This window comes from Pholis gunnellus, assembly GCF_910591455.1.
Source record: "Pholis gunnellus genome assembly, chromosome: 2".
In the NCBI taxonomy this organism is placed as follows: domain Eukaryota; kingdom Metazoa; phylum Chordata; class Actinopteri; order Perciformes; family Pholidae; genus Pholis; species Pholis gunnellus.
Genome location: NC_136536.1, coordinates 7,673,494 through 7,727,909, shown reverse-complemented (window position 1 = coordinate 7,727,909; position 54,416 = coordinate 7,673,494). Strand labels below are relative to the sequence as shown.

At 40.0% G+C, this 54,416-nt stretch overlaps 7 protein-coding genes across 8 annotated transcripts; 2 read left to right on the top strand and 5 right to left on the bottom strand.

Moving 5' to 3' along the window:
• Nucleotides 1-7,591: 7,591 nt before the first annotated feature.
• Nucleotides 7,592-9,865, bottom strand: ppdpfa (pancreatic progenitor cell differentiation and proliferation factor a). The gene is made up of 5 exons (XM_079181386.1): nt 9,715-9,865; nt 8,544-8,642; nt 8,270-8,347; nt 8,082-8,175; nt 7,592-7,989 (listed from the first exon to the last, which is right to left on the bottom strand). The coding sequence occupies exons 2-5, from the start codon at nt 8,596-8,598 to the stop codon at nt 7,857-7,859; spliced, it is 360 nt and encodes a 119-aa protein (XP_079037512.1). The 5' UTR covers nt 8,599-8,642; nt 9,715-9,865; the 3' UTR covers nt 7,592-7,856.
• Nucleotides 9,866-10,957: 1,092 nt separating this feature from the next.
• On the bottom strand, nt 10,958-14,431 carry LOC306708071 (tumor protein D54-like; the record flags this gene model as incomplete). Its single annotated transcript, XM_079175763.1, has 9 exons — nt 10,958-11,029; nt 11,115-11,163; nt 11,275-11,310; nt 12,001-12,027; nt 12,679-12,780; nt 13,220-13,267; nt 13,539-13,687; nt 13,793-13,908; nt 14,419-14,431. The coding sequence occupies 9 exons, from the start codon at nt 14,429-14,431 to the stop codon at nt 10,958-10,960; spliced, it is 612 nt and encodes a 203-aa protein (XP_079031889.1).
• A 4,333-nt stretch (nt 14,432-18,764) lies between these two features.
• dnajc5aa (DnaJ (Hsp40) homolog, subfamily C, member 5aa) lies at nt 18,765-20,621 on the bottom strand (the record flags this gene model as incomplete). Its single annotated transcript, XM_079168842.1, has 5 exons — nt 20,519-20,621; nt 19,548-19,676; nt 19,234-19,447; nt 18,962-19,133; nt 18,765-18,868 (listed from the first exon to the last, which is right to left on the bottom strand). Exons 2-5 carry the CDS (start codon nt 19,655-19,657, stop codon nt 18,765-18,767), a joined length of 600 nt encoding a protein of 199 aa, XP_079024968.1. The 5' UTR covers nt 19,658-19,676; nt 20,519-20,621.
• A 1,324-nt stretch (nt 20,622-21,945) lies between these two features.
• On the top strand, nt 21,946-24,454 carry LOC306713138 (glucose-induced degradation protein 8-B homolog). The gene is made up of 5 exons (XM_079182747.1): nt 21,946-22,095; nt 22,434-22,561; nt 22,676-22,872; nt 23,080-23,277; nt 23,911-24,454. Exons 2-5 carry the CDS (start codon nt 22,441-22,443, stop codon nt 24,082-24,084), a joined length of 690 nt encoding a protein of 229 aa, XP_079038873.1. The 5' UTR covers nt 21,946-22,095; nt 22,434-22,440; the 3' UTR covers nt 24,085-24,454.
• A 1,545-nt stretch (nt 24,455-25,999) lies between these two features.
• On the top strand, nt 26,000-33,265 carry LOC306702546 (voltage-gated purine nucleotide uniporter SLC17A9-like). Of its 2 annotated transcripts, XM_079168185.1 has the most exons (13): nt 26,000-26,151; nt 26,982-27,179; nt 27,274-27,413; nt 27,957-28,056; nt 28,146-28,270; nt 28,969-29,068; nt 29,168-29,264; nt 29,537-29,624; nt 29,713-29,747; nt 30,062-30,177; nt 31,169-31,224; nt 31,310-31,339; nt 31,490-33,265. In XM_079168185.1, the coding sequence occupies exons 1-13, from the start codon at nt 26,027-26,029 to the stop codon at nt 31,630-31,632; spliced, it is 1,353 nt and encodes a 450-aa protein (XP_079024311.1). In that variant the 5' UTR covers nt 26,000-26,026; the 3' UTR covers nt 31,633-33,265. The 2 variants fall into 2 exon arrangements, with proteins under 2 accessions (XP_079024311.1, XP_079024310.1); XM_079168184.1 differs by having other exon boundaries at nt 28,969-29,264.
• A 5,289-nt stretch (nt 33,266-38,554) lies between these two features.
• Nucleotides 38,555-44,204, bottom strand: ythdf1 (YTH N6-methyladenosine RNA binding protein F1). Its single transcript, XM_079168174.1, has 6 exons — nt 43,887-44,204; nt 43,452-43,479; nt 42,850-42,944; nt 41,119-42,747; nt 40,453-40,497; nt 38,555-40,054 (listed from the first exon to the last, which is right to left on the bottom strand). Exons 1-6 carry the CDS (start codon nt 43,914-43,916, stop codon nt 40,040-40,042), a joined length of 1,842 nt encoding a protein of 613 aa, XP_079024300.1. The 5' UTR covers nt 43,917-44,204; the 3' UTR covers nt 38,555-40,039.
• A 1,614-nt stretch (nt 44,205-45,818) lies between these two features.
• On the bottom strand, nt 45,819-50,738 carry nkain5 (sodium/potassium transporting ATPase interacting 5; the record flags this gene model as incomplete). The annotated part of the gene is made up of 6 exons (XM_079180457.1): nt 45,819-45,874; nt 46,059-46,119; nt 46,957-47,154; nt 48,409-48,489; nt 49,450-49,587; nt 50,685-50,738. 6 exons carry the CDS (start codon nt 50,736-50,738, stop codon nt 45,819-45,821), a joined length of 588 nt encoding a protein of 195 aa, XP_079036583.1.
• Nucleotides 50,739-54,416: the final 3,678 nt, after the last annotated feature.

The following is a 54,416-nucleotide window of genomic DNA, read 5'->3' as shown; positions in this document are numbered from 1 at the left end:
GGCAGCTAAAGAGACAGATATTTCCCTCATGGTGGAGACCAAAAACAGAGCTTAAACAGACAAATTAATCACCATGTCATCTTTAAAAAGTGATATGTCAATGTTGTGTTCACAGCTTGATTCCGCTGCATCCAAGTGGCCAAAAGAAAATCTGTATTTGCAGTTTTAAGTTGGATTTCTTGGTTTGTACAAGTGACACAACCGCTTTGATTTAGTTGCAGTGCATTTAAAAGCACATGCATTGACTTTAATCCGGTGAAGGTTGACCGATTCATTGTAAAACACAGTTTAAGCCTGAGCTGAAGCTAAGCTTTTAGCTTCAGCTTAAGCCTGAAAGCTGGAATACGCCTGGTTCAACTGCTTTATGAAACACCCCTCATGGCTCAAACAGACGCAATCATAGATGTACGTGGGACCTGAGTCCTCACACATGTCTTCCTTGTCTCCTCCAACCTGCTCGTTCATCACTGCAGCCACAGCAGATCCTCACACTTCACGCCAAACTCAGTGATGTCATGCTGTCCCATTCTCACAACCAAACATTAGCTTGCAGATTTGTAAACTGTCTTAAGTCTACGCTGAGCAACATTTGTGCTGAAGTTACTGTGATCACCGACAACCACTTGTTGTCATGTTGTTGTTTTGTTTTTTCTAAAGATGCCCAATGGAATTTCTCTTTGTATTGACTAGACAATGTAATCTATTGGTGTTAAAATGCCCTGGTAGCTTGTGGATTGCTTAAGTGGTCAGATAAATGTACTGTATAGCTGTACAAAGAGTGATAAAAGATGTTTTAAACCTTTTTTTCTGTGGGTACAGCACTGTAAAAAAAAAAAAAATTCGAAGTGCTTTTAGCCTTTGCTTGTTTTAACTTATCATTTGGTGGTGGTCTGTATTACTTCTATTGTTATTTATATTATTTCAATTGTTGCCTCTCCTGCACTGATAAGAGACTGTAGCTCTGTGCAGGAGGTTGTACTGTAAACCTGTGTGAAGCTTTGTATTCCCCCCTCTGGTTTTGGACTCAGTGAAAGTGTGATGTTTACATGTACAGTTTTTCAGAATACATTTGTGTTTTATTCAGGCTATATTTCCTTTTCCTCACCTATACCCTAAATCTGTGTACATTTGGCCAGATATTTTCCTTTTTGTTGTTTCATTGCATCAAAGTGCAGACGTGACCTCTTTGACTTCTTGGTCATGCGGTCATGAAGCGTGCCGTGACAGCTGGATCGGGTCGGCTCGATGTTGTGGTGGCTTTCAGCATTTTAAAAAAGGTAAATCTTAAGTAAAAGGGAGCTTCACAACTTCTCAAAGTGGACCAGCAAAGATATATTAAGGATCAACTTGAATCAACTGTTTTAGAATACTATTGTGGCCTAAATGGAGATCGGTGGCGTGTAGGTACATTTATTATGCTACATTAAGTGCACAGAACCTTTTAACGTCCCGGCCGTATTGTCAGGGAAAACTCCTTGTCCTTAACCCGACTGGTACCCTGAAAGGTACACTTTGACCTGTTGTAATATCTCCTTGGTAACATGAAGCCATTCCCCTCTCCTGGCCTTTTTAAGGGGAACCCATAAACCTCAGGAAATACTGAATCTCCAAGTTTAGTTTTTATCCAGTGATTTCTGACGAACGAAAACCATTAACATTTATATGAGACGTCTATTGTTTTGTACATTCATCATTGTGATTTAAAAGTGGAACTTTTTTCCAGTACCTGTGACCTAATAGTTTGATTTCTTTTGGAGTGTTTATAGGTATGGATATTTATTATTATATGTGAAACAAAAAGACAAAAGAAAAGGTTGAACCTGTTTCATTTGTATGTTTCATGCAAAACTGTCCAGGTGAGATTATCTCTGCCTCTTACATATCACTGATGAGGGACCTGTGTTTGTTTGGAAATAGCGCTTTTTCAGTGTTGCATCAACGCTATGAAAAAAAGAAAAATAACAAAAAAACACCAGTGGTTTACCAACAATAGAGCTCCAAGGCGCTCCTCTTCTCCTGAGATGTCAGTAATTGAATAAAACAGTGCGATGAGCCATCAAACTGAGACCTCACTTGTTTCCTTTTTTCATATTTGTGTCAGAGCAAAAACAAGTTGTTTTCAGCTCAGTGTTTTCAGGAGTGATGTTCTTTGTCCACAAGAGGGCAGCTGAATGCAGTGGGAGTAGGTTAACAGTGCATTGAGACCTTCACTTTGTTTTGTTACAGCTTTATGCTTACATGGTTTAAATTAAATGACAAAGCAAATACAAGTTTTTAGATTTTTTTGGGGGGCAAATTTATTTAATAAACATGCTTCCCCATTGGGAGGGTATTGCTGCAGTGATGAGCGGCACCTGGTTTACGCCAGACATGACAAAACGGTTCACATCAGACCAGAGAGTGTTATTTCTTGCAGTCTGAGTCCTTTAAGAGCTTTTTGTTTGCAAACTCTAAGCAGGCTTTCACGGAGGAGAGGCCTCCTTCAGGACCCTCTGCCATAACACGCAGATCAGTTTGAGTGTTGCAGTGATGCTTGTTCATCTGGATGTTTCTACACAGAGGATCTCTGGAGCTCAGTCAGAGTGCTCTTGCTCAGAGCCCTGCTTGTTCCAGACTTCTTCTATTTAAGACTTATGAAGGCAACTGTGCTTCTGGGAGCCTTCAAGGACTAAAGTTTTATTTGTATCCTTCCCCAGATCTGTACCTCAGCACAATCCTGCCTCTGAGCTCTGCAGGCTATTCCTTCAACCGCACGGCTTAGTTTCTCGGCTCTGATGTGCATTGTCAGCCGTGAGACCTTATATAGACAGGTGTGTGCCTTTCCTCATCAAGTCCAATCAGTGGAATTTAGCACAGGTGGACTCCAATCAAGGTGTGGCAACGTCTCAAAGATGATCAAGAGAAATGGGACACACCTGAGCTAAATGTCTGAATACTTATGTCAATGGGATATTTCAGTTCTTTTCTTTTTGATATAACTTTGCAAACATTTCTAAAATCCTGTTTCACTTTGTCATTATGGACATTGAGTGTAGATTGATTAGTGAAATAAATGAATTTAAATGATTTTAGCATACGGGTTCAATAAATTAAAATACTTTATAAATGCATTGTATCCATAAAAATACACACAATTTGCAAGTATAGTGAAAGGGAGAACTGTGCATTTATGGATTGAAAAAGAACAAAACAAAGTAAACATTAATATATGTACATTACTGCTCGTATGAGTGTTTCTATAGTTTGTCTTTTCACACCATTTACCCAATGTTAACATTCTGTTGTTTAGCAGGCATAATGTTTACCATGTTCATTATCCTAGTTTAGCTTGTTAGCATGCTGCTCATTCGCACTAAACAACAACAAAAATATCTCAGTCTGATTGAAAGGTAAGTTGCAGGTTTTGGGTCACGAATCAAACCATTTTCACCTCATGGTGGCGCTAGAGGAAGGTTTTATGGATCACTGAAGTTCTTATCCTTATCTTATCCTTGTCCTGAGGTGAACATGAAAACATGAAGTCAAATGTTTTGGCTCGACTCATGCAGCTTTGGGAAGACTTACAGCTGGCTCCACACACAGATTCTCTGTCTGAGTAAAAGAACGTCTTGTTCCAGCAGACCAAAGTTAATATTCTCACACAGTGAAAACACAACAGCAGTGACCTCATTATTCTCTTATTTATATGACACACAGTTACAATGATAGCTTGAAACATATTTTGAAAATACTGATTGGTCATTTCTAATCAGCAGTCGTGGGAAGATAATTTAGGTCTTTTAATTTGGTAAAGTATTCAGTATTCTGTAAAAAATACGCAAAAGGTATCAAGAGTAAAATGCAGAAATGCAATATTTCACTCTTAACTGTAGTAAAGTCGAAATAAAAATTGCATGAAATAAAAAATACCTTAAATTTGAATTTCTAGGGTAACTCATGTTGGGTGTCAAGTGACAAATATGGACAACAGCTGGAAGCCGCTAAACGAGCTGCAATTCAATCACCCGGGGTAACTCCTCACCCCGAATTTACGTCCACTAAAATTGTTATTTTAAGTGTCTGACAACATTATGGAAAGAAGACCATAGAGCGCTCACTAAAACAACCATTGTAATAACCTTTCCAGTAAAGGCTCAAGACCTAAGCACACATTCAGATCAGATTCATTTTAAATCTGTTTTCCAGGTTTTTTTTTTAAAAGTCCCAAATTTGATCCAGACAAGAAACTCAAATAAACAACTGTGGCCTGCAGAGATAATTGGTCATGGGGAGACTTTGTGTTGACACTCAATGGCCTTCAGTGACACGTGAACTCACACAAGCTCGATGGTGCACACTGTCTGCTCATGCTGCTGATCAAATATAGATCTAAAAACAGGATGACACCTGAGCCCCTGCACACAGTCTGAAGCCCTTTACCTGAAAAGACAAACATGAAATTATGCAACAATGCACTTTGTCTGCTAATACTGAGAATTAGATGTTATTTTCTCTCTCCTCTTATCTGTGCAGGATGAACTTGTACTGTGTGTTTTGTGGGAGTCTGGGGTTGGACTCTTCCTGAGTAGGATTGAGTCATACTCATCGCCCGATACCTTTGCCCCAGATTCCCCATTTATCTTTGAGCCATGTGCAGGATCGCTCTGTGTGAGATAGTCTCATATAGAATGCCAACGTCTAATGGTCAACGAAAGAGCTCCCGTTTTGAGGAAAAGCCTCAGGCTATGTATCTCCTTAAAGTCCACCGTCTTTCATATGTCACCAACACGTCTCGTTCAGGAATTGGCTGTGCCCTCGATCGGCTGATTCTCCAACTGCCGGATTCCAGTCAGCATCTTCCTCCTGCAGCTGCAATGGAATGGAGCCGTCGTTCTTGTGAGCCGCACCCTAGCTAACATCCAGTTATCTTCATTTGTTACTTGTAGGTGGACATATCACAAGGCATCATTGTTGTACCACACATTCATTAAGTTTCTATTTGGTTTTGGCCTTCAACAAGTAATCATATTGTATCACACTGATCATCGCTAGGAGCTCTTTTAAGGCACATTTTTCTCACATTGGCCATCGTCGTATTGGGTTCAAGACTCAAGCATGCTCAAGCGCAAACTTGACCATGCCTTCCGTATGCTGTGCAGTGGGATGTGACTATGACAACAAAAATGTTCTAATGCTCTAATATTGCACATTGACTATCTAAAGAAGGAGAGAGACATCAGAAATGGCTTGCAGCAGTTAAAAGGGCCAACGGACAACTGCAGCAACAGAATTCAATACAATATAGCAAGCTAAAGTCAGCTAGCGTTAAGTGTTAGCCTGCTAAATCAGTAAAGATGCAAACTGAACTGGCTAAAGATCTTAATCTGGAAGCTGGTACAGGGCTGATGTAGGGGGAACCTGATTTTGAACATCACTAAGACCAAAAATAAATAACAAAAATAAATTTCCGGAGGGGTGAGGGAGTTCTATTGCTATTTACAGAGCTACTGTGGAGAGTGTCCTCGCCTTCTCAGTGTGCTATGGCAACACAACAACCCTTAAACGTTGACAGCTTGAAAGAGATCGATGGCTCCTTTCACCCTGCTTGCTCCTTCCTGAAATCCCTCACCTCCAGAGGGAGATTCCAGAGTTTCAGGTGTACGTCACCTCGCTTCAGGATTTGCATATATCCTGAGGCTGTTCCATACTTGAACTCTGACACACATGCATCTTCAGTAGTAGAACGAGCATCAGTCAGCACATCAGTCTGAACATTAAAGCAGCCTAGCTTCAGCCTGTCCTAAAGGCATTGGCCTTTACAAGTGTGAGCCAATCAGTGGAGGTGTACTAGGTAGATTAAAAAAAATATTCAGGCAGTGTCCGACAATGTTAGTTGCCTGAAAAGCTGATTATGCACTGATCGCATCCAATCACCGATGTTTTCTCTGAATACATTTTCTGTTCTTTCCTATCTCGGTGAGAAATGAGTGACACTGGTGGTGAAGAACATTAGCCTACCTGCACGTGTAACGTCGGTACCCAACATGGCGGAGATAACAAAGAAGATCCTCAGATGTCACGTGACTGCAAGGCATCTATTGCTCCGTTGAGAGTCACAGGCCTCATAAAACTGTCTGGGATCAGTTAAATCAAATTTTACCCTCTATCCAGGGCCTCTTTGTTCATTGCAACTGAGCTGTTTTGATAGTTATTCTGGGGATTGGTCTTTCACTGTGTTCTTTGAACTTTGTACAGAGAAACCCTGAGATCGTAAAAAGAGACCTGCACGATGGGAGCCTCTTGTGTCGCTTAAGTGTCACAGGAGTGATTGTGCTTGGCCCGGATCACTGGACACTTTTAGACCCAAGTGCTTCTCTGATACGTTGCCAGAAATAGTGCAGCTTTGGAGGACGGGCCTGACAGATCATGTACTTTTTAAATGGATAGAAGTCTAAAGACATGAATCATCATGGGTTTGGTCCTTTAAATACCAAATGCTTGTCCCAGCATGTTGCTCTAAATGCTGCATAAACAGGAAGTATATGTAACTTTCCTGTTTGAACAGAGAGGTTATCTTACAACAGAACTGAACTGTAACCGCTCGGTCTATTCTTAGTTGTCTGTGTACACATTGCAAAATGTTCCCAATGTATCACTTCACAGAAAAATAAATTCAGAGAACTAATGCATGTATTGATCCTTTTGACATTTAGCACTACCCCATGTCTTCACAGTAATTAGAATATGTTTAATTTAAGTTAAAATAACCTAAACACATTTTTGGTTTTACAAGGGATTTGTCTCCCTGGCTTTTGAAACCTGGCCCTGTTAAAGTATTATTTTGTGAATAAAGATTTTTTTTTGACACTTGTATTTCTTTTGACAGAGTGCTTAGTCTACAAGCTGCCAACAACATGTTGCACACACAGACTGCAGGGAAGCATTATAAGCTCTCTCCTTGCAGCACACGTGAACAGACTGATTTCTTTTTTTAACAACAATATGCTGAGGCATTCAAAACTATGTCCTTTAAAACAATTCCAGTACGATTTAATAGAAGCATGGGGGCTGCTTTATTTTTATGCCGTGCAGTTATTCTGGAAGGATGTGGTCATCAAACTCAGCAGCACGGTCGGTGCTGGCGGTAACTGACCAATGACCTGCTTTCAGAAATGTGTTGCAGAAATGTTTGGGTCAGCTAATTTTGGCCTCTGTTTCCTAATTCATTTTTACATTTGGAGAACCAAAAATATGTATAGGCCTACATGCATTTCAATGTGATTGTGCTAAGAACACCATAAACCTTTACTTTTCTAGAAGCTGTTGGCCCACATTCAAGCTCAGGTGCAACATTGTGTAAGCGGTTTCAACAGCGGAATTAATCGTTGCTAATCATATCACAGCTAAACAGATTAGTTTGGTAAGTAGGCTGCAAGTGTTCTCTGACAGAGTGATACAACAGCCGCTCTGCTGTGTGGGTCACCTGAAGAGAAGTGACAATAGCACTGAAGATTTAAGGTTCATTATAATTATAATAATAAGTACTTATTATAACCAGTCTATGAAGGTTAAAAACAGCTGTGTGGGATCAGAAAACACACTGTAATTGTTGACTGTAAACTTTTTTTTTAATTAATAATATTAACAGTTTAATGTCACAAGAATAATACAATGAAAAAAACTTTTTTTTTTTTTAACTTTTGGTCATAATAAAAATATACTATACAGGGGCAAAAAGGAAAAAGCATTGACTAAAAGGTAAACACCATCATCATCTCCAGTGATGGACTATGGGTGAGGGCGGTGTGGGGTGTGTGGGGGGTGTGGGTGGGGGGGGGGGGGGGCAGGAAGTTGAGGCGGTGGGCTGGGGATGGAGTCTAGGAAGAAGTAGGTGGAGGGTTCGATGTTTCAGACTTTCCATTGTCACTGATTTCACTGAGTTGTCTGTTCAAAACCATTTCCTTGGCGATGCAGGTCACCTGACCGTCGGCCACCGTGTAGGTTCTGTTCCTGCAACACAAAGAAAGGTTAGTTTACAGAACCAACCGTCGCTGCACCTGATTAACTTACATTTGGTTACGTTTACATATTACTGCACTTACTTTTGAGTTTCAGATCCAGTCTGCATGCCGGGCTGGTTCTGTTTTGCAAAGAAAAATGAACTCCACCAATGGCCAGAATCTTGCCTCGGAAGTCCTGCAAACAACATAATCTATTTTAGACGGGAGCTCAGTTTGGTGCAGGGAGATTTTGCTTTTCAAAACTAAACATTGTCTTTTTTTGTTTATACCTGGGGGGTGTGGAATGACCTCTCCTGTATACTCTGCACTGCCACAGGAGCTGTTGCTGGAGTTGGACCCGAGGCGCCCTGGAATAAAAAAAAGATAAAGACATTTGGTTTTAGTAAAACTCATCTATCTATATCTTATCAAAGACAAAACAGGCTTCCACAGGGAGAGTACCAGCTGCCAGAATATGTAGAATGAAAAACAATCCATCCATGCCATCTTGCCATTCACTGACATGAATACAATATAAATGCATATAAGTCACATCTCACTCACTTCTATAGTAATCATGGGTGGCGATGAGGGAGCCAGTTGATGGAATTGCTGCCATTTTCTCCTCAGCTGGAAAACCACTCAAAGATGGAAAATGGATACCTGAGAGGGAAATAGAGGGTACAGGTATTATTAGGCTACTTTTACTATATTTATTGCACCTGCGTATGTTGTTTTCACAAAATTCTCTTGTTTTGAAAAGCAATGCATCTACCAAAGACCCCTGTGCGAACATACGGCCTGTGGTAATGGAGACGTGAGATGAGAAGGAACATCTGCATTGACAGCAGTAACAGAACTCAGGACCCATCTCAGGGAAGCGTTTGCTGCATGCATTCATGCACTCTGTGTGCATTATTCCTGTCAGTGATGAATCAGAAGCAGCTGCTTCCAAGAATCCGGTTTCCCATGACTCAAATAACCAGAGTATGTCTATCTGAACTCTGAGAGCTTAGTGCACGAGCTGGCTAGCGTGGCCATGGAAGTTACAAGCAAACAACATGTGCTCTTACCACCGAGGGCATATTTGTATAGCAGACGTCCAAGCTAGCACAGGAAAGTACAGGTGGCTCTATCCAATTGTTTTAATGCAAAAAAAGTCCAAGGAATAAGCGTAACTTTTGTATTCAAAGTGCAACAAAATGTGTTGAATAATAGAAAATGTGCAAGATTAAAGATTGATTTATTCCTTTGTGCATGTATTTCATATTTCACATGTATGTCATACTATATATATATATATATATATATATATATGTTAGCAGCCTTGAGAACAAGCTGAACTATGAAGCTTAGCACCAGGTGAGCCACAGGTGGCTTTGAGGATTTCATGGAACAAACCTCAACAGACAAGAACAGGACTTCATAGCAGCAGCACACGCATAAACACATTATACAATACCCTAAAGGAAAATTGTTCTCACTAATAGTGGTCTATCTACTGCATGTGCTTATAAAATGTATGCATGTCTTTACTGAGATTAAGTTAATCACATATTAAAAAAGAACACTTGTGGATGTAACTGACAGGTATCCTTACTTAAGAATAGTATAAAAACATTTTATTTTTAGTATTTTGTGAATAAGTCAGGCGTTGTGAAAGAAATACAAGATCAAACATATTTAGTTTATGTTTAAACACACAAAAGTAGACCTTGTAATTATTTTGACCTACCTGTAAGATCAGGATGCGGTTGTACGGTGCGGATGGCTTGAAGCAGAAGAGGTGCTAGTTGTTACAATGGCCCATTTGTGGATGAACTCTCGGTCGACCCCTCACTGTCAAAACACAGGAGGACCGCGTTTTATAGGGGTCTGTCCCCGCGTGTGTCGCTGTGGCACGGGGGGCGGGGCCTGTGGCAGCCCGAGGACACAGAACCTGCGGTTGTTGTGCTCGGTTAAGGACGGGAACTCGATGACATCAGACAAAAGGAAGCTTTGGGGAGGCTTAAATTAACCCGCTGATGTTAAAGACTGACGGACAAAACGCCACCTTAGCTAGCTAACAGCTAATGGTAGCTAACGTTAGAAAGCTGCTGAGATGGGTTGTTGTCTAAATTATATCCATTTCATCTCACCTTAGTCAAAAAACGAATATTGTTCCATGTTTTTACTTCGTGCCGCTCCCTGGTGGTCTAGTGGTTAGGATTCGGCGCTCTCACCGCCGCGGCCCGGGTTCGATTCCCGGTCAGGGAACGATTATTTTCCTGATTAGCCGCATAATTCAACCTGCCTTGTTAGTTTACATTTTCTCATAATCTTCATTTTGACATTTTATATAATGGCTGCCGCTGCCCTAAATGTTGCAAGTACTCACAATCAGAGGTCAGAAATGTGACTAATGTTGCATTAGTCCTCCATAAATCTTGGAATATCTCAGTGCCTTTTCTTTTGGAAGTAGTAGTATTTGATTTAAATAAAAGTGGATTACATGCAGTAAAAGGGATTTTCCATAGCCTACTGTTAACATATTTGAAGCCTCTAGCGCCACCCAGAGGCTCGATATAGAATAAGGCCACCACCACCAGTGGCAGTAGTCTCTTAAATTAAGTACACCAATGTAATTAAATTAAATTACAACAATAGACCATACACCATTCAATTGACTTTAATTGAAAAATCTTAAAGTACAAAAATACTTCTTTTTGTAAATGTCACAATTAATGTCAATGAATGCATATTGCAAATACAAGATGGGTTTACTGCACGTCAAAATAAATAACTTTCACATTACATTTATCCAACATACAGAAATAAAACATAGTCACATATTAAAAGACTATTTTTACATTTAAGTTTAAAATATTTGTACATTGCAATTGTAATACATTCTATTTGTCATGTTGTATTAATACAATAAATAACAGTGGACAGATTAACACAGACAAGGGATCAAAAAGGGATCGGAAGGGTCCATCTCATGTGCGTGAGGATCTTCTTTCGAACCCAGAGGTGTCCCCGTTATTTGTGAGACCGCCACTCACCTTGTCCTGTGTGATCCAGACAGGAGAGTGATCAATGCTCAGTAACATACGCAGTAATAGCTCTCTGTGACTGCTGTTTCCACAAACTCACCTTCACACTTCCGACCATTTCCTCAAAAGACTTGAATGTAGAGGAATGTCTACGGACAAACGTAGAGACAAATTACACAGGACACATATGATCTTGAATCATCTGTGTTTGAACAGGCAAATAAAATTATTAGTATTTAAGAACAGCAGTGATGTTTTACCTCATAGCCGGCACACTCATGGTGTGGCTCAGGGCGCTTTGTGTCACATTGGAGAGGCAGAAGAGAGAATGAAGTTTTAACATTAAAAGTGACATGTAAAGCTTAAAGACATCATACAAAATCAGTAAACACATGTATTTATTTTACCAGGGGCAATGCACATTCAACATTTCAGTGTCCACGTCAGTGTAAATGCGACAGTTAGCTAATGAGTTCATTTTAATCTCCCCGGGCAGGTTGAACACTTATAAAAACACAGACCGTATAATGTCTATTCATTCATTCACGTACTTAAGCACAATTTTGAGGTATAGAACTTGTACTTAACTTAAGAATTTCCACATGAAGCTACTTAATACTTAAATATTGTACTTGTAATATTACTTTTACGCCACTTCATTTATTTGACATTAGTTGCTAGTTATTTTGCAGATTCAGATTATTAATATAAATCAAGTAATAAATTATGATGTATTATTACATGAATAATTATAATCCAGTGGTATAATACATTATTCTGAAATGGGACATTCTGAATAATGACTACTTTTACTTGAAACAGAGTAATTTCACACTGTGGTAATGCTACTTGTACTTGTACTCATACAGTACACACACACACACACACACACACACACACACACACACACACACACACACAGGGACTCATTCATCACCCACTTCAGACCATTCAGCCTCACCACAATGAGCTCAGTTCAGTCTTACCGTGGTGGGCTCGGAAGAGGCAGAGCTCTGTTGAGATAAAGACAAACACACAGATAACGTCACACCAGCTTCTGTTGTTGGATGAAAACAACAGACTGATCAGCGACTGCTGATGATGTCCAGATGTCCTAATGGGATTGGATTATAAGTGCTGACTGGCTAAACAAAAACACAAGACACTGTGACACTTTAAGGCAAACTTGAAGATCAATTAATGTTGGTTTTGGTCTTTTCATGGGATTTGTTAACAACTAAAATATATGATAAATGAAATGTTATCTTAAATGATGTGTCCCTATATAGATGACTACAATGAATTGAAATAGTGTTTTAGTTCTAGATCTGACATAGTAGATCCAAGTAGACAGAGATACACATGTATAACAAGCAGTACACATGTGGGAATACAAGTGCTTTAAAAAAATGTTCTTGCAAAGCATTTTCTGAAAGCCAAAAACCTGGTTTTATATTATTTTGTCTTTTTTAAATGCATTAGTTTGCGATATGGATTCCTGCTTGTCCCTCTACCTGGCTGCATTAGCCGACAGCTTTTCCAACCAGGCACCTCATCGGTAGCTTCGGCACTATTAACATGCAGAGTTTGATATTTTTTAAATCTATTTTTTAACAAATAAAATTGGAAAATGATTAAAGTAGCTGGGCCAACCCCGAGGATACCTCATGTCTGCCAGTCTCCTGGTGATGGTCACGCCCATATTGGACAGAGCAGATGATGTCACCTGGCCTGCATGAGTGAGACTCTCCCGTGTCCTCATATATCTACAGGTAGAAAGAAGTAGTGAGGAATAATGGAGGACGGTCACAACACTGCCAACACACACTTACAGAGAGCACAAAGGTATGAATTCACACACATTCACCACATAAATTAAACAGTTAACAACAGGCTCATAGACGTCAGTGGCTTCGGTCCATGTGGCTGCAGAAGGCTGCTCACTCTCTTTTAAAACGCTTCAGGCCAGTCCTGCCATTACCTGTTAATACAACTGCTCCTTGTACTAAGTCAGGCTGTAAGGCTATTAACAGGGCACCAATCCTATTCAAGCTGGAAAATCCCATCACTCGTTTCTTAGAAAAGAATCCTCTTTAACATGTGAGCACAGGACAAACCATTGGGAGGACCCTGCGCCATGAAATGCAGTAGAAATGTGTTGTTTTTTTTTACGAATATAATGCAAACGTGATGACCAACACTCACATGTTGGAGTTGCTGATGTCCTCCAAAGTGGCCGAGGCTGAGAGATATCTGAAACGAGAGCAGAACATGCACAACTTGTACGATTATTCCCCCGACTTAAGGCAGAGCGCACGACAGTCATTAGTGTGCTTTCCATGGTTATGTAAGCATGTCAAAGTAAGACAATGCGTGGCAAATGGTCTGCCAGAGGAGCGGTGGGTGTGTTAAGCCTGGTAAGACTATAGAGGTATGTAGTGGAGTTTTTAACCATCCAACAGCCCTTACCGTACAATCAAAATGTCAGTCTAAACAATGTTTAAGAGGATACAAGTGCACTTACGGGGCTGAGGTCTGGACGTCTTGCCAGCCTTTGGACAGGTTCTGTTTGATGTTACTGAGATGGCTCATACCCAGCTGCCTCTTGATGTCTGCTGCATATTTTTCTCGGACCATAAGCACCTGCCTCAATGTCTGAATTTCTTCCTCAATCTAGAAACACACAAAACAGCTAAATCAGCAGAGAGACAAGTTGTGAGCGGATACTGTTAAATATATTTACCTTGAGTGATTAATAGCCCGAAAGAGCTGCATAACCTTTGCAAGTTCAATCCGTAGATTGCATACGTCCTCCTCTGTTAGATCTGAGTCCGAGTATCCATTTTCTGTTATCCTTGTGGAGAAGCTCATGGATGATGAAGCCCCATCAAAACCTTACAAAGCAGATCGTTAAAAAAAAAATTATATTTAGATAGATAGAACAATGTAGATCTCACTAATATATAGGATAACCTTAGATTACAGTATGTGGGTCAATACATATTAATGTAAATATGAAAGGTTTTTAAAGAGGCCATGAGAAAATATCAGATAACCTAAAAATATTAGATAGATAGACAAAGCATATCATTGTTGCACACTTTTTAATATTGTCAAATACGTTTAAAACTACAGAATGTATACCAGTAGTATCAGTAAAGGTCAGTAACGGTCAACACATTCGGAGCTGTCCGAAGTGCTGAACTGAGGCTAACTGAAGCTAACTCAAGCTAACTGAAGCTAACAGCTAACATTACTTGTTGCACGCGGAGCTAACGTTAGCCAGCGTCGAAAGAAGCACAAACATACTACGCACACGTTAGCTTGCCGACTAAAACTAACCGAGATATTTGTGATAAAGACTTTTAGGGTACCAACAAAATCAATTGTGAGATGGTTCTTACCTGGTCGGTTCATCGCTGCCTCACTTTCAGCTCCGGGAGTGTTTTGACTTGTTTAGCTAGCAGCAGCCTCCTGTGATGTCACCATGCAAACAGCTCAACTCAAAGAGGAGCAGCAGGAAGTCTCAGCCAGGATCACCGAGGCGGTCATTGGACTGATGTTGTGGGATGTCATGCAATGGCGCAGTGTAAAAACACTCTGTTACAAGTGTAAATTCTGCATTCAAAGGCATTAATATATACGTAGAATACCTAAAGTACTGATTATGCAGAAGAACACTTTTTAGAATAATATAAAGGCTATTGTTTCAGCAGCTGGTAAACATGGAGCTAAATCTAACTGCATTACTGCAGGGTAGCTTCATCCACAATAATACAGATTATTATATCTAAGAATTGATTTATAGTCTGTATTAACATTCTGAATTTTGAGCCTATAACTGATCGCTAATGTTCTACAATCAATACAAAAATATAGAAGCATTTGCAATATAATATGTAGGCCTACTTAAATTATCAAAAGTTAAAGTATATTTTGCAGAATGGCCCCTGTCAGTGTCTGAACAATTTTGAGAAGTAAACAGCACAATATTACCCACTGACATTGTAGTGGAGTTAAAGTATAAAGTAGCCTAAATACACTAGTAAAATGTATTTAGTTACACTCCACCACTGGTCATTACATCAAAGATGAGAAATATGAGGCACAAAACTTTATGTCCATCAATATATTTATGATATGATCAAGATTAAATAAACATTTGGCTGGCCTAACAAAATTTAAGCATGTAATTTGCCTATATATTATGAGCTCAGAAATCACATGCATGAGATTCAAAGTACGTAACAAGAAATCCTCAAATCCTTTAGTGTCTAAATAAAAGATAAAAGTACAAATACCATAGTGTAGAAATACTGTCCTGCATTCAGAATCTTACTTCATAGGTATTAACATTTACTTGAAGTATAAAAAGTTAACTTACACTACCATACATACAGTATATTGGCCTATATAGGTAGTATTGAACAGACAGAATGGGTCTTGTCATTGTTACAATACACTATAATAATGGATTATTCTCACTACTGAATATTTTTGTGACACATCAATGTTGTAGTTGAAGGTGGAACTCATCTTAACTATTTAACTTGAAGTATTTTACTGTACTTTATATACTGTTGGGTATCTATAACAACATATTGTATTTTCTAAGATGATATGCATCTAAACTATTAATCTGTTTAGTTAGTCAAATAAATGTAGTGAAATAAGAATTACAATATTTGCCTCTGAGATGTAGAATTGTAAAGTAGCATACAATTAAAATAATCAAGTAAAGTAGTAGAACCTAAAAAAGTAAAAACTTAAATGGGTTTACAATTTGAAAGGAGTCAAATAAAATAAACATTTTTGTGTGTGTAAATTCTCATATTTAATGAGCATTCCACAATTAATTGGTCAAATCAAAGACTTGCCTCCATCTATTGGCAAACAAATGCCACTACACTTCAGTGAGTGCAACGTCTCGTCTCGCAGCAAGTCAACCAAAAGTTACTTTTTGTTTTATCTGGTTAGAGCATCATGTAACACTACGATAAACAGCAAACAGCAGCACATCTACAGCATGTCATCTTAGGATGAAGATTTAATATTAATCTTAATATTATAACTTGAGTACTTAAGTTTATATATATATATATATATATATATATATATATATAAATAAATAAAAATGTTGTCAGTCCATTCGGTTGTGTTTTTGTGCTAAAAATAGTAATTGTAAGATTGAAACCTTCTCTAAACTATAAAAAAACTGAGGGTCACAAGTCAACATGTTCAGGAACATTTATTCAACGACAGCAAATCAGATCAATGACCACTTGTTTTCTTCCAGACACACAGTTACCATGCTACAACATAAACGTTAAGGTTTATACTTTATATGGGCGAAGTGTATGTACAAACGATCTTAACCATTAAACCATTCCTTGCTAAATTGAATGGTTACATTACAACACCATACCAGTTAAAATTATAGCCATCATCAAGTATGAAATAAATACAATTCCAAAAATGCATCATATAACCATTTCACTATATATACTATGTTGTCTTTTTGTGGAGTCATTTCCTGATCATTGATCCATTATAGTTTTTTTTCAAACACACAGTGCATTCAACTTAGAACATTTACAGTAGCATCTTTCAGTATCTCTATGAAAAAGCCATGACAGGAACATCTATGTTTCATCAAGGGTTACAGGAAACATCATACAAGGGCCACAGAGGTCAACATCCATACCGTTAATAGCAGAGGGTGGGCAACAGGAGCTCACCTAATGTAAACCATTGAAACACATTATTAGCATTTATGAAACCGACAATGTGGCAAAGATGGTCATGGCAATTTATGGCAATTTGCAAATCTGTGACAATGTACGCAAATTCAGTAGTATGAAAAAATCGAGAGTAATTTTACTTGGAGCTGCCTGTAGCAGAGAGCTCACAGATGATATGCCTGACGAGCTTCTTACTCTACATGGATTCAAAAAAGTCAACAGTGATAAACGATTACAGCGTACGACAATATGTCATCAGACTTCAGTTCAAAACACAAGGACTAAAAACATGACGCAAATCATATTCTTCACTACCTAAAATATCCCTCGTGTGGATGTTCTGTAGTCAGCTTTATTTCCCAGCTATAAAGAGTGTAACATGTTTTCTTTTTTCCACAGCACATTAACTACTTCACATATTCAAGACAGCTCAGAGTTAAAAACATGTCACCCTCTGAACAAGCTGCTGATAGAGATCTGTTATTTCTCCCTATATTGACAGCTCTCATCAGGACCGACCGGATTACCTGGATGGAGCTCCTTGGCTTCATATACACCGCTAAGATCAATAAGTAAACAGAAATAACTGCAACAATTAGATTAAAGGAATCTCTTTCAGTCTCAATTAGTTGTGACGGTCCTGAAATAAATTGCGTTTGCTATCGTTATAAACAAAAAGAAAAAAAGAGCAGCAAGGCATCATATTACCAAAATAACCTAGATGCTTACCTTTAACTTTGGACGAATGCAATTCAAAATTTCGTCCACTGATGAAAAACTACATAATTTAAATGTTAATTATCCGGGTTTCTTTGTATGAGATTCCTTTAAAGCTGAAGCCTCTAATTTCTGAAATTCAATGTCAATTTTTTTTAATCTATCAGATGTAACTGCTGATGGGACGAAAAAAGCAACAAATACAAAATGACACAAATATTCTTGTTAGGTTTGGTTGAGAACAATAGACCAACATACTACAACTAATCCACCTGGACTGAAAACGGCCATAAATAGATGCAATAGTGCAATGCAAGTAATGTTGAACCAACGTAAAAATTACCTTGACAATAACGGTCATGACGACCTGTTCAGTGCTGCAGGAAAGACAGGAAAGTAGTCTCCATCCTGCAAAGACAAGCTGAAATAAAGCTGAGGCAGAGGAATGGAAAGCCAATACTAATTAATAACAAGAATGTTACACCAGCAGGCCTTTATGAAACAAATGTCTGCAAATAAAGCTCTGTGCCTGAACAACCTCATGATTCTTATTAAAAACTCTCAGGGGAGCTCACCACAGACAAACGAACACAGCGCCAAAGACAAACTGCAGGTCTGACAATGGCAGGTGGCATGTTCAACTAAAACAGGACTGATTGCGAATCAGAAGTGGAAATTGCACTAATATACGACAACTCTGTTCTCGAGGGTTTAATGATGGCACCGATCACCTTAGCAAACAAACGCATCTCTCTAAGCTCCTCCCTGAGCCGTGGTTCTCCTTTCCTTCAGCATAAAATATCACGTAAACGTCACCCCTCCGCCTCCTCCGTGAGAACCGTACTCATTTGAATATATTGCACATACGGATGCACCGACATTATAAAGTCTTGCAAAGGAAAAATGCTGCAGAAGATTAAAGAAAATCTGGAGACCATGTTTTATAAACAGTGCATGCTACACCATGATGCAAAGTGTGGGAGAGGGAAAGTGGGGTAGGCGACCTGTGCGGTTAAAGGCCAAGAAATACAAAAGAAGAGATCAAAAGGAAACTTAGGTTGTTTCTCTTTTCGTCTTGTACGGGGGGGGGAAATAAGTTGTGGACCAATCAGGGAGAGGGTGTAAGGAATGTGACTTCATTAGTTCCTTTCATGGGCCATGCTTACTAGTCCCTCTCCTCCACACGGCACTCTTTCTGAAGTGGAAAGGATCGCCCCTTTCTTACATCTCACTGAGGTGGAGCAGGGAAGCAGGCAGGACCGCAGGCCAGGATTTGACGGGAACGGGGGGGTTTAGTTGAAGCCGGTGTCGGTGTGATAGGAGTGGTGCCCATCCGCTGTTAACTGGGTTGTCTCTGTTGCTGATGGTTGCAGCATTATAGGGTCACCACCAGCCTCTGCTTGACAAACAGAAACATTTTTCAGCCTCCTCCACTCCTCCTGTTGACGAATTCAAAAGGGGAGCGGCAACACAGGTGATTCAGTCTCACCTCTCTCATCAGATTGCAGCTGAGCCTCCAGGTCCTCGGGGGACACATAAAATTCCTGGTCCTGGCCCTCCCGAGGTCGTGGTTTACATTTGCCACAGCAGCAGTTACAGCAGCAACATAGGCAGCAACAGAAGTAGCAGCCAGTGGCCAGACCGCAGAATACAAACAGAGCCTGAAGGGAAGCAATGCGAGGAAGTGAAGAGTCAATGTGTGAGCAAGAAACATAAAAATAACAATAAATCACAGAGCAAATAGTGATAACTCAGTCTTACCTTGGCCCACCAGCTTGAAAGGACAAAGTAAGTGTTAACATTCTCCTCTCCAAACTGCTCAGCCACATATAGTCCCAGAGAACCATATTTGTCATAAATGTTACGCTTTGTGGGGTCATTCAGGATCGCGTGAGCGTTGTTTATCTCCTTGAACTTATCGGCTGCCTCTGGGTTGTCAGGATTTTTGTCAGGGTGGAACTTCAACGCCAGTTTCCTGCGCAGAAAAAAAAAAAAAGACAATCAAATACGAATATAATCACAGCACTTATTCTGTAGTAATTACGTGAGGTAAGTCGCAGAGGGAGATGCCTCACCTGTAAGATCTCTTAATATCATCTGACGTGGCCACCTTCTCAACTCCCAGCACAAGGTAGAGAGACTCACCGGCGGTGGACAGAGAGCGCTGCCTCTGATGCTCGGCCATGATGCCTCACGTTCACAGGCTGGGCACACAAGCAGAAAACATTGATTGGGCTGCAAGTCACAGCCAGGCCTGCTTTCTTAAGATAACCCGTTTGTATCAGGTTCAAAAATATCAGATCGTAAGCTACAGTGAGGCCTGTGTGACTGCAGGCAACAGCTGGTCAGCTATGTGTGGAAATACGCAGCACTGTTTGAAATATAGGTGGAAAAGGTTAAAAGAGCCATGAAGGCAACATGCTGGATATATTATTTTTCCCTGTACTAATTACTAGTTTTTGAGTGCAATTTGCACCATCACACTGTAAATTGTCCAGTTCAATTTCTACATGGCTATACTGTAACTGTGGCATCTTGGCAGGACCACTGATCGCCTCTGCTGCTGCAAGGAAATCAGTAACTGACATCCATCAAGCCTACAATGCTGCAATACAATACGATTTAGAAAGCAGCTGCAAATAAATAGGATAACGTCATTCCTGAGAACATAGCTGCTTCCAAATGGGTGTCATCGTGATACAGATGAACTGCCACTGGTCTATTTGAAGCACTGCACAGCTTATTTCAACATTTGTAACGCCCCAAAGCTGTCTGCTCTGCCAAGTGTGTGTCAAATTCCCTTTTCGCATCCCGATTTCAATTGTCTATCAGAAGGATTAGGCTGAGAATACGATGCTAGGAGCATAATCTCTGCAAGCATCATCACCAGCACACCGCCACAGTATAGCGCGCAGCATCCATGTTGGTTTGCTTCCTGGCCTGTGCTTGATGCAAGCCAGGGATGGATCGTCAGCAGTAATTTTCAAGGGCAAGGGGCAGTGTCTCGCGGACAAATAAAGGATCGAAATGCACCTTTCGGGCTCACCTTTCAGTCGGCTGTGATGCGCTGCAACACTGACAATCCCAGCAGGTTACAATTTTTGAGACAGTGTAGCGTGACTATGGCTGCATCTCGCACGTACCCAAACCCTCTCTGGCTCCCACGACACAATCATGGACAGCTGCAGCAGTACGCTGGCTCCGCCCCCTCCCCTCAAACACCCCATGGCGAACCGAAAAGCGCATGCGCAACCGACCAGGATGAGGATGCTGGATGCAAAAGCGTGCAGATACCCGCACTGTGAATCTGAATTTTGCTGAAACAATCACATAGTATTTCAATCATGACATTAAGACCACTTAGGTTTGATTAAATAGATCTTAAAGCAGAATTTCAAATTTTTTTCAAATGTAAGATTAAATTAGTGGTTAAAGCAACAATAAAACACACATTAGAACAGGAGAAATGTAAGGAGAGTAAGACAACAATGCATCATACAAAGTAGGAGAGTGCAAACAGTGTTAAGCAGACGATGAGCGCAGGCAGTTAAAGCATGACAACATAAAATCACATTACATTACAGAGGAAACGCAGTCTGACCAACAGACCAAAAGGCAACACACGAGGACAGATGAGGAATGCCTGCAGTGACATTATGAAGGATGGTCTGGTTGGTTGCTCTGGGGCCAAAGCCCAATTTGCCCAGTTGGGTAATCCAGCTTTGCCCATACATGCTCAACTAAATTGAGATCTGTTGACTATGAGGTCCATGGCATTAAATTCATATTTATATCTTCATTAAACATTTCAGTCAACCCGTTGTGTCTGGACACATCTGCATTTGTTTAGCAGTTAGGGTTAGGTTAATTGGTTTTTAGGGTCTTTGGTTAGTCTTAGGAGTTTTGTAGATTGTGAATGTTACTGTATAATACATTCAAATTGAGACATGTTAGTAAACATACATTTCAAATACTATCTGATTCCCTATTCTCATGTTCCCAAACGCATAATATGGGTGTCCCATTTTAAACATCTCCATTATGTCTCATCATTGTACTTGTATTTTAACTATTTAACTGTTTACTATATATATATATACACATATATACAGTGTGGTGGACTACTCAGATATTTTACATTAGTAAAATTTCTGTATTCAAAATGTTATTCAAGTAAAAGTACAAAAGTATTAGCATTATGACAGTATGGCCCATTTCAGAATAACATAACAATAAAGTTAAATATATATATGTATTTATATATTTAACTTTATATATATATATATATATATATATATATATATATATATATATATATATATATATATATATATATGTCGTTATATAGATTAGATTTGACCATCCGCTGCACTGACTGTTCCTCGGCAACGGTGACGTCACCGCCTTCGCCAATCGCAGAGCTCGCGGGGCCGACGCTGCTATCGCGAGGTTTATCACATTAGCTTGGGTTAGTTAGCTAGCCGCTGAAAACCTTGTCTGTGTACGCTGCGTTTTACACTTTTCTTCTTAAAAGCCCTGAGAGGACACTGCGCCTTTCTGTTGTGATTGTTGTCTACTAACGGCTGTACGAAGAGGATAATCGCCGGAGCTCGTGTTTGCACGGTGAGTTGTGTAAACGCACACAGTCTGCTAACTAGCCACGGCTTGTTGCCCAAGAGGAAATGGGTTTGTTTTGGAAGCCTCGGAGAATCTGCAAATTATTATTGTGTTTTACTGTGACGCTAGCAAAGCGCTTAAACTCCGTTTTTAAGCTCACGCACATCGTGTGTGTTTTGTTATTAATCAAGCATTAATGCCAGTGTTATGTTTGCGGTAAAACCTTCATATCTATCTCTGCGCGGTTGCAACGTTACTGCTCGTGTAGGTACAGACTGTGACCAAGCTGTGTCAGTCTTGCTCACCTTTCGCTGTGTTTTCAATGGATTTTCGTCCTTTTCCAGGATCCCAATGATGAGTTATGCTGAAAAGCCAGAAGACATTACAAAAGAAGAATGGATGGACAAACTGAACAATGTTCACATACAGAGGGCGGACATGAATCGGCTCATTATGAATTACCTGGTGACAGGTGAGGCATGTAGCTCGACTACAGTGACTGTGATTTGTGCCACTTGCTCAAGCCAAAAGACATCATGCATAGCTTTCGTTAATGTCTTTGCCTCTGCCTGTTATCTGTTTCAAGAGGGTTTCAAAGAAGCTGCAGAGAAGTTTCGGATGGAGTCTGGGATCGAGCCGAGTGTGGACCTGGACTCTCTGGATGAAAGGATAAAGATCAGGGAGATGATCCTGAAGGGACAGATACAGGAAGCTATTGCACTCATCAACAGCCTACACCCAGAGCTGCTCGACACCAATCGATACTTGTATTTTCATCTGCAGGTACATTTGCACAGAGTTTTGTAATGATCACCAGCGGTTCTAATTTTAGGGTGTGCCTCCTGTAAATTGAAAGTAGTTGGGTACCAAATTATCCAGGTCATGCATATGTAATCTTTCCTAGTTAAAGAGGAAAATAATTAGATTCTCGATAAAGCTTGAACTTCAACATTCACTGCTTGTACTTGTTTTTTGTTTCCTCTGTTGCAGCAGCAACATTTGATTGAGTTAATCAGGCTAAGGGAGACTGAGTCAGCGCTGGAGTTTGCCCAGACACAGTTGGCTGAGCAGGGGGAGGAGAGCCGCGAGTGTCTGACAGAGATGGAGAGAACATTAGCCCTTCTGGCCTTCGACAACCCAGAAGAGTCGCCCTTTGGGGACCTGCTCAACATGATGCAGCGGCAAAAGGTGGGCGGGTCTTAGCTGGATAATCAGACTGAAATATTATTTTTAAGGTGCTTTCACACGTAAAGTTTCGGTTCATTCGATCCAGCTTCGGACCAAGCAGAAAAGACAAAGTAAACGTTATTGTCTTCATCCCTGAGTGTTACACTACACAATGCCTCTTTGTCCTGATGTGTCTGAGCTTACATGCCTTTTAGTTTGTTCCGCTTTGTGTTCACACTAAGTTTTTACTAACAAACCAAAAGCTGTGAGCATGAGGAAACCCGTTGATTGGTCCGTTTTGGGGACTGTCATCCTGCATCACTGTGACAAGAACACAACATACTGCTGTTATGGTTACATGTGTCCATGTTTACCAATTGAGTCACATAAATACATATATTGCTTATACAGTTAGCTTTTTTATAAAATCGCAACAGTTTACAATCAGCAAATGGATTAAATAGTAGTTTGACTTTTGAATTGATGCCAAAATTCACCAGAGTTCGATTTACCAAACGGGCAACCGCATAATATTTATTAGTTCTGTTAATTGTTGCACCGTAAATTGAATCCAGGCTACTGGATTGAACATAGTAAATGCAATTTTGCAAGAAATGTGTTGATTTTGACTGAAACAACTATCTTGATGCACAGGTGTGGAGTGAGGTGAACCAAGCTGTGCTAGACTATGAAAACAGGGAGTCGACGCCCAAGCTGGCTAAACTCCTGAAGTTACTGCTGTGGGCACAGAATGAGTTGGACCAGAAGAAGGTGAAATATCCCAAAATGACTGACCTTAGCTCGGGCACCATCGAGGACCCCAAGTGAACATAAGAGACAAGAACAACCACCTTCCACGTCCCCTTAATTTATGATCAGTCAGTGACTGTGTGACAACCAGGTAACATATATGTATAAACAAATGCTACATTGTTTTTTTTTTCATGTTTCATTCATGAGAGATACAACTTAACTCTTTGTGCAAACTGTAAATTGCTGTATTTGCAAATTGATGGAAATTATATAAGTACTGTTCCTGGATTTTTAGATCTTGGGGACGTCATAATTAAAATTGCTGTTTTATATTTTGTCTTTCTAAAGCCTAAGCCGGTAGTATTATTTATTGTAACCATTTCCCCCACCAAGACTACATTTTGCCAGAGAGAGAGAGATGATGGTATAAATGAACAAGTTAAACCTGGTGGCATGTGTGGAGCCAAAATCTAGGCTCCACAGAGCGGGTGGGGGGGGGGGGGGGGGGGGGTTTAAACTTCACACGATTGACGACACAATGCAAGAGTCTAGATAGTTTAAAATCAGAAATGAGTTCAAAATTAACATTTCGTACAGAAATTGAGTATTTTTCAATTTAAATGGAAAGATATGCTAATTAATGTAATATAGTTTTAATTAATATATGATTTATTTTACCTTTTACAATATGTCTATAGGATGAACTGCCTTGCAAAACGATAATGTCGTGTGTGTGTGTTGAGAGGGGGACGAACGTCCTGACTGACGGGTTGAAATCAGAGATGGTTTCCTTATTGACTTTTAGCGCCCTTGGCCTTTTCTGAGCCTACAGTATGCACCGCTCCAAATACAAGTGTTTGGTTTTATGTTGCTGGAGGGTTGAGATTAGAATAATATTCTAACCATCCCATCGATGGAGGGAGGATTTATATGTTGCTTGAGAGAAAGATCAAGAGATGCTAATGAGTGACGGTGCCAATCATGACTTTGTAGTATGAAAACTCTCATATTTAAACTATTCACACTGGAACGGATTATTTTTTTTCATTGCTTTTTGTTTTGTTTTTCAATAATTAATGATCAAATGCATTGACATTTTGAATCTGAACAAAAATTGTCATTTATTTTGCCACTTTTCAAGCCGTTAATATTTTTCACTTTTACTGCACGTAAATGTATTTCTTTTTCAATGGGGAAAAGCACTTACGCTTGATTATTTTGTTTTGTTTGTTAACTTTTTTATATATATATATATATATATATATATATATATATATATAAAAAAAAAAGACAAACTTGCTGCTAGTTGTCGGTCCTTAATTTCTTTGAAGGTTGTATTGTCTTTATAGTTATTGGCTTTGACAAATACCGAGACCCAGAGAGCCCACATCCCTTTTATTATTCAACATTTTTAAGATCAGATTTGCAATTATTAAAATAAACAAAACTTTTGTGAACCATACAAGAGCTGTTTTTCCATTTTCTGAGTTGGGAAAATCCATTGATGCGTAGTGTATGTATTAGAGCAGTGGTTGAATGTAACGAAGTGCATTTATTGGCTGTACTTTATCTGAGTATTTCCATTTTATTCTACTTCACTACATTTGAGGAAAATCAGATTTTTTGCTCTACTACATTTACCTTTAGTTACTAGTTGCATTGCAGATACAGAATATTATTACAAAATGTAAATCAACTAATACATTACGATGTATTATTATAGATTAAGCTCCACAGCAGTGTAGGAAGTAATTCAGATTAAACCCACCTTTACCAGCTGCAGATATAGAAACCAAAAGAATGAAACAACAAATACTCATTTACCCTTTGGGGGCAATATGTAAATGTTTAACCTCTGATCATTTCCGGCAAATCCTAAGTCCTCTTCATCTGGGTTTTGTTCCAACAAGTTTTACCAGTTTGTCCTGTCTGCCTGAGGATATAAGTTAAAGCTGACGCGCAGCTCTCGGTGTGGGAGAGTTGTACAAATTTCTGGAAGGACACCAGTGTTGTGCGGATGGCTGACAAGCACACATCAGGAGACGGCAGGGAGGACTTCAATGGATCGCCACTGGTTGTTAAAGTTTACGCAGCTAATGGTTTGACCACAAAGAGGACAGAAGACCAAAAGCTGTGGCCAAGGTGAGAGAGACTACACGATTTAGATCAGACTAAAGATAAGTCAAGCTTCAACTGGAATGTTGTGTAAAGAGGTTGCCCTCACATCGTTATGTAACACAAGATTTCTTAAAATGATCAGGATGTAAATGTTTGCTGACTGAAACAGATCTACTGATATGAACTTGGTGTACTGGCATTTAGGAGAACAATCAAAGACATGTTTTGCTTCTCTGGAACAGGATTTATTTTTTAGCTATGCTAGTGGTGTATTGCTCTACGGATTGCAATGTCAAGAGATATTTTGGTGCGGACCAAAGTGGTGGACTGACTCAAAAGATAGACTAACAACTATTGGATGGATTGCCATGAAATTGTGTGTATATATTCATTGTCCCTAAAGGATAACTCCTACTGACTTTGATGGTCCCTTGAATTTTCCTCAGGCACCATCAGCATGTTGACGTTTTAGGTTTCTATTGAAATGTCTCAACACTGAGATTTGGTACAGATATTCACGGTCCCCAGAGATTGAATTTGAATAACTTATGCTTTAACTTTCGATCTAGCGCAAACCGGACCTTTTATCAGGTCAAACTTTTACTTTCTCCAATACTCAAGTTTATGACCAAATACCTGCACAACTAATGACATTCCCAAGAGCCTCAGCTGCACTTTGTGTTTAGTGCTAATTAGCAAACCGTAGCATGCTAAACTAAAACGGCTTGCTAGTCTCCTCTCTATAAGTGTGTTTACTCAGTTCTATAGTCACAGTCACTGTAGCAACTGCTTTTACCAAACACACATTATGATCCACGTCACTAAGTGGAACCTGTTTCCCTCCATGCTTACAGACCGTTGGCTCGAAAATGGATCCTGATGCTGTTCATAGGCTCGTGCCTCCTCTACTGTTCCAGGATGGCCATGCCAATCTGTGCAGTGTCAATGGCAACCTCTTTCCACTGGAGTAAGATCGATTCTGGGCTGGTTCTGGGTGGATTCTTCTGGGGTTACTGTTTCACACAGATCCTGGGTGGACATGTTAGTGACAAGTAAGCAAACCAGCTAGTATGACAGTGTTGCATGATTTCAAACAATGAGCTAATAACCTTTGTTTTAATTCTATAATATCTGTTGATATGTTAGGGTTGGAGGAGAGCGTGTCCTGTTTATCTCTACAGTGTCGTGGGCTCTGATCACAGCTGGTACTCCTCTTCTGGCCCACTTAAGTTCTCACACCTTTGCTCTCATGACTATGGCCAGAGTCCTCATGGGAGTACTGCAAGGTGAGAGTTACAGCATTGTAATAAGCACATATACATTTTGGGCGAGAAATATGTTCAGTTTTTTGCCCAGAATTAGACGAGAAGATTGATACCGCTCTCAACATATGTCTGGACACTAAATATGAAGCTACAGCCAGCCGACGGATAGCTTAGCTTAGCATAAGACTGGAAACTTATTTTTAGCTTTCTACAAAGTCAGACTAGCCGTTTCCCCTCGTCTCCAGTCTTAATGCTAAGCTAAGCTAACCGACTGCTGGCTTTATGTTTTTCATGTTGCATGAGGTACTGACAAAAAAAGAACATTTTGGTTATATGCAAAGCTAGTTATTTGTATGTCTAAATGTGCTTGAGAAGAAACAAAGTATTCAAACAAAGCATACTGTACAGACATTAGAGTGATATCCATTGTTTAACTCTTGAAGTGAGTAAGCATATCTCCCAAATTGTCGAACTCCTTTAAATAAGAGTTTCAGTGCCTGCAGGAAATATACACTATAGTGAATATATTTGGGAAAGCTGAGCGTGTTTTATAATGTCTCTTAGGTGTTTTTTTCCCGTCTTTGACCAGCCTTTGCTCACAGCGCATGGTGGAAGAAGAGAGAGGTTTTGTAATGAGCATCATGAGCAGTGGTAGCAATCTTGGGTATGTTTGTCACACACACACACACACATGCACACACAGACACACTCTATCTATGATGACCATTTTGTTGCTCTTTACTGCTCTTTCAGAATATTGCTAGCAGGTGGATTGGGGTCCCTGATGCTGGACCGATACAGCTGGGAGAGCATGTTCTACAGTATTGGTTTCCTTTCCGGACTCTGGGCACTCATATTTTGGCTGTGGTTAATAAAAGGTACAGTAACTACACTAGCGGGTCATGTATCCCTGAATAACAAAGTGACCATAAGTTGTCACCTTGCGAATGGATTATGGAGAGGGCTAACTGAGCCCTCCAAGATGTAATGATAATTTCAACAAAAATATCAAAAATGTTTTACCAACCCTGCCTTAAACTCTCTATTTTTACAACTACTGAATGGATCACTATGATATTTTGTACAGATTTATGGTCACAGAGGATGAATCCTAATGACCTTAGTTTCATCTTGTCAAAGTTATTTCCCTTAAAAGTTTGTACAAACATTCATGGTCCCCAGATAATGAATCCTACTGACGTTAGTGATCCCCGACTGTCCATCTAGTGCTACCATGAGGTTGACATTTGTGGTTTTGACTGAAATGTCTCTAAAACTATTGAAGCTATTGATATATTTGGTACACATATTCATGTTTCCCTCAGGAGGAATTGTAATAATTTTGGTGACCTTAATTTTCCATCTAGCGTCATCAGGTCAACATTTTAATTTGTCCAATACTTTGGTTTATGGCTAAATAACATGTCAACATAGTCAGTTCATGTAGCAAAGTCAGAGGTGCTAGCGTCACTGTGGTATCTTACTATTATTTGTACTATGTTACTAAATAAAAAACAGTGTAATTTAGGTCTCATGGCATACGACAGTAAAATATAATGTGCAATGTGTGGTTCAGGTTTAGAAGTTGCTCCCAAGCGGATGGAAACAAGTAATGACACACAATGGAGTTTGTCAAGAACACGCTGGCTGAGTCTTTTTAAGGAGCCACCTGTCTGGTACAGCCTACATTCTTTAGTCCTTCACTCAATACAGGATTGTTTGCATTTTCAGCCTAACCCCATCTCTACCTCTGTCTGTGTCATCTTCTTTCTCAGGGCCATGATGTTTACTCACATGTGCGCAGCTAGCACTGCCTACACATTATTGTCGTGGTTGCCAACGTTCTTCAAAGAATCATTTCCAGACGCCATGGTATTAGATTTCTCTACCATATGTTGCTATTTAGTCAATAAACACACCAAACTGTACAATAGATTGCTCCACCTTCACACTCACACACACACACACACACACACACACACACACACACACACACACACACACACACACACACACACACACACACACACACACACACACACACACACACACACACACACACACACACACACACACACACACCAGGCTCACGACAGCCTCAAGTTGACTACATTGTTTAAATGCTAACCTGTCCATTCTTGCAGGAATCTGTGTATAATATAATTCCATGGCTTGTTGCAATTCCATCAGCAGTTGCTGGAGGATACATATCAAGTGTTCTCATCAACCAAGGTCTGTGTTCTTTTCTTTTGTTGCTGTGTCAGTTACAGTACCCTTCATTAAAATAAAATGTTACACCATGTGTTTTTCTCCCCTGTAGGATATAGTGTAGGATCGGTGAGGAAGATAATGCAGGTAAGTGTGGAAACCATAGTTCAAGTGACAAAAAAACTGTGTCTGTGTGCAGTGAAAGGTTTTGTCCTGACTGGCTGCTGAGTTCATAATGGAATTTATCTGTGTGCTTCAAACATGTAATTACAAGCTTCTCCAGAGCAAAATAAGTACAAGTACTTTGAATCACTCTTATATTTTGGGCTACATCTATCATGTAAGCTACACATATATTCTGTATATACACTCAGACTTTTTAAAAATGTAACTTTACATTTACATCTAGATTATGAATTGTACCTTTTGAATGTCTCACCTGCACCTCTCACCCTCCTCAGTTCTTTTCCATGGGCGTATCGAGTGTGTTCATCATGCTTCTGTCTGGAGCCGTCACATTTAACTCTGCTCTGATTTTCGTTTCCGCTACAATTGGTCTATCCACCTTCAGCAGCAGGTAAATTAGATTGTTTAAAAATATTGTACTTGTGTATTCCCTTAAGTCTACTTTATTTAAAATGGAGCTTTTACAAACAACACAAGTTGTTATAGAAATGCTTTACAGCACAGAGAGAAAAACAGAATGAAAATAAAGTAGGCAAAAATAAGGAAAAACATAAAATGGAGTCAAGTAAATTTTATTTAAATAGCCCAAAATCACAAATTTGCCTCAGGAGGCTTTACAATCTGTGCAGCACACTACACCTTCTGTCTTCTTTATGGTTGTCGTCATAACAGTAGAAAGACGGGTTGTGTTTTTGTATAGGCCATAAAACGGAGTGAAGCGTGCGAGCAAGTTCAGGCATCCCAAGTCTGCTGCTACACCTACGGGGCATACGTCTCTCTCTGCAACATTAAACCTTTTAACCACGGTGCTGTTCTTAAGCAACCAGTGCTCAACATTTCAAAACCCCTCACTTCTACCTCAGCATCCACATGTGGACTATGAGCGCCAAACATTTAACATATTATACATTCACATACAATCCAGTCCACGCGAGTTTTAATTTGTAGTCATTCATTTTTAACATTACTCAAACAGGAGTAAATAGCACATTTTGTTGGGGACTATTTCCAGCAGCGGACTAATACACATTTGATGCTCTAATAAGTACGGCAGCAGGACGCTGTAGGTACTCAAAAGAAACTACAAGGCCTGTATTGTGATGAAGGAACATGTCACCCAGTGACCGTGTCACCCACCTAGTTTGTGTTTGTTACAACAGTGGAGCTCAATGTACAGAGGAAATAAGATGCATCAGGCTTTGGATACATAGACAATACTTGTTAGTGGGATCAATTTATTGTTGGTTTTGGTTTTCTGATAATACTACAAATATAGACTATCACCAGACCTCATCATTTTCATATATTTCATAGGGTAAACTGTTAAAATAGAGTTATCCTTTTTTGTGCTATAAAATGTAATGCGTTTCAATGCGTTTCAGTGGTGTGAGTGTGAACGTACAAGATCTCTGCCCATCATGTGCTGGTTCCGTCTACGGTGAGTTTCCAGCCGTCTACATTCCAGCTTCATAAAACTGTGCCAATCGTTGTTTTTGTTGATCAATTTTCCTTTTCTGCAACAGGTTTTATGAATACGTTGGGTGCTTTCATGGGTATGTATTACGGCTTCTTTTGCAGTATGTAGGAAATGACTTCTTACTATTATATCCAGAATTAAAAAAATTGCAACACATCCATTGTTACTGCTGGCACTGATCTCAAATATACCTCTTGTCGTTCTTTCCCTCGGTGTGGTTGCACAGGACTGGTGTTGGTCTCTCTCTCAGGTTACCTGATTGAGGTCACGTTGTCGTGGACCACGGTGTTCTCCCTCCTCGCTTTAATGAACGTCACAGGCCTCGGGATTTTCCTCATCTTTGGAGAAGCTCGTCGTGTCGACCTGTAAGATTACAAAAAGGTTACTTTGATTTGCCCCAGACATACCGGTCTGCATCTGATTTGTGAGACTGGACACCATATTTAAATCGCTAACAGTTTGTCAAAACTAAGAGTTGATTTTGAATCCCTCTTTGCTGAAACTGGCTGTGAACAATGCATACAAAACATAAACACAGTACAGTATAATGTAGTGAAATAATTGTTTTGATTGGTATAAAGTTGTGTTTTCTTTGTCATTGTTTTGACAATGGAATCACATGTTTACCGATCATAAAAGTACGTGAAAACAACACAAACTTCTCCTTTTGAAAATGAAGGAACTTGAATATTGTCTAGGTTTCTGCTCTCTTGTGTATGGCGTAAGTTATTGATCTAATATCCTGGCTGCTGTATTTCTTTTTATTTAAGTTGGAAGTTATGAACTGGTCAATGTCCAGATCTACTAGAATTAGTGCAATTAATGAGTGAGGTGACAGCAAAGCCTTTTTTTGTCCTGAGGACACTGAAAATATATTTAGAATTATGTTATTATAGATATTTATACAACTGAACACTCTTTTCGAACGCATTTCCAGTTCGGTGCTATTGTACAGTTTTTCTACTTTTGTTATACGATAGAAATGTGAAGGGGCTGTGTGTTGTAAATGTCCATCTGTCTCGCCTCTGTTCTGAACAGATCGAGAAAACAGAAGATTTTGTTTAACGTCAAAGACATTGTTTAAGATTGTTTAAGTGTGTTTTAAAGACAGACAGAAAAACATTTGTTTTTCTGAAAGGGAGCTTAAAATAAGTGATTATTATTATTATGAATAAACAAAGCGCATACGGTATTCCTCCCAAGTATTCAGACCCGTGCACTTTCTTTCACCATGTGTTGTTGCAGCCTTTTGGGAAAATTTTAGAATACATTTTTTCCTTCATCAATACCTCATAATGACAAAGTGAAAACAGGTTTAGAACATTTTGCAGACCCTTGTCTCAATACTTAGTTGAAGCGCATGTGGGGTCTTCTTGGGTTTGACACAAGCTTTGCACACCTACAGTTTTGGGTTTTCTGCCCTTCTTCTCTGCAGACGAAGGACAATCAGTCAGACCAGAGAATCTTGTTTCTCAAAGTCTTGGCGTCCATTGTGTTCGTGCCTTTCCTGATCATTTCCAATCAGTTAAATTTACCACAGGTGGACTCAAATCAAGGCGTAGAGACATCTCAAAGATGATCAAGAGAAATGGGAAACACCTAAATTAAATTTCAAGCGTCATTGTAAAGAGTCAGAATACTTATGCCAATGTGATATTTCATTTTTTTCTCTTTAAATACATTTGCAAACATCTCTATAATCCTGTTTCTGCTTTGTCATTATCGGGTATTGAGTGTAGAAAGCTGCAACATACCAAAATGTGGTAAAAGGTGAAGGGGCCTGTATGTGGCTCAACTTCTGTAATAGTTAGACTTATATCTTAAGAAGAGAATGTGATTTGGACTTTTGTTTCTAACATGTCTGTTTTTCATGTCTTATCTGTAGCGTTTTATTTAATCTTTTTGTGTATTTATTAAAGGTCAAGGTGACAGTGAATAGGTGCAGTGTTTAAAAAATCCTTTGAGGAGAAGTTCTTTCTGATAATAAAAAGAATTTAAAAAAAAAAATCACATCTGGGACAAAACGCCCCCTAGTGGTACCTTTCCTCACACCTGTTTTGTTCTAGTCAGAGTTTTGTTAATGATTTGTAAAAACAAAAGAAAACACAAACATCATTCATCATTATCCCATTTCCATGAAAGGACATTACATAACATTATACTGTGATCTCATACTTTCTTGTTTGCTTACAGAAAATTGCTGACAATACTTAAACATTCAGATGAAAAAAAAAAAAGATGATTTGGCCATAGACTTCTTTAATATGGAAAAATGGATTACAGGAATCCCCTTGTTATGGTGGATTTGATGTAACAACTAGGCTACATTAAATAGTCGACCTACACATTAACCCCAAACATGGTCTGGTTTATTCAATACAAAATGTGTAAATTGGCAATGTTCTTAAGAAAGTATACTTGCATTCTTATAACATTCTCAGACTCACGATGGACAGTTTTGGACAGTATCAAAGTCAATGCAGGACCAAAAAAACAACTTTTTTCATTCCATGAAAAAGTCCTAGTCTTGGTCAAAAGCTGATGCCTACATTACCCACAATGCAACTCTTTTTCTGGAATGGAGAGACCTAACTCCCCTTAGCTTATTCTGTCCAAAGGGTGTGGACTGTCAAATACGTCTTGTGACAACCATCTCTCTGGGTTTGGTTGTGGCTGGTGGTACTCATGTACTCTAAGGTCAGTCACTTACTATATAATACATAATACACAGCATGATTTACGATATGAACATCATGTGTTGAAGAAAAAACTTGAAACTAGCGATTGAGACCATAAACTCATGTTTACTGAGGTAATAAATCAAGTGAGAAGAAGAGTCATTTTCTCATAGACTTCTATACAATCAAACAAAACCAGAGGAGTCGCCCCCTGCAGGCTATTACAAAGAATACAAGTTTAAGGCACTTCTGCATTGGTGCCACTTTTCAGACCTGACGCGTTGTCACCTGGTTGCAGACGATCTAAGAAAAAGATGTATCTATAACTCTCCCGACATACTTTAAACTCATTGTCTAAAAGCCTAGGAGAAACAAAGAAGAGCTGGACATTTTGACATGAAAAACACAAAAAATCCTCTCACCTCAATGTCAAGGATCTTACTCCTGGAATGAACCTCTAGGTCAGAGGTCCCCAACCTTTTTTACTCCACCGGCATTCAACGTGTGGCGGATAAACACGACGAAATAAAATGATACGATCGGCATTAAAAATATAAAATGCATAAATAAATACAACTCACAATAACGCTGAATCAGTGGGAGGCCTGAGCATGTTTCTCTGCAACGAGACGGTCCCATCTGGGCGTAATGGGAGACAATGACACCCGGAGTCTGTTCCTTATGTCCAATCTACTCCGTCATTTAGTTTTGATTGCTGTCACTGCAGAAAATCCTGCTTCACAAAGAGAGGATGTGTGAAATGGAAGGTTTTCAGTGCTTTAGTGGCGATCTCGGATATTCAGCCTTGATTTTAATCCAAAACACCAGCAGACTTGTTGTCTCAAACATACTTTAAGACCACCGTCATTTACAATCTCCAGCAGCTGATCTTCATCTGTCGCCACATATTCTGCAGAGCGGGGTTTGGCGCGTCAGAAATACTCCTGATATTTAATTAGACTCCTGATATTGTCTGTTAAATGAAGCTTTTTTTCTTGGAAGTTGTAGCTCTTCTTCTGTCTCCTTAGTGGCCTTTTCCCCTTTGCAAAGAAGCTCTCCAAAAGTTGTTTACTCATTTTCGCTAGTTTGGGGGCTTAACTTTTGAAGTAACGTATCACGTGACCGAGACAATTGCGTCTTGCCATGTGTCAAGAGCCACAAGCGGATGAAATTGCAAAATTTCAAAATAAAACTTAAAAAAATAAAATCAATAAAACGGAAATAATATAATATTTATTCTTTCTGTGCGGCCCGGTACGAAATGACCCACGGCCCGGTACCGGTCCGCGGCCCGGTGGTTGGGGACCACTGCTCTAGGTGACCTCTGATCCCAAGTCTGAAAATTTCATTAGCAACATTTTTTTTTAACAGCGCCCTCTGGGGAATGAGACCTAATGAATAAACCCCTAGAACCTGTAAACACTCTTTTGAGTTCCCTCTTTACTGTATTAATAATAATAGTTGTGGCACAGAAAAAAACGTAATTCAAATGGACAGGTGGAGGCTGGTGGAAAAAAAGATTCATGTTGGAGTTTCCATGAAGTCACTGCAGGTCCGGTTTCAGCACCCTGGTCAGCGCATCTCACATCCGGCGGAGCTTTGTCCGTCTGCAGTGATGGAACAATTACAGATCCAAATACATTAACCCGGTCAGACAGACGGTTTAATGGGGCGGGGGGGGGGGATCCAGCGTTTGATAGCGAAGATAGACTACGTCATGACGTTATTGCTTCAGCCTATGAGGAGCAGGGCACGCAAACCAGGACGGGGAGGCTCGATGTAAAGAAATGTCCAATAGGCTATAAAAAAAAAAGAGGAATAGCATGTTCGGTGTTTTAACCTGAAGGCGTGATCGGAATGAAGAGCGGCGTCTTTATCCCTCCAAGCCTGACCGGACATCATCAGCGGGCCAGTCCGCCCGCCTCCACCGAAGGACGGCATTGTTTGGCCTGATCACCTCCATCTCCATCTCTTTCAATCGTATTACACGGGGACGTTTCCACTGAGGACAGACAGCCGGAGACCTGAAACATCAGATGCATGTGTTGCGGAATGAAATCATGCTGCTGCAACACACTGGAGGAATTGAACAGTTCATTATGGCGTTAATGTGTGGAGGAGCTTCAGTGGGTGATTGTGAACAAGGACGAGAAGAAGAAGAGGTGTACTGTTGACGCAGCTGTATTAAATGTGTCTATTTAAATACTGATCACATTTGAAGACGTTTTAAAAAAAAACTGTATTGCGTTCATGGCACCCGGGCCTGTCGAGTCTTTGTGTGTGTGTATGTGTGTGTGTGTGCGTGTGTGTGTTTCATCCTGTGATGCTCTTAAAGATCCAACTTTCCGCGACAAGGGACAGGATTGCCACTCCTCGTGTTCACGGCGGACCTTGATTTATTAGCAATACAATTAAGGCACGCGGTGAATGCCAAGAGAGGAATCACACACTCCACGTCCTGCATCATTCATGAAGACGAAGAGATTTAAAACATCTGCAGAGGGAGAGAGAGAGAGAGAGAGAGAGAGAGAGATGCCTGTACTCAGAGGAACAAAGACTGCCTGTTTTCTGACCGATCATGACCAACATTTAACCAAACTACATTGTTTTTCTTGCAGATTTTCTACTTGACATTTAAAGACTATAAGGCTGTCAAATAAATCAATGACTCCAAACGTGGACAGATTGTGGTTTATAATAATGCCAAACATTGGAAGGATTTGCTCATATTTGTAGTAAAATTGATATATTTAGATTTTGGACTGGACAAAATAAGCAATTTGACGTCACCTTGGGCTTTTTTTTCGCTATCTTTTGACATTTCAAGAAGAAAAAAACGATTACTACAAATTTAAACAAAAAATCTTCAGATTAATCAATAATGAAATATAATGCAGCCCAGGTGATGCCTTCAAATGTCTTGTTTTGTCTGACCAACAATTCAGTTTACTGTAAAAGCTGACTTATTGGAGTTGTGGTTAATAAACTGTAGCTGATTACCTTTATTGTTGCTGAATACCTGTTTCAGCTCTAAAAATGTATAAACTTACCTGTGTTTGGAAGGATATTAAAAACATAAAGAAATACAATGGGTGTGAGGTTGATCTTGAGTATATCTTTTGTCACAATAATTAAACTACGACAGGCCTGAGTCAGCTGTAACACCTGAACACCACCTCCTGGACTGCAAAGTCAACTAGACCTAATGACAAAAGAAGAACAATTAAGATATATATATATTTAAAAAGATATACGTTGACAATTTTAAGATTCCTGTATCATGTAAAAACGTTAGTTATTCTACTGTTTACCACACCTCATTTGTCTGATTGATTGATTTAATTAGTAAGTTTTCAGATTACAATTTTTTATACATTTCCTGACCAGTGAAAACATTGTCAGAATTTGGTGATTCGGAATTTGAATGTTTATTTTAAACTGAAGGATGATGTGCTCCTATTAGAACATTCTCCCACTGTTGCTATACTATGAATTAACTATTTAAAATCCTGTATCAGATGGAAAATGCATCATCACAATGCCGAGTGCTCTTTTTCACAGGACAGCGATGCTAAACATGATCTTATAGAATGTGTTGCACTGTTGTATATTGAACTATACAACAGTATATAGTTAAAAATTAAGTAAAGTGCAACATACACATGAATGCAGCAGTAATATTAATCCAAAAACACTGACAGGGAACATTTTACAGCACAATGACTACTTTTACATTTGATACTTTAAGTGAATTCTGCTGATAATATGTAAATTTAAGGTTTTGTATGCAGAACTTCACTTGCAGTGGAATGTTCTCACAGTGCAGTATTAGCACTTTTATTTGAGTAAAGGATCTCAATTCTTCTACGTCTTTTTCTAACCACATCAACGATTTCTTCACAAGGATCTCATGAGACAGGGCTGATTTTATAAACTAGTTATAAAGTTTCCCTCAGTAAATCATCTTTTTCTTCTTGCAAACCTAAATGTCATCTCTTTTACATTCCCTTTCAAGTATGTTTTTAAGTGTTTTTTGTGTGTCAACAGCAGCTGCACAAAGGGAGTTCAAAGGATAAACGTGGCCATATTCTATATTTGTCTTATTGTCGACAAATCCCATGAAAAGACCAAAACCAAAAATGAGTTGACACGACGTGTGTGTGTGTACTACAAAGCCTGATGGAGCTCCATTGCTGTCCAAAAACACATGCTACTTGGTGGCTGTCCGTCCATTCACACACAATATTTCATGATAAATGACAATTTAATAAAGCAAACTGGGAGACACAATTAAAATCTTTCCGGTTAATAGTGCTTTAAAGCCAAACAAGTGTGATGTTGAGAGTAAAACAACATATTTAAAGCAGTATTTCGTGAAGGAATCAAAAGAAGAGATTTTGTATCAGAGGTGCTGCAATTATATAAAAAATGCGTTTCAAATGGTTTCACTTTTGTCCGTTTGTTCTTATTTAAATTTAGGCTGTTGCATACTGTAGCGAATTTTGTTATTCTAATATTAACATTAACTTAATCGTGCACATATAATCCTTGTCACAATAAAAACCCCACAGAGAACAGATAAGTATATCTTTAATAATGGAGATGATCAAATCTAAGTATGTGATAGTGACCTCTGATACAATGGATATTAAATTCAGGGGTGACTTTAGAACTTCTTTTTTTTTTTGCATAAATTTTCTATAATCCAATACCAGTAATATAACTCTGATTGCTCCACAATCATACTCCCTCTCTTTTCTTTCACTCTTGCATACACACAATACAGCAAGCAAGTAAAAAAAAGAAAGAAAGAAAGAAAGTCACACAACATGTACCATATAGGCTAGTCTCTGGGTTTTCATACACTTGACAATAAATCAGTTAAGTATAATGCTACAGTTAAACATTTCGAGGCGATCTCAGTTAGAAATGCCGTTACATTAAAGCTTACATTTTCTGAGGATGATGTGGACAGGTTATAGCAATGGAAATGATGCCAAGATTATAATTCTGTTAAGAAAGAACAAGAAACAGAAAGAAAAACAAAGTAACAGGCCTGGCCTGAGTTTTAAAAGCAGTACATGCTACATTTCCTCCAGAATTCCATAAACAGAGACCTCCTGTTTGAACAGCGGGGAAATAAAAGTCAGTGTAACAGGGAAATAAGACAGAAAGCTAATTTTGTGTAGATAAGACCTGAACTCATACAGTATATTTGTAATTCCATCCTTTAAATAAGAAAGAGAGGGACCACCTTTAAGAGCGCTTGATCTCTATAGACATCTTTTCCCTGAATCTCTCGCGGAAAAAAAATTTGAGGTACAGTTCTGGAAAAAGAAACATTTCATTTAGTGCTGAAAATAAATGTTAAGGCTCCGCTCTCGGAGAGACAACATCCCAAATATTCTCCACCTTCATTTTAAATTGAGTCAGCTGTATAAGCCAGTTGATAGATTAATTAAAATATTTTCCTAATATGTAGGCCTTCTAACATCACAACCTTGCACGATTCTGTCGATGCATACAGAGACTTTCAGTGTACACACTCTGAACCAAGTAAAACACCCCTCACATGAAAAAAAAGGGGCAGTATAGAAGTTCATCTTTTCATCTGATAATATAAAATACAACTGGCCACAAACAGATAGCAGACATTTGTCAATAAAGTCATGTTCACTCGTTAAGATTAACCAATACAAGCACTTAACATTTCTCCAACACACAAACCACAAAGTGAACAGTCACTGAATATCAGCAGCATGTTGTCAAGAGATCTTCAAAAACAGACGTGCAGATATTGGTTACTTATATTTAGTTAAGAATGCAAGTTCCGGGGTAGCGATAGAGATTCGTAAGGCTAAAAAATAGAGAGAAAAGAAAACATGAAAATACATATTGTTGAATCGATTCAACTGGTGGAACTATAGCTTCATCACTGCACGCATCTTAAAGACTGGGAGCCAGGAGCATTGTGGGTCAAAAATCTGACGTGGGCCAAAGTCAACAAAATTAAATAGAAAAAAATATTAGTTTCAATTTCTTTATGTCCTTGTGTTCCTTTTTTTAAAATCTAAATTCCGTCGACAGTCGTCTTCCGTTTACTTTTGGCGATCCTGAAATAGGGAATAAAAAAATAAAACAAAAAGGAAATCAAGATATTATTGGACAGATAAATTCTCATCACTTACACAACTGTGATTTATTAAATAAATGACAAAAGTCATATTTAACAAAAAAAAAAGACAGATACAGAGTGGGGAGACTGAGTGTAATTATATTGTGATAATTTGAATCTTATAATGTTGTGATTTTACAAAAATGTGTTGTCTGAATTAATAATGTGGTGCAAATTTTAATTGAAGATAAAGAAAATGAGATACTGAAGCGGTTTTGCACATGTGAAGAGTTTTCTTTGAACACAGTCGACTGCATTACATATACATTTGATGACTTCATATGTGTAATTCTGCATTTGTCATACAGTGATATACATATTAATATCAGACTTTACCTGATCGATCCGGGACCGGCTCTGTATTGGGGCAGGCTCATAGCTCTGTTAAAGAAAACAAAACATGCAAAGTCTTATTAAAAATACACACATCATCAATTTTAGTATTTTATCTCAAACCTTCCAATTTCAAATCGATGACCAATGGATACAGATGCAACTCCATGTAAACCAGCTTACAAATAAGGCACTGTATGTGAACTTCTATTTATATATTTTATTTCAGCCTTTCCTAACATTTATTGCATAAAGAAAAGGAATCCAAAACAACAAGATGTCTTCCATGTGTGCACTGAGTCATTAAGGTGTCATCTCTGTCTCAGGGCTGTATTTTCATCACCAGTCAAACAAGAGGCTAAAACATCACCCAGAATACATACACCTGTCACTCAGAATTATGCAAGTGGTTTAACTATGACAGACAGAGACAACTAATCGTGTATTTGACATCATCATCAGATTTAAAAATTACATTTATTGTTATTATTTGGATCGGGTGGAATAGTATGGGGCTAAAACCAAAAGGAATAGTTCAATACTATATTTTATTTTGAAGTATAATCTTGGTCAGGGGGAGGGTCCAAAGATTTATTTTTCATAAAGTCCCTTAATACCTAACTCCTAATTTAAAAGTGTCATGTGTTACGTCGAAAAGGAAATGAGTACCTTTCTCACCACCTCCTCCTCCTCCTGCTTCTTCTCATAGTGGGAAAAGTCATCAAAGAGGGAGGTGGTGTGTTTGTACTGGGCGATGATCTTGAGCACCTGCTTCGCCTTTTCCAGAGGAACCTCTTGAGTGTCACGTGAGTTGGTGACTGGCTTGTTATCATTGTTCTCCAGGCGGATGTGGCGCAGCTGGCTATTAGGCACATCCTTAACAAACAACCAGTTCACATCAAACTTGCCCTTCCACTTGTCCTGCGCCCAAACGCCAGCGCTGGTGCCGTAGTCCACAGGCGAGCGCATTTCGGCCACACCGCAGAAATGGCCGCTGCCGTTGACACTGAACAACAAGTAGACGGGACCTTTGGAGTTCATCCCTCTGAAGGCTGAGTCCAAACGCTTGTTGCCGTGCTCCGTGCTGCACCAGATGGAGTACTTGATGGAGCGGTGGATGTCGTCCTCGGAGTAGCTTTTGATGATGAACACGCGTCCGTTCTTCAGGCTCCAGTCGAACTCCTTAGGGTTGTAGCTGTGGGCCGCCCGCAGCTTCTCCAGCACCGGGTGGGACTCTGATCCCGGTTCTGGAGGCACGCCCCCTCCGTTACCGACACCGCCGCCGTTAGAGGAGCCGGTGCTGTCCAAGCTTCCGCCCCCGTAGCACAAGTTGCGGTTGCGTGGCGCTATCCAGCGGGTCTGAGGTGTCGGAGCGGAGTTGTGGTTCTGGTAAGACTGCGGAGGAAGAGGTGGAGGGCCCTGCATGGTCATCTGCTGCACGAGGGACTGGGCAGACTGTAGGGACTGTTGAAGGGGGGGTAGGAGACTGGGAGCATGGGAGTGAAGCTGGGGCTGTTGGTGATGGTGGTGGTGGTGGTGGTGATGTGGGGGCAAAGGAGGGGCCATCTTACTAATGGCCCCTTTATTATCCCATGTATCAATGTCCATGTTGTGTTTAATGGGGGGTGGAGGCAGACCTCCTCCAGCTATGGGTGGGCCAAGTTTGTTCTTGGCCTTTTGTTGCTGCAGCTTGGCAGGTTTACTAGCGATAGCGGCCCACGATGTCGGCTTCGGGGGGGGCATTCCGATTGGTGTGCCGCCGTTGCCCGTCGCGACGGCTGCAGCCACGCTGCCACCTCCGAGGGAGCCGGCGTTCTTCACACCCGAGCCACCTCCGGTCACGTCCCCACCTATCTTTAGGCCCAGCATGCCCTGCTCCAGGCTGTTCATACCCGGTGCCTTACTCAGGGTGTCACTGTGGAACCCCGTCTGACCATCGGGGACTAAGGTGCCTCCCAGAGAGCTGGGGGGGTAGCTGTAACTCCCCCCATAGGCCGAGCTCTGAGTCTGCTGGCCCTGAGAACCGCTGGTGCCCCAGGCTGAGAAGGCCGGGTTCTCGGGGAAAAAGTTGAACCTGTGAGGATAGATGCTGCTGCTGAGCCCGCCCGGCTGCCCAAACACCGTGTCGTGCATGAAATGATGGTCTCCATTGTTGAGGGGGGCATAGGGGGTCAGGTAGGGAATCGGTGGGTCACCTCCTGTAGACCAAGGAGCCTCACTGAGAGGGTAAGGAAATCCAATGGAGGGGGCATAGTAGCTGGACAGGTAAGGGTCTGTCATGGATTGATAGCTGTTATTCTACAAACACAAATAGAATCAAGATCATCCGTTAGGGCTACAAGACGCAGCGATATTAAATTATTTTAGTGTCACAGAAGACATTTCAAGGGTGTTTCCTACCTGATTAGACTGGTTGGTGAGATAAGGCTCAAAGTCATTGTCATGAACCGTGTCCTTCTGGTGGAGGGAGCCATTCTGCACTGAAACTGGAAAGGCTGCAATAAAGCCAAACGGTTGTCAACGCTGGAATATACACATAAACAAACCTAATAATGCCAAGTCTAAATATCAGAAGGTCTTCTGCACCAGTGCTCATAACTTGTTTTTAACATCCAGTAACAGACCAGTGGACACCCCACTCTCTTACAGCCGTACTGAAGTCACAGTCATGGTGTTTGGTGCCGTATAGTGATTTAAAATGATTACCCTGTCTGCTGGATAAACACAGCCTTCAGAGGAGCTGACCTTTTGAAAAGTGCACAGTGTTTTCTATTGATAAGCTGTTTTCCTTAATTATGCATGTTCATTACAGCATGCAACTGCAAAGCAAACACATGGATGACAATATGTTACAATGCAAATACAGTATGTAGTGGTATGCAGACATTTGTTCCTCAGTTGACATGAAGGCTGCATCAATACACAGGTCAGGTGCATCACATATATGGTAGGCCACATCTTTGGCTACAGCAAAAAAGGTTCAGATGACATTTTCTTCTTACCTTTGCTTGCATCTTGTCCTTTCGTTGTCTTCGGAGGAATGCATGTGAAATGAGAAAAAAAACACAACGCTGGCATGGGTCTCCAATGTTATTCATAAGCATCACACATCATCTTAGCTGCACAGTGACATGTTAATACGTTTCATCAAGGGAACCTGACTTGACACATTTACAGTAAAACGTCTTTTCGGTAACGCGTCAGTCGGACACCCACTGGAGGCTGTGGTCCAGGCCTTTGATTACTATCAGAGAGCACATTTGGAGGTTATCTACCCTCCCTGTTGGCTAACTAGCTGGCTAGCTTTGGGAATGGAGGCACCGTCTTCAGAGTGGGGATGCACACAGACGTGCACACAGACGTGCACACACACACAAACACACACACACACATCTCGCGTGTCTGTGGGGAATAAAGCGCGTCTCCTCGCTGCTTACCTGAGGGTCAATACTAGCGGCAGACATCATTCATCCACCAGGTGTTGTGTCAGACTGAGAAACCCTGCACAACACGTACAGTGTGTGTAAGCTGCAGGCTAATGGCTGGAAAAGCTGTTTCCCTGATCCGCGCTAGTTTGCTAACACAGTTGAACACAGTGAGCAGCAGCTTTTAGCCGGTGTCTCTGCTCGTCGTAGCCCTCGCTGGCACTCTGCGCTGCCCTGTCGACATTAATCCAGCGGGGCTTCAATCCAGCACCGACCCCCTCGCCGTTAAATTAAAATCCAACCAGCCTTGGTGGCCCTGCTCACTTTGCCCCAATGGCAGCTTCATCCGGGGTCTGTGGGGCGGAAATGACGCCAGTGACGTAGGAGACGCATCCACGGCTAACGTTACCTAGCAGCAGCAGCAGCAGCAGATGGACAGATATTGACAAATGTGAATGTTTTGACTGTTTTATTTGGATTTCTTTAATAATCCTTTACTGACATGATGAATATTATCACTCTCATGGGGTTATGTTATATTTATTGTATCAGACGGATAAATAGTAAGCCCACCATTGTTTGGTTTATAAATTATTTTAAAATATTATTTTTGTGATCATTTGTAAAATAGCAAAAAAGATTTGAGTGCGAATATCTATTTTCTTATTGTTTTATACAACGTTTATATTGTATTATGTTATATGCATGTGTTCTGCAACATCTTGTGTTCTTTGTGGTCAATAAATAAGGTTGCAGCAATAGATTATGCTCTGCTGTAGTCGTGTTTACATTACATGTACAGATTAAAAACACTGTTTTCTAATTCATTTAGCGTTTGATTGAAGTATTTACATATACTGTTCTAAGTCTATTTGTACAGCTGCATGTGGCAGTGCTGTATTTCTGCTCCTAAGGTTACAATTTAATTGTGATTCTATAACACATGGTTGCACAACAAAATACGAGCTGTAGCCCTTTTACACTACACACATAATATATATTTACAGATATTTAAATTAAAATAGAATAAAATGAAATCAAACCAAATATAAGGTTACCATATATATATGTAAATCCTTAAACAATTATACATACAGAGTTGAGTGGGAATGAGGGCAGTGCAAAAGAAAGACAAATTATCAGGGGACAGGGGGAAAAAACAATCATTTAGTCATATAAATGTTTAATAATAAAGAAATGTGTGCAACGCCACAATTCAAGCTGTTTTGTGAGCCTCGTTTATTTCTCTGAATTAGATCATATACAAGTTAGAATGGTCCCTTTTTCAAACTGAAATGAAACATTAATAATAAATTATACATTTTGCAAAACATCTGACAGGATCTGCTCCTACTTATTTACATCTTTTCAATCACTTTTCTTTTGTACTTGAGTGCTTCATATCGAGAGATTTATATCTCTTTCTCTCTCACACACACACACACATACACACACACACACACACACACACACACACACACACACAGAGGTAGATTTAAATCTAGATTTACAGCATTTGAGGCCTGAGTAGAAACAGGGTGGCCGTTTCTGGCACAACTTCATCTACTTCCAAGGTACATGGAGAAGGGAAAAAGTCTGAAGAGGGCAAAACTCCAGCAACACTTGTAGCACATAGAACAACATTATTGTTTAGATCAACGCGTTTTGGTGCGTTGTTTTGCAACAAGTGTTTTTATTGACAAATACACACCAAAACAATTACATGATGACAGTCTTCAAAGTTCACCCCCTCTGCCCGGTTACTTCCTGGTTTTCCTCAACCACTTCATTTGTGTGGTTATTTATAATCTAAGCGAAACAAAAGAAGAATATATTGTGTATTAGATGTTAAACAAATATAATGGACAATGGCATAGATTAGAATGGGTGGAAAATAAGAGGCAATGACAGTCATGCCACTAAACCTACCTGCAGGTTTTTACACTAGAAGAGCAACTGAGAGGGTTTGGATGGATGATACAATTCACCAATGAAATTAACTAAAATAAGAAAGAAAAACATAAATAAATGATACAAATCAATTCAACCACAAAAAAACAAAATGGGAAAGCAAGGTTGTGCATTTTCTTTATACGGTATAAAATACGTAAAATGGATAATGCATGAAAAATTAATCATATTTTCTGAAATACTATCAATAGTGTCTATCAGGAGCATACTTACAGCTGTCCTCCTCATCTGAGAAAGTGCTGACGATGTAGCAGGCATAAACAAATCCTGGGAGCTATGGGAAACAACACAAACATGTATAAAAGTGAATCACAGTGTTTCAAATCGTCCTCAATTTTCTTTCTTTTACATTTTAAAAGCATCATTTATCACAAAGCATGGTCTAGAAACACTCTCTTGGCAGTGATAACATGAAGGATTTCACAGAGGACATTTTGAAATGTCACGGTCGGAAAAGCACAGTTGGAAATAATAAAGGCCGAATTCCATTTAGCTTCTTCCTTAATTAATGTTTTTGAGAACACCTGTGCCAAAACGTCTGCTGCGTAAAAGGCTTTTTGTGTTTGCAGATCTAGTCTCATATGTGCAGTGACATGACCTAAGGGTCACAAGATTTCTTAGATTGTTTAAATATTTATAGTTATTCATGATCCATTCCACATATTGTTTTTAAAGCTCACAGCTTTTGAATGTTTTTATTTTTATGACAAATGGTACTTTTCCTGCGGTGCGTATAGGCTTACTGTGTGTGTATCTGTTTGGAAGTATAATCTGTATAGAAGACGCAGTATCTCTCAGTAAATTAAATGTACACATGATAAAAGAAACTGAGAAGCTCAGCACCACACTCACTCACACCAGTGTGACAACGTGGTGCCATCTTTAAATGCTCCAATGTCGGTTTGCCAATTTAGAGTTGCTGTTTCTAGGCAACAGTCCATTTCTGTGTGTGCATATTTACTGATGTTAGAAGAATATTAAATGTTAAACATGCTTTGAATTGAAGTTTTCTAAAGCATCATAGAGTCATTCTGTTGACATTCTCACTGGTTTCAACAGTACATAATAATACTTAATGAATGAGTTTCTCATGTCAGCGACAGAGACTCACGGATACGAGGAGCTGGAGGATGCAGTGCAGGATTTCGATGTACTGGTACTCCAGCCAGCAGCTCTGCACTGTGGTCAGCTCGGGGTTTCGCTGGTTCTGCCACCCGGTGGAGGGAAGGCCGTCGCTCTCACACCCCGGCCCGTTGTCCTTCCACCACGAGCGATGCGACGATGCTCCGAGGGAGAGGATGTCACTGTCCTGCAGCGACAACGCAGGCAGAAGAGATGTGAAGGCAACGCTTCACGTCTCAGGTTCTATATAGATATTCTGCTTTGTTAGACTGGGTGCGGTAGAAAGTGCAAAATCCCACTTAAACATGATATGATTCATGTGCCTCGCTTCCTGTCTAAGAAACTACAAACAATTATTTGCATTCTCGATGAAGCTATTCATTTATAATTTCATTTTAAAACAGCAGAGAAAGACATTACAAGCTGTGGGCCGGAGAATAAACAGCAATACAAGTAAATAAAAGAAACAAGTTAAACCACAAATCATTCTTCATGTATAAGGTCGGCGCAACTAACCTATTTCTTTAAAAAGTGAACACGTAATACGTGTCATTACACGTGTTTTTATGTAATGTGATAATAGATTTCATTCCAAATCTTATTATATGTACAGAGAAATGATCTTAAGCTGTAATTCTAATTAAAAGATTGGGTTTTCTGATGGCTCTGGTTTTCAGTCTTAAGTCTTTCAGAGGTATGTCTTAGAAAAATAGTTCAAAGTGAAGATGGGAGAAGAGAATGATGTAACAGATTAAAACCTATACATGCTGTATAGTTATGCTTTACATTATGAAAACACAACACAGTGATGAGTCCAGGGAGAAAGTTTAAGATCTAACTTCAAAGCTCTATTGTATAGTCTAGCTGTGGGTTCATTACGTCCTGTGGTGGTAAGTAATACATTGGAAGACACTAAAAATATCTTGAATTCATTATTGTTGATTCATTTAATTTAAGTAATTTGAATGAAATAGATCAGAATTTGTCATCAGACCCCAAAAGTTGTTTTAAAAACCTCCTCACCATCAGGAAAATAAAGAAAAGAAAATGTGTTTATTTGCAGTTTAATGATTAAAAAACCTTGCACTTGTCGAGCCGAAAGAAGCAAATATTATGAATTAATTTCTGTCAAACAATCAATTCATTATTTTAACTTCCAAGACAACCGCAGGTACAACTACCCCTTTCACTTACTCATTTTTTAATACTACATCATTTTTGTCTAATATTGTCATCACCATCAATGAAGACCATACAAATCAATATGTTTTCCAATGCAGAGAGGAGAAATAAACAGCTACTGTCAACAGAAACAAAGTGTAAACTGAGTGTTGATCATGTGACTGCAGGTCCTGAGACATGAGAAGAGCTGAACACTGTATTTAGGATCTGAGGCTGTGTGGGTCTCTAATTATGACACGTATGTGACCATTAGACTTACCTTTGAAAGACCTCCCAAATCCAAGTAGAGACAGCTGACAAAGACATTCCAGCCGACCCACAACAACGTCCACAGCAGGTACTGAGGACACAAAAACATTGACAATTAATAAAACGTACAATTCTTTAACGTGGTCAAAGTGCAGCTCAGGGCTTCTCCTTTTTCTTACTAATGTCCTTAAGATTAAAGAGAGAAGAGAGACAGACAAATATTTCTGTTACACTAAACTATGTGTATTTTTTTTAAATAACTTCTCGTGAAATACCAGATCTGGCCTACCTGAGGGTGATGGGATTAATGTTTGTTGCTATTTCTATTGTTTTTCTTGTCTTTTTGTAGTACAACACACTCTCACATTGTCAATAACATGCACTCTCGTTCTGCAGACATACACAAACACACATATCTCAGATATCCAATCAATAATACGCTAGTTTACCACCAGTTTATCACTGCAGTTGTTTTCTCTCGACTACATGTTTCTTTTTTCTTGTTTCTCGTCATTCATGAGCTACTCACCTGTCACATTTCTGTCACATTTAGATAAAAAAAAGTGTGTGTGTGTGTGTGTGTGGGGGTCACTCTATGGTTTTTATATTTTAAACGAATAGACATTTTTTTTAGTTAGATGAGAAGATCGACACCTCTCACGTGTCTGTAGGTTATTATGAAGCTACAGCCAGGAGCTGGTTATCTTAGCTTAGCTTAGCATAAAGACTGGAAACAGGGGGAAACAGTTAGCCTGGCTCTGACAAAAGGTAACAAAATCCGCCTACCAGCACCTCCAAAGCGCACTAATTAACATGTTATATCTTGTTTGTTTAATCTGCACAGAAACTGGAGTGTAAAAACGTCAATTTGCTGTTTTACACAAAACTATGTTTAGCCTGGAGGAGTAACGTGTTAATTAATTATCTTTAGAGGTTTCAGAGGGCAGATTTTGTAACCATTAGACTAGCTGTTTCCAGTCCTTATGCTAAGACAAGCTAACCGGCTGCTGGCTGTAGCTTCATAATAAAGAAAATCAGACAGTTCCCTCACCATAACAACATAGCGTGATCTGTACTGGGTGACACCAAACAGGCCCAGGATGACCATGATGATGTGGAAGAAGTTGATCATGATGGGAGCCCACTGGTAGCCGAGGAAGTCAAACACCTGCCTCTCCAGCGCAGTTATCTGGAGGGGTCAACAGGAGCAGAGACAGAGTTTAGAGACATGATGACTTATAAAAGACTTTCACTTTGTTACACCAGGTGACACTGTGCTGCCCTGGCTTGTTTTTGTTAAAGGGAATTTTGGAGTGTTTTTCCTTAACTGAGGGTCGAAAAGGACAGCGGGTGTCGTAGCTGTTTAGTAAAGATATTTGTGATCTGTGATATTGGGCTATATACATATAATTGACCCGACTTGAATCTCTTGCTCGTGCATCCCAAGGTTGTATTTTTGATTCATGCAAGTTGTCAAGGCAGCTGAGCCGCGGGGGACAAAGACAGAGCTGGTTAAAGTATTGTGTCCCTCTGAGGCCGGAGCCCCAGTGAGTCATGAAGGGGGGCAGGGTGGGAAACAGAGAGGACAAAGTGGGTCCAGCCCCTCATTGTTGTGGTTGTAGCGGTGTGCTGCTTTTCATAAGCTCCTCTAGCTACAACAAGCTTATATTAACATAGATCACAAGATATAACGTTTATTGGGGTGCAGCTACAATTATATTGATTAATCTGCCAAGTGTTTGTTCTATAAAATATCAGAGAGTAATGAAACATGCTCGCCAAAATCATGCAGAGCCCAAGGTGACGTCTTCAAATGGCTTGTTTTGCCTGAGCAACAGTCTAAAACCAAAAGAAAGTCAATGTATTTTAACAGAACACCAAGAAAACCTGCAAAATGTAGCATTTGAGAGGCTGGAACCACCTCTGACTTGTGTTTCATTTGAGTTTGCAGTTGGTGCAGAAACCTGAATGAATGACAATGTGAACGGAAGGTCATCAAATACAACACCAAAGAATGTACTTAATAGGTATTTAAATATAGGCAATATTATTTTGTATCCTTAGCGTAAAACAAAAGATTCAATAATGTCAGAAAAAATACAAAACATAAGCCTGTCAAAGCACCAACAAATGAACTTACTTTTATAATGAACACAAAGTCTTTCAGCTATTTATTTCATTTAAAATGTTGCTGCAATTTCGTGTAAGTTGTAAGGGATCACCAGAGGTAAAAGATAGTAAGCAGATGTGTTTATGTGGAAGCATCTTGATAGAAAAACAACTTACCAACTGCAGACAACACAGGAGGATCAGCATGCATCGTGCCGAGCAGCAGCCCATCTTCCTCTCCTCTCCGCTGGCGCTGATGATGAGGATGAGGATGACGATGCAGATGTGGATAACAACAGTGAAGTAACTGGATTTTTTTTTTAATTGCTCAAACACAAGCGCCAAATATCCAGACGTTTGGGGGAAACGTACAGCGCACTTTACCTGATGAGGAAAACACGGAGGCTGTCTCTGTGTGGGAACTAAGGGGGAGGGGAGGCTGTATGAGAGCCGATTAGTGCCACGATAAGCAGAGGAGGGGAAACCCCGAAGGACAAAGTCAGCCTTGATGCTGTGGGACTTTGTTTAAATGCACAAAACTGTCCGTACAAAAAAATATGATAAAATTAATGAAAGAAATGAAATCAACTAATTAACTAGCATTTCCATCCATTAATGCACTTTATGTGAATATTAGAAATCAACACAAACAGTTGGTGCTAATTCTATAGGTGGGTGCCGTTAAACCACTGCATAAGAGGAGATTGTAATTAAAGATGTAAGTGAAAGAGTCAAACTTCAAACAGTAAAAATATATGATAGAAATATGATATTTATGTTTTGTTTTATGTATTAATTTGAAGATCAAAACAGTTTTCGCATCACTCCACACATATATTCTGTTTTCCATCTCTTGAGTGCCAAATAAGTCAGATACTTCGAGGACCTATGATTTATTTGCAAAGTCTGTTTACATTGCCACATAGCGATAAACCAATTTTTGTCACCTGAGCTAAATGTTGTTTTTACGATATTTCAACTTTATTTCTTATTTCCAGCTCAGGATGTCAATATGGATTTGAATATGTAAACTGAAAGTTTATTTAGGCTTTGGATGCTTTTTTGCTGTTCATTCCCTAGAAGGTGATGTAAACCGAGCGGAAATAAATGTAGAAAATAGTAGAGTAACAGAAAATTAATCTATAACAATTAGGATGTGCCAAACATTCTCTGGTTAGCTGCTCAAAGTTTGAGGAGTTGCTTCTTTTACATGATTGCAAAGAAATGTGTTTGAGTTTTGAACTTTTGGTCAAAGAATACAAGCTATTTGAAGACGTCACCTGGGGTGTATGCATCGCCTCTCTTTTCTGACATTTTATGAACTAAACAATGAATTAAGAAATAATTGCCAGAATAAAAAACGTGTGGTAAAGGAAAGGAAAGGATGCTGTTCGTGGTTATGAACCGACCTAACTTCCTATTTCCTCTGTTGCTCCTGCAGACAAACAGTCTGACAGTTCCTATTTTCAAAAGACCTCTCCTGTATGATTCTCTTGGTTCTCGCTCACTGTGGCATGGATTGACCCTCATACAGCAACACCGTCTGCTGCACCGTGATAGGCGGTTGCTCTCCTGCAATGTCAGGTTGACGCCGGTACGTGGTGGTAGAGAGCGGTGGAGGTTTTGACGGCTTCAGAGGTGTGTGAGAGCGGCAAGGTTACAACAAGACGTTAGGCTACTGGCCTACTTTTATATCTTTTACAACATTTAGACTTAAATATTTCGTAGATAAGACAACCTGTCAGACATTATGTTATAAGAATAACTTTCTAGACTAACATTTATTAAAGTGGAAAGGGCAATATATATAATATGGGGTCACAATGGATTATTAGTGGTGGTGGCTCATACTGATACAATTTCACAAAATGAAAGAGATCAATTAAGGTTGCATTCAACAGTTTCACCTGTTGTGTTGCTTTCATCGCCTCACATAAAGTCAGTGTTTATGTACGATTCATATGCTGGTCTCATGCATCAATGATGTGTTTCAGAACTCACAGTAAAGTAAAACAAGCATTCAAAACACATCAATCAAATTTCAACAGGTAATTCTAAAGTCATTGTGCAAAAGATGGACCTGACAGTGAAATTAAGTTCCTTTATTTAAATTGTACAGAAACCAAGAGGTCTCTGAATTGAACCGGACCCTCGTGCACCTTCAGCAGGGACTTAGAAAATCCTTCTGAAGCGTACTCGGCTCATTCATTCGACACAGCTATACGCCCGCACTTCCGCGTCCTTCCAAAGGAGGACGCTAGAATCAAAAGACGAACTAAAAATTGGGGGGTCTCCAGCGCTGCCTGTCACATGGAAGCACAGTAGCTGAACCGAGGGGATGCGAGTACAGATGGAAGGGGCTTGAGGGACCGTGGAGGAGAAAAACCTGGGGATCGTATTGGAGATACAGCGACCGCAGCAGCAGCAGCAGCAGCAGCCGCGGAAGCAGCACACATAGGCAGGTTCGACACTTCCCAGCCTCCCTTCTGGCTGGGGAGCAGAGGCGCGCGGACGGGGCGCACAAGCGGGTCAACGGGCGCCCATAGGATGTCACATGCAATATGCTGCATTCCCGTTTTCTGAAGCCCGGGAACGCCAAGTTATTGCCTTTGATTGATTATGCTCGCGGGGAGCGCCTGGTCCGAGGGGAAGCAGAAACTGAAGGAAGCGACCAGGGTTGATGCTGCGCCTCCCAAAATCTCCCGAGCTGAGTGAGTACAGGGATGCTATAGCGCAATGCTCTGTGCCCGTGGCTATGTGGCAGGCTGGAGGGAGATGAGAGATGGGAGGGGGGGGGGGGGGGGGGGGGGGGGGCATTCATATGTGCCTATAGATTCAGCTCGACAAGCTGCACACGCAGTTGGTACACAGCATCCTTTATTCATCCAGCAAATGTAACCCACCGCTTTAGCCTGTTTTTCCTTTTTCTTTCTTTGTGTCCGCCCTGCCTGTGCCTTCATCTCCTCTGGTCATGCATTTAACACAGACACGTGTGCACCCGCCTCATCCATACTGCATTATCGTTTTTGTGATTTTAAGCACCAAAATTAACGGATTCATCAGAGAACTTGATTGTGATTTGATGAGAGGAAAGCGCAGGATCACCCCCCCCCCCCCCCCCTAGTGTGATATCCCTGCCGACTGTGAAGCATAAAGATAATTAACGTTAGACGTTCCATTAACATTTGCATCCCCTCTCCCGCCCTCCCCTCCTCACCCTCCCTCCCTTACTCATAAATAGGGGGTGGGGGGGGGGGGGGGGGGGGGGGGGTGCTGGCTTTGTCGTGTAAGTTGCTAGCTGACCTCGGGGACACAACACCCTTTACCATCCTCACTTTGATCTGGAAATGAATCGGAAACACTTTGATGATTAGAGGAGAAGAAAATGAGGCGAGAGAGAGAAAAAACATCTGGCAGGCTTAATGAAACAATGATAAAAAAAAGCACACTGCATCAGCCTGAAATTGTTCTTTTTCTGTGACCGCCCAAAGCCTCCACCTGAACGGGCATTCCCCCCCCCCCCCCCCCCCCCCACATTTCACATCCTGCATGTTTTTTTTTTCTGTCCGAGAGCCGGCATCGTTTTGAGTCGTGGTTCTCTAACCTGTTGTCACCGGCATCACTGCAGTTTGAGGTGTCAGAGCCCAGAGGCGCGGAGAGCCGGGCAGCCGAACCGTCACCCAGTATGATTGATGCCTGCTGAGTGGGTGCCATCATGAGCCACATACGCACAATCTACACACACACGCACGCACAGACACACACACACCTGGAGGATTTTACTAAATATATGCACACAGTGTAAAAGACATGATGAGGATGTTTTTTTTTCTTACTTCCAGCATCTGTTTCAAAGCTGCTGGAACGGATGTGAATCATGTGATCACATCACAATAAATTATTCTTTAA

Coding starts and splice junctions, on each gene's coding strand:
- ppdpfa (XM_079181386.1), bottom strand. CDS start 8,598: ATGGCAGCAATTCCATCAACTGGCTCCCTCATCGCCACCCATGATTAC. Junction 8,348..8,543: donor CACCCATGATTACTATAGAA/GTGAGTGAGATG, acceptor TTTTTATTCCAG/GGCGCCTCGGGTCCAACTCC. Junction 8,176..8,269: donor GGTCATTCCACACCCCCCAG/GTATAAACAAAA, acceptor TGTTGTTTGCAG/GACTTCCGAGGCAAGATTCT.
- LOC306713138 (XM_079182747.1), top strand. CDS start 22,441: ATGATGAGTTATGCTGAAAAGCCAGAAGACATTACAAAAGAAGAATGG. Junction 22,562..22,675: donor TATGAATTACCTGGTGACAG/GTGAGGCATGTA, acceptor ATCTGTTTCAAG/AGGGTTTCAAAGAAGCTGCA. Junction 23,278..23,910: donor ACATGATGCAGCGGCAAAAG/GTGGGCGGGTCT, acceptor CTTGATGCACAG/GTGTGGAGTGAGGTGAACCA.
- LOC306702546 (XM_079168184.1), top strand. CDS start 26,027: ATGGCTGACAAGCACACATCAGGAGACGGCAGGGAGGACTTCAATGGA. Junction 28,057..28,145: donor AGCAGTGGTAGCAATCTTGG/GTATGTTTGTCA, acceptor CTGCTCTTTCAG/AATATTGCTAGCAGGTGGAT. Junction 31,225..31,309: donor ATGTGCTGGTTCCGTCTACG/GTGAGTTTCCAG, acceptor TTTCTGCAACAG/GTTTTATGAATACGTTGGGT.
- ythdf1 (XM_079168174.1), bottom strand. CDS start 43,916: ATGATGTCTGCCGCTAGTATTGACCCTCAG. Junction 43,480..43,886: donor CCGCTAGTATTGACCCTCAG/GTAAGCAGCGAG, acceptor ATTCCTCCGAAG/ACAACGAAAGGACAAGATGC. Junction 42,945..43,451: donor AGGACAAGATGCAAGCAAAG/GTAAGAAGAAAA, acceptor GCTTTATTGCAG/CCTTTCCAGTTTCAGTGCAG.